This window comes from Odocoileus virginianus, chromosome 33, assembly GCF_023699985.2.
Source record: "Odocoileus virginianus isolate 20LAN1187 ecotype Illinois chromosome 33, Ovbor_1.2, whole genome shotgun sequence".
Classification (NCBI taxonomy): Eukaryota; Metazoa; Chordata; class Mammalia; order Artiodactyla; family Cervidae; genus Odocoileus; species Odocoileus virginianus.
This window is the reverse complement of record NC_069706.1, coordinates 34090125-34157499: the sequence shown is the minus strand read 5'-3', so window position 1 is coordinate 34157499 and position 67375 is coordinate 34090125. Positions and strand designations below refer to the sequence as shown.

The 67375-nt window shown below is 53.4% G+C and overlaps 5 protein-coding genes and 4 pseudogenes across 5 annotated transcripts; 1 reads left to right on the top strand and 8 right to left on the bottom strand.

Moving 5' to 3' along the window:
• Nucleotides 1-3294: 3294 nt before the first annotated feature.
• Nucleotides 3295-5954, bottom strand: LOC110126434 (2-acylglycerol O-acyltransferase 3-like; the record flags this gene model as incomplete). Its single annotated transcript, XM_070460675.1, is given in 8 exon segments — nt 3295-3406; nt 3409-3513; nt 3604-3806; nt 4368-4542; nt 4818-5022; nt 5281-5351; nt 5439-5546; nt 5759-5954. Coding segments are annotated over 8 exon segments (1164 nt in total), but the record flags the coding sequence as incomplete, so codon positions are not given.
• A 3632-nt stretch (nt 5955-9586) lies between these two features.
• On the bottom strand, nt 9587-16068 carry LOC110126546 (replication termination factor 2 pseudogene; annotated as a pseudogene).
• Nucleotides 16069-16161: 93 nt separating this feature from the next.
• Nucleotides 16162-20422, bottom strand: LOC139032768 (2-acylglycerol O-acyltransferase 3-like). The gene is made up of 6 exons (XM_070460674.1): nt 20374-20422; nt 17766-17897; nt 17451-17558; nt 17125-17195; nt 16651-16855; nt 16162-16340 (listed from the first exon to the last, which is right to left on the bottom strand). The coding sequence occupies exons 1-6, from the start codon at nt 20420-20422 to the stop codon at nt 16162-16164; spliced, it is 744 nt and encodes a 247-aa protein (XP_070316775.1).
• On the bottom strand, nt 20009-23489 carry LOC139032767 (2-acylglycerol O-acyltransferase 3-like; annotated as a pseudogene).
• A 7347-nt stretch (nt 23490-30836) lies between these two features.
• On the bottom strand, nt 30837-34142 carry LOC110126551 (2-acylglycerol O-acyltransferase 3-like; annotated as a pseudogene).
• Nucleotides 34143-36153: 2011 nt separating this feature from the next.
• On the bottom strand, nt 36154-42109 carry LOC110126507 (2-acylglycerol O-acyltransferase 3-like). Its single transcript, XM_020876194.2, has 7 exons — nt 39128-42109; nt 38579-38686; nt 38253-38323; nt 37779-37983; nt 37294-37468; nt 36520-36722; nt 36154-36429 (listed from the first exon to the last, which is right to left on the bottom strand). The coding sequence occupies exons 1-7, from the start codon at nt 39198-39200 to the stop codon at nt 36275-36277; spliced, it is 990 nt and encodes a 329-aa protein (XP_020731853.1). The 5' UTR covers nt 39201-42109; the 3' UTR covers nt 36154-36274.
• A 95-nt stretch (nt 42110-42204) lies between these two features.
• On the bottom strand, nt 42205-49400 carry LOC110126558 (2-acylglycerol O-acyltransferase 3-like; annotated as a pseudogene).
• A 2556-nt stretch (nt 49401-51956) lies between these two features.
• PLOD3 (procollagen-lysine,2-oxoglutarate 5-dioxygenase 3) lies at nt 51957-59627 on the bottom strand. The gene is made up of 19 exons (XM_020876113.2): nt 59423-59627; nt 58738-58829; nt 58427-58563; nt 58179-58342; nt 57935-58047; nt 57711-57774; nt 57053-57150; nt 56729-56830; nt 56395-56520; nt 56070-56191; nt 55743-55847; nt 55501-55626; nt 55066-55207; nt 54863-54976; nt 54636-54704; nt 54015-54119; nt 53324-53470; nt 52761-52886; nt 51957-52401 (listed from the first exon to the last, which is right to left on the bottom strand). The coding sequence occupies exons 1-19, from the start codon at nt 59532-59534 to the stop codon at nt 52246-52248; spliced, it is 2220 nt and encodes a 739-aa protein (XP_020731772.1). The 5' UTR covers nt 59535-59627; the 3' UTR covers nt 51957-52245.
• Nucleotides 59628-59730: 103 nt separating this feature from the next.
• ZNHIT1 (zinc finger HIT-type containing 1) lies at nt 59731-66626 on the top strand. Its single transcript, XM_020876128.2, has 5 exons — nt 59731-60564; nt 65337-65507; nt 65948-66027; nt 66133-66302; nt 66396-66626. The coding sequence occupies exons 1-5, from the start codon at nt 60543-60545 to the stop codon at nt 66415-66417; spliced, it is 465 nt and encodes a 154-aa protein (XP_020731787.1). The 5' UTR covers nt 59731-60542; the 3' UTR covers nt 66418-66626.
• Nucleotides 66627-67375: the final 749 nt, after the last annotated feature.

Sequence of the window (67375 nt, the reverse complement as noted above, 5' to 3'; positions counted from 1 at the left end):
CATTCTGGGGACTCCCCCGGTGGTCTAGTCGTGAAGAAGCCACCATGCAATAGAGGGGACAGAAGTCGGATCCCTGGATGGGGATCTAAGGTCCCATATGCTGCAGAGTAACAAAGCCCACACAACTCCCGAGACTTGCAACTCTGGCCTGGCAGCACTTACGTGTCACAGTTGGAGAGCCTGGTGCCAGAACTGCTGAAATCCACATGCTGCAACTAAGACACAGCACAGCCAAATAAACAAATAAACATGCATTTTTTTAAAGAAGACAGTGAGCACATCCATCATGCCCCAAAGTGTTCTAAACAGAAAGGCCATTTGAAATGATTTACCTGGTATCTCAGTCCAGCGGGCTGTGCCCCTTGCCTGGATGTGGTCTGTGTTCCCCGTGGACCTGCGGGAAGTTGTGCCAGGGCCCTGCCACCGTGACTGTCTACCCTTCTTCATGCCAGGCTGTGGCTCCTTAGACCAAGTCTCACCCAAGACAGGTGTCTGCTGCGGGAGGGCTAGAAAGCCAGGTCACAGGAGGGAAAAGGGAGTGAGGGGACATTTCCTGTGCCCTTAGAGAGGCTGGGGTCAGAGCTTGCCTGGGGAGGCTCAGCAATGGGTGAGAAGCATGGCCCATGGCTTCCTCCCAGTTTTGGACGGCTTCCTGGAGAGAGGTGCACCCTTAGAAGGGGGATGGTGGTGGAGGAGGCTGCCTGTGGCTGGTCACATGGGACAGGAAGGAAGCCAGGCTGGCAAGTCATCAGCAGGCGGCACTTACCTGACTCAAGAGGGCCCTGGAGGGACATTAATGGGAGTGGCGCACCTGTCATGTTTCCAAGTTTCGTGGCTCAGCACACTTCCCATAATCCTCAGCAGTAACAATGCATCCTCTTTGGCCCACTCACCTCTGGATGCGGAGTCTCCCTTCCAGACCCAGAAGGCTGGTCTTGACCTTCTTGCACTTTTCTGCTTTGTGTGGTGGCCCCCACCCCGACCCAGATGCTTTCCATGGAGGGTCACATCCCCTTCAGACTCTTGTCTCTCCATTGGCATCAAATCTGGCCCCTTTTCTAAGAAACCCACCCAACTGGCATCACGGGTCTTGGGAACACTTTTCCCCTTTGATTACATCTCTGCCTCTGGGGCTTGTCTCACTTTCTCACTGGACTTCTTGGCTTCTACCCCTCTCCAGACTCAGGTCATCCCCCGCCCCCCGACCCTGCAACCCGTTTTGTTGGTCTTGGATTTCAAAGAACTGATGGGAGATGAAGTCCCCTCCTCCCTCCCCCACCCCTACTCCTATACAAAGGTCTTATTACTCACCTACCACCTGGCAGAACCCCACTGCTCCAGAGAAAGGCATCTACTGCTCACAGGGAGGAGGATCTGATTCTTGCATCCCAGCTATTGGTAGTGCCCCTCAGGGTAAGAATCTAGGGAAAAACATACAATGCTGATCTTGAAGTCTGGGCTCTTCATGAACATACAATAAATAGGTCCTGCTTTCCAAAAAGGGCCAGAGCATATCACATGCAGTGTTTTCCAAGCCAATGGTTGAGAAGCAACTCTTGAGCCCCTTTCCCATCATAAATCAGAGTTGGGAGAAGAAAGAGAAAGGGGTTTGGGGAGGACTTTTAGAGCCCTACCTGCAAAGGGGAAGTCAACCAGGTTGGTGGAGAAAGGCTTCAAGACTCAAAGGACCTTGGGATGTCCCCAGTGTTTAGGGGCTGTGCTTGTGCGAGAAATGGAGTGGCTGACTGGATATGCCCATCCAAGAAAGAAGGCTGGACAAGTGGATGACCCCAAGTGTATCCGGGCCAAGGATGCCCAAGCCTGGAGCTGTTTTTTTTTTTTTTCCCCATCCCTCTCTCCCATCTCTCTCCTCATCCTCTGACCTGGGAGAGTGATGGAGTTCCTACAGGGAAACCTACATTGAATCCATGGGCAGAAAACCAGGGCCCAATGCTGAGGTACAGAAGCTCCCAGGGGATCTAAGGGAAAACTCCAAAGAATCCATGAGAAGACTCACAAGGAAAAGAAATTAACTTCAGAACTCAGAGAACACATTGCTTCCTTAGGACAGAGCAACCAAGAACTTGGGGGCTCCCTTTTTGCTGGTGAGCAAGGGAGTGACACATCCCTCCACTGCCTCTATTTCTGGCCAAGCAGGTGCCCCCCAACTCCCACCCACCACTTATCACCAACTCACTCTCGCTCTAGACGGGAAATTTCTGTCCTTGGTGAAGACTGAAGTGTTGATTGCTAATCCCGCTGAGCTTTTCTAGGTACCAACACTAGTGAATGTAGAACTCATCTATCACCTGAGTCCAGATAAGTTACAGGACTGCCAAGATTTTTATCTAGTGACAAAAGAAAAATTCTTCCACTGAATAAACTCTCTGAGATGGCAGAAGACAGAATTGCCCTCAGTTACATTTGAACAAGTTCTTCTCGTTTAAGTTATGGATCCAGACAAAGCCAGTCAGCAAATAGGACGGACACAAGTCAAAGGATGCTATGACCTCATAAAGTCACTCAGACTGTTTCAGTTGGCCATCTCCTTTCCTTCATGCTCTGACTGTGATGATGAAGGTGATGATCACAGTAAATTCATTGGCTCATATAACCAACCTCTGTACTAAGTCCTTAAATCTTTTTTTTTTCCTTAAATCTTAATAATTTTATTCGCACAACAGTTCTCTCTATTTGAGCAAATGAGTTTACATGGACCTAAGGCTAGGCTTGCAGTAGGGCTGCAAGCTGGTAAAATAAATCCCTACTTCATCTGGTCTCCCAGCCCCCAGGGAACATGAAGGATGGGAAGAGATGCAGAAGGAAGCTATGCACTTAACTCTATCTTTTCTGTCACGGGAGACCGGTCCAACACTCCCTCCAGGCAGGTGCCCTTGACCCTTATCAGCTTTTGTTCATGATATTTCACCATCTACACTATTGACTCTTCCTATCTAACCTTGTTCTCTCTTAAAAGCCAAGCCCTCTGGGGAGCTCCCCTCCCTGACAGCTCCTAGCTAAGGACATGCCTTTATTTACAGAGGGAGAAGGGACCCCGCCAAAGGAAGAGACTTAAGCAAACTCATGCAGCAGAATTAAGTTTCTGGGAGGAAGAATGTATGGGTCTGATACTCGGTCAAAGGCAGAAACTGTACCCATTAGGATAGAGGTGGATTCCACGTGGGCAGGCTCACACACAGAGGGAGAGCCTGAGTTCTGCAGGCATCTGACTCTACCAAGCAGTGGTGAGAGAACTTTTATTGGCACAGTAGCGTGGCAGTAGGTGGGGTTCTCAGGCGCTGGGATCAGGGGCTGGGGGCGGGGGGCAGGCTGGGAGGGGCACAGGGGTGAGGCCAGGGCTGGATGAAGGTGAGGCGAGTAGAAGCCGGGAGGCCACAGCTCTCCTGTGCTCCTCAAACAGTTGCTCCAGAACCTTCGTGTACAGCGTGTGATAGTGGTCCACCTGCTCCTCGGTGGGCTGCGGGCACTGGGGCACCGGGATGGGGCGGCCCACTGCAGGGACAGGGGGACTCAGGTCAGGGGAGGGGCCTCGGCTGCACACACAGCGGATAGCGGCCTTCTTCCCTGGACACGGGCACTCACCCACAGTGGTGATGGGTCTGGCCAAGGGCACCAGGCCCCAGGACTTGGCTGAGAAGAGACCACGGCCCCAGAAGATGCAAGGAGAGAAGCTCAGGAGCTTCTTGATGGTGACCTGGAACAGACGCTGCCAGGAGTCTGGGGCAAAAACCTTAACTCTGAAGATGTCATTCTCCCCAAAGGAGTACACGGGCACCAGAGAGGCGCTGGGAATGTGGGGAGACAAGAGAGAAGAGGGCTGGTCAGATCAGGGGCTCTAGGAGTGCCCCCACATTCCTCCCCCACAGCTTCCCACTTCCCAAGGCCATCTGAAGCAATGACAGGGGCTATGAAGAAAGATCTGGAAGAAGGGACTTACATTTCTTAAGAGGATTGTGTACTGGGCTGTCCTATATACATTTTCTGATATAGTCTCAACAAGGTGCAAAGTGAATATTCACTCTATTTCGCAAGTAAAGCAGCATGCAAGGTCTTGCCTGTGAGAAGGTGTCATAAAAGAATGTGAGCTGAGGGAGTCTGAGCCCCAGGGTCCAGCGATTGGCACTGTGACCCTGTCTCTCTCTGCGTGGGAGGAAGTCTGGGGAAGGGGCTCAGGGCTGGGCAGCCAGCCAACACTGAAGGGCTGCCCAGAGCGCCCTCTAGAGGTGGTCACCGTGTAAGCTCTGGGGACACACAGTCCATGTCCAGGGGGCGGGTGTGTAGGCATAGAGTGTAGATCCCCAGAGGTTCTGACCATTGGAGGCAGCCCCGGCTGGGTCCTCGCTCACCCGTGCCTCAGTGCCAGGTGGACAAAACATTTACGGTTCCAGAGAGTGAGGCGGTGCTCCCCTGGGACGGCATGCAGGGCCTCGAGGGCTCCCCCGACCAATATGAGCACAGCCTGGCCGAGCTGGGGCTGAGACAGAATAAAATCCAGGCTCTGATGGTTCACGGAACATGTTCCTGTGGACAGGACGGGGTGCAGGAACAGATCTTACCCACTCGTTGGCTCCCTAGGCTCTTCTCCCTTTAGCACAGGAAGAGTGAGATACCACGCTTTCTTTCCAAACTCCTTACCCCTGTCCCCAGCGCCTCTCCCAGCAAGGATGCAGAACCGTTGCTCCAAAGCCACTTCCTGACCCTCCACTGTGAGTTTAAGCCGAGTGCCTGCAGTAGACTGTGAGTGGGGACCACTCCGGCCAGATGGAGTTACCTCTGTCACTCGGCTCAAGACTTACCATAGGACATAACATAGTCTCGATAGACTGGGAGGTAAAAGAGACTGTTCAATATGGCCAACGAGAACTGAAGTCTGGGGAACTGCTGCGAGGAGCCAGTGACCTCAGCGCAGAAGTTACAGAAGACTCCGATGCTCAGGATCCCATGTGGGTGGGCGACAAGCACGCAGTTCCTGCTTGAGGGCAGCTCTGCTGTTTTTATCAGCTGTGGGGGGCAGGGGACAGGGTGAGGGAAATAAGCATAGAAGACTTACGGGACAAGACCTCCCTCCACACTAACAGACTTCAGAGTTCAGAATCAAAGTTGCGGTCAAGGGCACACGGTTCACTCTTGAACCACCACGCTTGCTGCCTGATTGACTGAACTGAAGCAGCCGTCACAGGGAGAGGTGAGGAGGGGTGAGGAGGTGGTGGGGTAGGAGAGTGGGAGGGGGAGAACATCCCTTGAAGGGTGTCCTGTTACCTTAATGGGGAAATAATCCCTCAGCTGTTTCCAAGGAACCCAATTCCTCATCCACTGAGAACGCCTTCCTCCTTGAGCAGACAGGTAAGTGTGGGGGAAGAATTCCTACAGACACCCTTTATCACCTCTTCTACATGGGCCCTTGTTTAAGCGCTCACCTTGGCAGGGTGTGTCCCAGTCCAGGAATAACCACACCGCATAGAGAGCAGAGAGCCACCAGAGGGAGGTGAAGAGGAGGAAGACGCCAAGAAGGGAAAAGAAAGGGCCTGGGTTCAAATGAGAAAGGAGAATGATTTAGCTTCTGAAACTGCAGAGACTTCTCCACCCTCACCAGTGAGACCCCTGCCGGTCTCCCAGCTGGACTTCTGGGCCCTCCCTCCCTGGCCCTAGTGGTCCGGGTGAGGGTGGGCTCCAGCCTTTCTCTCCCACCTTCCCCCTTTCCATCTTCCCTAGTGGACCCCAGCTTGGTTCCCCTCACCCATGAAGAGGAAACAGAACACGTATTTGTAGGTGCTCAGTACTTCTAGCTGCTGTTTCTGCAGGGTTTTCATGGTGGGGGAGGGCAGCAGGGCAGTGGAGACTCCCAGGTGCTCCCCTTCTGCCAGCAGGACTACCGGACTGGATGCTGGAAGCCTTTCTGGTCTCAGTGACCAAGCCCTTGCGGCCTCCAGAGATCACCTGTGGATGTGGAGACTATGTTCAGAACCTCAGCCGTCTCCAGGCTCCCCACACTTACCATGAACTTCTCCAGTGGGTTGGTCTGGGCTGGCCACTGCTTGGGGCTGGGAAGCGGGATAGGGGATGTGCCACCGAGGTCTACCCCCAGGTGCAGTAGAAATTTTGTGGGGAAAGGGTTGCAGAAGGCAGAGAGCCCACCCACTGAGTCCCAGCCCTGACTGCATGATATCACAGATCCTGGATGAGCACGCCCTAGTGTTTGCAGGTCTGGGAGTGTCTAGGCTACTCGGAGGCAATACTTGGTGTGGGGACATCAACCCTAAGGACAAACACAGTAATCCCACATGTATATTCCCAGTGTGAAATTCAGTCCCCACGCACACTCCTCCAGGACCCTGCGGCCGCCTAGTGATAAGGTGGTGACTGTGGGCAGAGACCCCGACGCACAGGGTGTGCTCTTGGAGCAGCCACCTGGGTGGCTCCACAGGGACCCCGTGCCCCAAGTCCACGTGTGCTGAGCCAGCCCCCTGGGTCACTGTACGTGGATCGGGGCCTGCAGTGTGGGCAGAAGAGAATAAGACGGGTGGCCACTGAGACCCCTTCAAGTAAGTCCCTCTCCTTCCTGAGGGATCGGGTGGGACAGAGTTTAGGGCTGGTGGGTTTGCCCAATGCCAGCCTGGGGGCGGGGCTGGCACCAAGTATTCAGGCCCCAACCTGGGACCTTCACCTCCCAACCATGCGGGGGCCTTGAGCCCAGGAGTGGGGAGCGGGCTGGGGAACCTGGGAGCAGAGCAGGTAGAAGCTTCAGGTGTGGAAGGGCAGGAGGAGGCCCTGGGGCCTGGAACATGCGTAGAGCCACTCTCAGCAGCAGCCCAGTGTTTCCTGTGTCTTTCCACCCAGAACCCCTCCCGGTGGGCAGAGAAACTGTGGAAGGGCTCATTCTCCCCCAAAGAGAAGACTGGCACCGGGGAGGTTCTGGGGGCATAAGGGATGCCTGATTCTGGGCCCTTGGGGGTGGGGCTTCTCCCCAGCAGCACTGCCCTAGAAATCCTGCCTGGCCACCCCCGTGTTTCTCACCAGTGTTTCATTGCCGACTTGACAAATCCCTTCTGATTGCAGATCTGGAAAGTCAGCAATCTGATCTGGGATCTGGTCATTGACTCCAGGTGGTACTGGGGCCCATCCAAGGCCAGAGGTCTGGGCCAGTGGGGCTCGCCTTGTGGGTGTGTACCCTGAATAGCAGGGCTCCCCATTTTACCCCAGGGCCTGGCCCTGAGAGGTAGAGGATGTGCAAGAAGCTTTAATCCCTGAGGAGCAGCTTAGGCTCCCGTGGAGAGACCTCTGGGGGCGTGGCTTTGTGGAAAATGCTAAGGAGTGGGGAGACCTTCCAACAGAGAGACCACTGGGCTGTGGGCACATGCTCCAAGTGGTCGGGGGCCAGTGTTCACTGTGACCAGGACCTTGTTCAGGCCTGACCAGAGGCAGTGAGCCAGCATTGTTTCCAGGTTACTGAAAGTCCCTGTTTCTTGTTTTGTTGTTTGGCCATCCTTGGCCTTGTGGGATTTTAGTTCCCCAGCCAGGGATTGAACCTGGGCCCTCGGTAGTGTGAACTCAGAGTCCTATTCACTGTACCACCTGGGAATTCCTCGATCATCACATAAAAAAAAAAAAAAATTAGACTTCCCTGGTGGTCCAGCAGTTAGGAATCCTCCTGGCAAGTCAGGAGACACGGGTTTGACCCCTGGTCTGGGAAGATTCCACATGCCAGGAGGCAATTAAGTTCATGCAACACAGCTACTGAGGTGCAGCCACAGATACTAAAACCCAAGAGCTCTAGAGTCTGTGCTTGGCAACATAGAAGCCACAGCAAGGAGAAGCCCACGCACCGCAAGTAGAGTATAGCCCTGGCTTGGTGCAACTGGAGTGAGCACTGCACGCAGCCAGAAAGATTCAATGCAACCAAAAATAAAATAGAAAAAAAGAATTAAATTTAAAAGGTTATTGCAGCTATTTTAAATTGTTTATTTATTTATCACTGGGTCTTTGTTGCTGTGCAAGGGCTTTCTCTGGCTACACTGAACAGGGTCTACCCTGCCTCGCTGGGCGTGGACTTATTGTGGTGCCTTCTCTTGTTTCAGAATACAGGCTCTAGGCTCATGGCTTCAGTAGTTGTGGCATCCGGGCTCAGTAGTTGCAGCACCAGGCTTAGTGGCTGAGGCTCTTGGGCCCTAGGCATCCCAGGCTTCAGCTTTTGTGGCCCTCGGGCTCAGTCACTCCATGGCATGTGGAATTCTCTCTGACCAGAGATTGAACCTGTGTCCCCTGCATTGGCATTCCCATCCATTGTACCACCAGGGAAATCTAAATTATTATTATTTTTAACAGTTACTTTCCATTTACAGTTCTTAAAAATATTGTCAATATTCCCTGTATTGAACAAACATCATTGATCCTATCTGGCATTCAGTACTTTGCGGTGACCTCCACTCCCCACCCCTATATTGCCCCTGTCCTCACTGGAAGGACACTTTCGTTTTTTGTGAAGGTTACTTTTCTTTTAATATTTATTTATTTGGCTGCATCAGGTCTTAGTGTCACGCGGGATTTTCGTCGCAGTGCAGGTTTAGTTGCCCTGCAGCATGTCAGACCTTCCTTCCCTGACCCGGGATCAAACCTGTCCCCTGCATTGCAAGGCAGTTTCTTAACCACTGGGCTACCGGGCAAGTCCCAAAGTTACTTTCTTTTAGGGAAGTCTGACACGCACCCATCAGAAGCCTCTGTCACACGTCACATTGTCTCCTGACACAAAGCACTTTCCCTCTGTCGTGATGACTTTCTGATCAGAGTCTCCCGAACATCGTGAGCAACAAGAAGAGAATTGGGCTCATCACTGCAGCTCTCATGATGCATGCCCAGCACAGGGAGATGCTCCATGAATGAAGAGTGGGTTAGTAGGAGACAGGATAGGCAGATTCTAGTATGGCTCAGGCTGGCACACCTTTCTGTCCCTGCCCCAGGTCTCACTCGCCTGCAGCTTCCTGGTCCAGGGACCTTTTGGCAAGAAATATTTCCTCCTGTGCCTGCTCAACCCACCTGCATCCAAGGGGAAGTGATGAGGGTGGCGGGGGCCAAGGGTGACAGGGACTTTAGAGTCTGGCCAGAGTGATGCTCAGTCCACAAGAAATGGTGACACATTTTCATGGGAGTCTGGGTGGGAGGAAGGAAGAAGGACAATCTAGCTGTGGGTGCAAGTGGGGTGTCAGAGGCTGGAAATGTCCAAGGACAGTGGTTTTGTTTTTTTTTTTCCTTTCTCAAGTTCAATCTCACTCTGCTTATTTAATTAATTAACCATTGGCAGCAACACCACGAGAATTTCAGTCAAAATGAGCTGATCACACACCCAGGAGGAATCTGGAGTCTTTAATTATTTTGAGTGTAAATATGTGGCCAAAATGCTCTCGGGGCCGTGGGAAGGCCCAAGTGCACAGAGGCTGGAGGTGACCAGGAGAGGGTGATAGGCAGGGGCCAGCAGGGTCACTGAGTCCCCACTACGCCTTCCTACTCAAGTGGCTTCAGCTTTAAGGGGACAAGCGAGTGCACAGGGCCTGGGGAGGCTGTCCCGCAGGCCTCAGACGCAGTAGGACGTGTGGGTGACCCAGTGGGCCGACTCCTCCTTGGAGGACTTGGCAGAGCTATGGGTGGTGAAGAGAGACTTGTAAGCTTCTGACTCTTCGCTGCCAGCGATGGACCTCTTGGTGGCTTTTCCAGAAGCGCTCCCAGGTCCTGCTGCACTTTTGGGAGCTGAGTTGGTCTTCTTCTCTCGAGAGTCAAGACTGGGTTCTTCGGGCTTCCCTGTCTTCATTTTTGATGGTCCTGGGGCTTCTTCACTGACACCTGATTTTGAGACAGACTCTGGCACCTTGGGTTCCTTTGTTTTCTTCCCCAGCTTGGCTCGCAGCCGCACCTCCTCCATCCTGCTCTTCAGCAGCACTTCCACACCTTCCTTGGTGCCATTGAGCCTGATGACCCGGTCCCCTCCTGGGAGGCAGCCCTGCACGTGTGACAAACTTCTGCTTTGATCTCTTTGAGGTCTCGCACAGAAAACACACAACCACAGCACTGGAGGAAGTAGCACCTGTGTCGGCGTTCATCTCCAAGCCCACGACGGGGCAGATAAAACATGTTCGCTGGAGGTCATCTGATCACCTTCCCAGGCGGGGTTGTCAGAGAGCCTCAGTTCTGTCACATTCTTAATGCTTTTAATGTGAGAGGCTGACTTCCCAAGAGCCTTTTGGGAAGATTTGGCCAATAAAATCTCAATGATGGCATCTTTGTTGTAAAGTCCGCCAAGTTCACAGGCAACTACTGGTTGTCTTAGTATTTCCTGACTTAGAGCATAGTAGTTTCACTGGGCCACTAATTCAGCATCCTTGTCGACCTCCTCAACCTTCTTCAGCCCCTTCACCAGTTTATGCCTCTTAGTGATTATTCCTCCGTTGCAACCCACCTGCAAGCCAACAGAGTCCAGAGCAATCACTTACAGCAGCAATTTCCAGAGCCAGCAATTTCTGGCCTTGTTTGGTTTTTAAAAGGACTTCTGCAAGGGAACATTCAGGAAGGCAGCTGGTGCAAGGCTGGGGAGGACCAGGCTAAAGGGGCCTGCTCTGCTCTCCTCAGGGCACCTCCAGGGGCCTCTGCAAGGCTCTGACGGTCTCCTTGGGACTGGAGGCAAGACCAGCTCCAGGAGGTTTTTTATTTTTTCAAGGCTGCTTTCCATCCCCCACTTACAGGAAGCTCTCATGGGTTGACCCTCCGGATTCTCCTCTCCGGATTCCATGGAACTAAAGCTTAGATCCAAGAAGCCACAGTAAGCTTCCAGTCTGTCTTCCCTACTAGAACACATGGTCCAGCATTGTCCCTGGACCACAGCCAGGGCTATGCCTCCCTCATCCTTCCTGCATGGGAGAAGATGCCATCAGGTGAGGAGGGAATCGGGAAGGAGAGACAGTGACTATGCTGGGGTGGAGGGTTCTCATCTTATCCTGACAAGGGAAGTCCTTCTTTGGGTCCAGCCTTACACAAGCCCTTCTTGTCTCTAGCAAGATTACACATGGGATCCAGGAAAGCTTCCAGGCTCTTGTGTGCAAGCCTGCTAGGTCACTTCAGTCATGTCTGGCTCTGAGATCCTGTGGACTGTAGACTTCCAGGCTCCTCTGTGCATGGCATTCTCCAGGCAAGAATACTGGAGTGGATTGCCACGCCCTCCTCCAGGGGATCTTCCCGACCCAGGGATCAAACCTGAGTCTCCTGTGTCTCCTGCATGCAGGACAATTCTTTACTGCTGAGCCACCAAGAAAGCACTTCCAGGCTCCTCAGTTTAGTTTGGTCACTCAGTTGGGTCCAACTCTTTGTGACCTCATGGACTGCAGCATACCAGGCTTCCCTGTCCATCACCAACTCCGGGAGCTTGCTCAAACTCATTTCCACTGAGTCAGTGATGCCATCCAACCATTTCATTCTCTGTTGTCCCCTTCTCCTCCTGCCTTTAATCTTTCCCAAGATCAGGGTCCTTTCTAATGAGTCAGTTCTTTGCATCAGGTGGCCAAAATATTGGAGCTTCGGCTTCAGCGTCAGTCCTTACAATGAATATTCAGGACTGATTTCCCTTAGGAGGGACTGGTTTGATCTCCTGCAGTCCAAGGGACTCTCAAGAGTCTTCTCCAACACCACAGTTCAAAAGCATTAATTCTTCAGTGCTCCGTTTTCTTTATCGTCCAACTCTCACATCCATACATGACTACTGGAAAAACCATAGCCTTGACTAGACGGACCTCTGTTGGCAAAGTAATCTCTCTGCTTTTTAATATGCTGTCTAGATTTGTCATAGCTTTTCTTCCAAGGAGCAAGTGTCTTTTAATTTCATGGCTGCAGTCACCATCTGCAGTGATTTTGGAGCCCAAGAAAATAAAGTCTGTCACTGTTTCCATTGTTTCCCCATCTATTTGCCATGAAGTGATGGGGCCAGATGCCATGATCTTCGTTTTTTGAATGTTGAGTTTTAAGCCAGCTTTTTCACTCTCCTCTTTCACTTTCATCAAGAGGCTCTTCAGTTCCTCTTTGTTTTCTGCCATAAGGGTGGTGTCATCTGCATATCTGAGGTTATTGATATTTCTCCTTGTAATCTTGGTTCCAGCTTGTGCTTCATGCAGCCTGGCATTTCGCATGATGTACTCTGCATATTAGTTAAATAAGCAGGGTGACAAAATATAGCCTTGATATACTCCTTTCCCAGTTTGGAACCAGTCTGTTGTTCCATGTCCAGTTCTAACTGTTGCTTCTTGACCTGCATATAGGTTTCTCAGGAGGCAGGTCAGGTGGTCTGGTATTCCCATCTCTAGAAGAATTTTCCACAGTTTGTTGTGATCCACACAGTCAAAAGCTTTGGCATAGTCAATAAAGAAGAAGTAGATATTTTTCTGGAACTCGCTTCTTCGATGATCCAACGGATGTTGGCAATTTGATCTCTGGTTCCTCTGCCTTTTCTAAATCCAGCTTGACAATAAATGCTGGAGAGGGTGTGGAGAAAAGGGAACCCTCTTACACTGTTGGTGGGGATGCAAACTAGTACAGCTACTATAGAGAACAGTGTGGAGATTCCTTAAGAAACTGGAAATAGAACTGCCATATGACCTAGCAATCCCACTCAGGGGCATACACACGGAGGAAGCCAGATCTGAAAGAGACACGTGCACCCCAATGTTCATCGCAGCACTGTTTATACTAGCCAGGACATGGAAGCAACCTAGATGCCCATCAGCAGACGAATGGATAAGAAAATTATGGTGCATGTACACAATGGAATATTACTCAACCATTAAAAAGAATATATTTGAATCAGTTCTAATGAGATGGATGAAACTGGAGCCCATTATAGAGAGTGAAGTAAGCCAGAAAGATAAACATCAATACAGTATACTAAGGCATATATATGGAATTTTAAAAGATGGTAATGATAACCATATATGGAGGACAGAAAAAGAGACACAGATGTATAGAACAGACTTTTGGACTCTGTGGGAGAAGGCGAGGGTGGGATGATCTGAGAGAATAGCATTGAAACATGTATATTATCAAGTGTGAAACAGATTGCCAGCCCAGGTTGGATGCATGAGACAAGTGCTCAGGGCTGATGCACTGGGAAGACCCAGAGGGATGGGATGGGGAGGGAGGTGGGAGGGGGGATCAGGATGGGGAACACATGTAAATCCATGGCTGATTCATGTCAATGTATGGCAAAAACCACTACAGTATTGTAAAGTAATTAGCCTCCAACTAATAAAAATAAATGAAAAAAAATGACAGGGAAAAAATGAAACAGAAAAAAAAAAAAAAAATCCAGCTTGAACACCTAGAAGTTCTCGGTTCACGTACTGTTGAAGGCTGGCTTGGAGAATTTTGAGCATTACTTTGCTAGGGTGTGAGATGAGTGCAACTGCGGTAGTTTAACATTCTTTGGCATTGCTTTTCTTTGGGATTGGAGTGAAAACTGACCTTTTCCAGTCCTGAGGCCACTGCTGAATTTTCCAAATTTCCTGGCATATTGAGTGCAGCACTTTCACAGCATCATCTTTTAGGATTTGAAATAGCTCAGCTGGAATTTCTTCACTTCCACTAGCTTTGTTTGTAGTGATACTTCTTAAGGCCCACTTGACTTTGGACTCCAGGATGTCTGGCTCTAGGCGAGTGATCATACCATCATGATTATCTGGGTCATTAAGGTCTTTACTTCTTCTGTGTATTCTTGCCACATTTTATTAATATCTTCTGCTTCTATTAGGTCCATACAATTTCTGTCCTTTATCGTGCCCATCTTTGCATGAAAAGTTCCCTTGGTATCTCTCATTTTCTTGAAGAGATCTTTAGTCTTTCTCATTCTATTGTTTTCCTCTATTTCTTTGCATTTTCACTGGGGAATGCTTTCTTATCTCTCCTTGCTATTCCTCGGAACTGTGAATTCAGGGTCTATCTTTCCTTTTCTCCTTTGCCTTTTGCTTCTCTTCTTTTCTCAGACAACCAGTTTGCCATTTTGCATTTCTTTTTCTTGGGGATGATCTTGATCACTGCCTTCTGTACAGTGTCATGAACCTCCATCCATAGTTCTTCAGGCACTTCTTTCAGATCTAATCCCTTGAATCTATTTGTCACTGCCACTGTATAATTGTAAGGGATTTGATTTAGATCATACCTGAATGATCTAGTGGTTTCCCCTACTTTCCTCAATTTAAGTCTGAATTTTGCAATGAGGAGTTCTTGATCTGAGCCACAGTCATCTCCCAGTCTTATTTTTGCTGACTGTATAGAGCTTCTCCATCTTTGGCTGCAAAGAATATAATCAATCTGATTTCAGTACTGACCATCTGGTCATGTTCATGTGTAGAGTCTTCTCTTGTGTTGTTGGAAGAGGGTGTTGCTATGACCAGTGTCATAAACTGTCATAAACAGTCAAAACTGTTAGCCTTTGCCCTGTTTCATTTTGTACTCCAAGGCCAAATTTGCCTATTACTCCAGGCATCTCTTGACTTCCTAGTTTTGAATTCCAGTCCCCTATGATGAAAAGGACATCTTTTGGGGGGTGTTAGTTCTAGAAGGTCTTGTAGGTCTTCATAGAACCATTCAACTTCAGCTTCTTCAGCATTACTGGTTGGGGCATAGACTTGGATTACTGGGATGTTGAATGGTTTGCCTTGGAAACAAACAGATCATTCTGTCGTTTTTGAGATTGCACCCAAGTACTGCGTTTTGGACTATTTTGTTCTTTACAAGGGCTACTCCATTTCTTCTAAGGGATTCTTGCCCACAGTCATAGATATAATGGCCATGTGAGTTAAATTCACCCATTCCAGTTCATTTTAGTTCACTGATTCCTAAAGTGTTGATGTTCACTCTTGCCATCTCCTGTTTGACCACTTCCAATTTGCCTTAATTCATGGACCTAACATTCCAACCTCTTATGCAATATTGTTCTTTGCAGCATCAGACTTGACTTCCATCACCAGTCACATTCACAACTGGGTGTTGTTTTCCCTTTGGCTTCATCGCTTCATTCTTTCTGGAGTTATTTCTCCACTGATCTCTAGTAGCGTTTTGTGCACTACCGATCTGGGGAGTTCATCTTTCAGTGTCATATCTTTTTGCCTTTTCCTACTATTTATGGGGTTCCCAAGGCAAGAATACTTAAGTGGTTTGCCATTCCCTTCTCCAGTGGACCACATTTTGTCAGAACTCTCCACCATGACCCGTCCGTCTTGGGTGGCCCTGCATGGCATGGCTCATAGTTTCACTGAGTTAGACAAGGCTGTGGTCCATGTGATCAGATTGGTTAGTGTTCTGTGATTGTGATTTTCACCTTGTCTGCCCTCTGACAGATAAGGATGAGTCAGAGGAAGCTTCCTGATGGGAGAGACTGACTGTGGGGGAAACTGGGTCTTGTTTTGATGGGCTGGGCCAAGCTCAGTAAATCTTTAACCCAATATTCTCTTGATGGGTGGGGCTCTGTGCCCTCCCTGTTGCTTGACCTGAGACCAAACTAAGATAGAGGTAATGACGATAATGGCAAACTGCTTCAAAATGTCTTTAACGCTGTGAGAATTTATTTGGTATAATTGTTCTGCAGCTTGTGGGTCGTCTGCTCGGTGGATTTATTGGTAGGGTTAATGGCAACCTCCGAAAGGGCTTATGCCACCTGATGTGTGACCCGGGCCTGCTGCACCCAGAGGCCCTGTCCCTGTGCAGGCCACCGCTGACCCACACCTCTGCAGGACTCACGCGACACAGAGCAGGTCTGGCTCAGCCTCTGCGGCTTCTCTGGGTGCACTGTTGTGCACAGGGTGTGGTTTGAACCCTCCAAGCATCTCTGGTGGGTATGGGGTTTGATCTAAAGGCAATGATGGCACTCCTACCATCTTGCGAGGGCTTCTCCTTTGCCCTTGGATGTGGGGTATCTTTTTTTCGTGGGATCCAACATTCTCCTGTCAATGGTTGTTCAGCAGAGAGTTGTAATTTTAGAGTTCTTGCAGGAGAAGGTGATTGCACGTTCTTCTGATCCACCATCTTGATCACAGCCTGTGTGTAGGGACAGAGTGTAGCTCCCCAGAAACACTGCGAGGTTCTGACCATTGAAGGCAACCCGGACTGGGCACCCACTCACCCGTGCCTCAGTGCCAGGCTGACGAAGCCTTTACGATTCCGGAGGGTGGGGCAGTGCTCCCCTGGGACGGCATACAGGACCTCATTGGCCCCTCTGACCACGATGACCACAGCCCTGCCGAGCTGTGGTTCAGACAGAACAAAATCCAGGCTCTGACGGTTCACAGAACATACTCCTGTGGGCATGAGGAGGTTCAGGAACAGTCAGCGCCCCCTCATTGGCTCCATAGTCCCTCCCCTGTCCCTTTAGCACACTAAGTATCAGACATCACCCCCTTCTCTCCAAACTCCCTACCTCTGTGCCCCTGTCCACGTATCCTACAGTGACTCTCCCAGCGTGGATGCAGGACTCTGGGGCCAAGCCACCTCCTGACCCCCACTGGGAACCTGGCCAATTCAAGCCAAGTGCCTGGGGTGGGTGGTGAGTGGGGGTCACTCTGGCCAGATTGGGGTGGGGTCACCCTCTGCCATTCAGCTCAAACTCACCACAGGACAGAAAGTACTCTCGATGGCCTGGCATGTACAGGAGGCCATTCAACACGGCCAGTGAGAACCGAAGCCCTGGGAACTGCTGCGAGGAGCCAGTGCCCTCCGTGGCGAAGTTACAGAAGCTTCCGATGGCTATGATCCCGTGTGGGTGAGACACTAGCACGTAGTTCCTGTCTGGGGGCAGCTCTGCTGTCTTCACCAGCTGTGGGGGCAGGGGGCAGGATGCGGGAAAGAAAACAGAAGGCAGAACATCAGCTGAAAGGGCTTCCCTCCACACCAAGAGACTTGAGAGTCCAGGATCTAAGATGGGGTCAAAGGCACGAGGGTCCACTCTGGAACACCATCCCACCCCCTGCCCCATCACCTGAACTTCAGCAGCCAGAGGTGAGAATCCATCAAGGGGAGGAGAGGGGAGGTGGGGAGGTAAGGGAGAGGGAGGGGTGGAGCATCCCTTGGAGGGTGACCTGTTACCTTAATGGGGAAATAATTGCTCAGGTGTTTCCAAACAGTGCAGTTCTTCAACCACTGACAACGCCTTCCACCTTGGGCAGAGAGATAAGGGGGGAAGAATCACTACAGACACCATTTATCAGCTCTCACTACTGGGGCTCTTGTTATTCTTTCGCTGCTAAGTTGTGTCTGACTCTCTGTGACCCCATGGACTGCAGCATGCCAGCCTTCCCTGTCCTTCACTATTTCCCAGAGTTTGCTCAAACTCATGTCCATTGAGTCCATGATGCCATCCAACCACCTCATCCTCTCACCCCCTGCTCCTCCTGCCGTTGTTTAGCACTCACCTCGCTGGGGTGTGTCCCAGTCCAGGAATAACCATACCAAGTAGAGAAGAGAGAAATACCAGAGTGAGGTGAAGAGGAGGAAGATGCCAAGAAGGGAAAAGACAGGGCCTGGGAAAAGTTGAGAAATGAAAATGGTTCAGATTGTGAAGTCGCAATGATTTCTCCCTTCTACCCTCACCAGTGAGATCCTTGCCCGTCTCTCTGCTAGACTTTGCCATGTCCCTCCCTTTGCCCTGGTCCGGTAAGGGGTGCTCCAGCCTTCCTAGCCTACCTTCCCTTTTCTCACCTTCCCAAGTGGACCCCTGCTCCCCTTACGCAGGAAGATGAAACACAGCACATATTGGGAGATGCTCAGTACTTCTAACCACTGTTTCTTTAGGGTTTTCATGCTGGGGGTGGGCAGTGGGGCGGTGGAGAGTCCCAGGTGCACCCCTTCAGCCAGTAGGGCTCCAAACGGGGGAAAATGGGATGAAGGCTTTGGTAGGAGCACAGGAAGCCTTTCTGGTCTGAGTGACCAAGCACTTGGGATCTCCCAGGATGGCTTGTAGGGGGCTGTGTGTGGGGGGAGCCTCTCTAATCAGAGCCCCAGAGGTCTCCAGTCTGTTCTCACTTATCATGAACTGGTTGGTCTGGGCTGGTCTCTTCATGGGACTGGGAGACGGCCAAAGGGGCGTGCCATGGAGGTCCAGCCCTGGGTGCATTCAAAATCATTGTGAGGAGGGTTGCAGAAGCCAGGACCCCACACTGGATCCCAGCCCTGACTGTGTGATCGCGCGGATCCTGGACGAGCGCGCACATTTTTCTGGCCTGGGAGCATCTAGGCCACTCGGAGGCATTACTTGGCACAGGGACATCAACCCTAAGGAAAAACACAGTAATACCATATGTATATTTCCAGCTTGAAATTCAGCCCCGCCTAAACTCCTCCAGGGCCTGAGGCCTAGGTGAGGGTAGGAGGTGACTGTTGGCGGGGACCCCGAAGCACAGGATCTAATCTTGGAACAGCTGCGAGCGCCATTCAGGACAATGAGGGCAGCATGGGCGCCTGCACCGGGGTGCCCCCTCCATCCCCACAGCCCACCCAGCTGTACCCGGATGGGAGCCCCCTCTGTGGGCAGAAGAGGATCAAGAGGGGTGATCGCCGAGATGCTTTGAAGTCCCCTTCCTTCTCATGGGATCCCATGAGACAGTGTTCAGGGCTGGTGGGTTTGCCCAATGCCAGCCTGGGGGCGGGGCTGGCACCAAGTATTCAGGCCCCAACCTGGGAGCTTCACCTCCTAACCACGCGGGGGCCTTGAGCCCTGGAGGGGGGAGCGGGCTGGGGAGCCTGGGAGCAGAGCAGGCAGAGGTTTCAGGTGTGGAAGGGCAGGAGGAGGCCCTGGGGCCTGGAACATTCATAGAGCCAGTCTCAGCAGCAGCCCAGTGTTTCCTGGGTCTTTCCACCCAGAACGCTCCCGGTGGACAGAGAAACTGTGGAAGGGCTCGTTCTCCCCCAAAGAGAAGACTGGCACCGGGGAGGCTCTGGGGGCACAGGGACACCTGACTCTGGGGCCCTGAATGTGGGGCTCCTCTCAAGAGGCCTTGCCCCAGAGTCCACCAACGCCACCCCCACCTCCCGGGTTCCTCACCGGAGGTCCAGAGCCAACTTGACAAATCCCTTCTGATGACAGATCTGCAAGCTCAGCGATCTGATCTGGGATCTGGGCATTGACTCCAGCGGGTCCCTGGGCCCACCCAAGGCCAGAGGTCTGGGCCAGTGGGGCTCGCCATGTGGGTGTGTACCCTGAATAACAGGGCTCCCTTTTTTTCCCCGGGGCCTGGCTCTGAAGGGTAGAGGATGTGCAGGAAGCTTTAATCCCTGAGGAGTAGCTTATGTCCTGGTGGAGAGACCTCTGGGGGCGTGGCTTTGTGGGAAATGCTAAGAACTAGGGAGCCCCTCCAACAGAGAGTCCACCGGGCAGGGCACACCCTCAGGTGGACTGGGGCTGGTCCTCACTGTGACCGTGGCCCAGTTCAACAATGGCCAGAGGCGATAAGCCAGCAGTTTTCAGGTCACAGAAAGTGTCCTTTCTTCTTGTTGTTGAGCTCCACTGTACCCTGTGGGATTTTATTTCCTGACCAGGGACTGAGCCTGAACCCTGGGCAGTGTGAATTCACAGTGCCGACCATTGTACCTCCAGGGAATTCCTGAATCATCACTTTTTAAAATGACTTTTTAATGAAAAGAAAATTGGACTTCCCTGGTGGTCCAGCACTTAGGAATCCCCTTGGGGAGACAGGAGATACAGGTTCGATCCCTGGTCTGGGAAGATTCCACCTGCCATCAGCCATCTAAGCCCATGTGCCACAACTACTAAGCTGGAACCAAACTACTGAAACTTGAGCACTCAAGAGTCTGTTCTCGGCATCATGGAAACCAGGGTTATGAGTTGCCCATGCACCACCAGTAGGGAATAGCTTTGGCTTTGTGCAACTGGAGAAAGCCCCGCATGCAAAAGCAAAACCCCAATGCAGCCAAAACTAAAATAGAAAAAAAAATAAATTAAAAAATTATTACAAATATTTCAAATTATTTATTTATCATTGGCTGTGCTGGGTCTTTGTTGCTGTGCAAGGGCTCTCTCTGGTTGCAGCGAATGGGGGCTCCTCTGCCTTGCTGTGCATGGACTTCTCATTGCGGAGCCTTCTCTACTTTCAGAATACAGGCCCTAGGCTCAGGCTTCAGTAGTTGTGGCTCCCAAGCTCAGGAGTTGCAGCTCTTGGTCACTAGAGTGGCCAGGTTTCAGTCGTTGTGGCCTTTGGGCTTAGCTGATCCTCAGCATCCTTAGTTGCTCCATGGGATCCTCTCGAACCAGGGATCCCATCTGTGTCCCCTGCACTGGCAGGCCGGTTCCCGTCCATTGGATCACATAAAGTCGCTCACAATATTTCACTGGTGCCATGCCTGTGATGATGATGGTGGTGATGGACATGACGGTGATAAATTCACTGGCTCTTCTTTTGCCAAACTCTTTTAAATCTTTTGATCTTAATAAGTTAATTTTCCCAAGAGTCCCTTCTCACTGAGTGAATGAGTTCATGTGGACCAAATGCTGGGTTTGCAGTAGGGCTTCATATGGTAAAACAAATCTCTGCTTCATGTGATCTCCCAGCCCCCAGGGAACAGGAAGGATGGGAGGAGATGCAGAAGGAAGCTGTGTACTTAACTCTTTCTCTTCTATCACGAAAGGTCATGCCAACTCTCCCTTCTGACAGGCACTCTTGACCCTTGTCAGCCTTTGGTCACAGTGTTTCACCATCTACCCTATTCTCTGCATCTACTTAAACGCTGTGCACACTTCAGAGAAGAGTTCTTCAGGGATCTACCCTCCCCACCACCATTCTGATGCCCTGTATCTCTTAACTAAGCAGATGCCTTTATTCAGAGGGAGAAAGGCCTTAGCCAAGGGAAGAGACTTAGACGGAAGCTGATAGAGCAGAATTCAGTCTCTGGGAGGAGAATTCAGGGCCCTGCTCTCAGTCTAAGGCAGCAAGTCTGTCTCGATCAGGTGGAGATGGAACCCACGTGGGCAGGCTCACTCCCAGAGAGACTCTACGAAGCAGAGGTGAGAGAACTGGCTCTTCCTGGCACAGTAGCAGGCAGCCGGTGGGGGTGCTCAGGCCCTGGGATCAGGGGCTGGGGGGCCGGGAGGCGGGGAGGGGCGAGGCCAGGGCTGGATGGAGGTGCGGCGAGTAGAAGCCGGGCGGCCACAGCTCTCCGTGTGCTCCTCGAACGGTTGCTCCAGGGCATTTGTGTAGAGCGTGTGATAGTGGTCCACCTGCTCCTCCGTGGGCTGCCGGCACTGGGGCACCGGGATGGGGCGGCCCACTGCAGGGACAGGGGGACTCAGGTCAGGGAAGGATTCTCGGCTGCCCATATTGCTCACAGCGGCCTTCTTCCCTGCAGCCGGGCACTTACCCACAGTAGCGATGAGTCTGGCCAAGGGCACCAGGCCCCGGGACCGGGCTGAGAAGACACCATGGCCCCAGAGGATGCAAGGAGGAAAGTATATGATCTTCTTGAAGGTGGTCTGGAACAGATGCTTCCAGGAGTCTGGGGCAGGGGGCTTAACTGTGAAGGCTTCATTCTCTCCAAAGGAGTACACGGGCACTAGAGGGACACTGGGAAGAGGGGGGCAAGAGAGAAGAGGACATCAGGGGCTCTAGGAGCACCCCCAGATTATTCCCCACAGGTTACCACTTCCCAAGTCCATTTGAGACAAATGAGAGTTCTACTAAGATAGATCTGGGAGAAGGGAATTAGTTTTCTTAAGAAGACTGATACAGGGCCTTCCTGTATATATTTTCTGATACTGTCTTAGTTACAACCTGGTGGCAAGGGGAGTACTAACACTATTTCAAAAGTAAATGAGTTTGGAAGGTCTTGCCTGCGTGGTTGTCATTAAGAATTTCAACAGAGGGCATCTGAGCCCCAGGGTCCTGTGATTAGCACTGTGACTGTATCTCTCTTTTCATGGGAGGAGCCTGGGAAATGGACACCAGTGGTGGGCACAGAGAAACACTCCAGGTCTGCCAGGTTTGCCCTGTAGGGGTGTTCATGGTGGAAGCTCTGGGGAGACCCAGTCCACCTCCAGAGGGGCGGTGTGTCGGGATAGAGAGTAGATCCCCAGACACACTGTGAGGTTCTGACCACTGAAGCCTGCCCCGGCTGGGCCCCCGCCCACCTGTGCCTCAGTGCCAGGCGGACGAAGACTTGACGATTCCAGAGAGTGAGGCAGTGCTCCCCTGGGATGGCATACAGGGCCTTGTGTTCTCCCCGGACCAGGACGGCCATAGTCTGGCCAAGCTGGGGTGGAACAGGATAAAATCCAGTCTCTGGTGGTTTGTAGAATGTAGCCCTGCAGGAAAGAGGGTATGCAAGAATTTGACAGTCCCTTACTTGGCTCCCTATTCTCTCACCCTACCTGTTGGCACATGAAGGCTGCCATAACCATCCCTCTCTTTCCAAACTCCCTACCCCTGTGCCCATGTCAGCATGCCCTATAGCGCCTATCCCTTTAAGGAGGCAGGACACTTGCCTCAAAACTATCCTCTAAAGCCCACTGTGAGCCCAGCCGCTGTTCAAGTCAGGTTCCTGCTCTAGGTGGTGGTTGGGTCACCTCTGAAGGACATGGGGTTAGTTTGCCATTTCCCGCTGAGCTAAAGACCCACTGCAGCCCATAATGTCGTCGCGATAGAGATGTAGAAGATGCCATTTGTTGTGCCTAACCAGGGCTGAAGCCCCGGGAACAGGCGGGAGAAACCTGTGCTCTCAGTGCAGAAGTTACAGAAGGTTCTGATGCTGGTGGTCCCACGATGGTGGGCCACCAGCAAGTAGTTCCCATCGGGGGCCAACTCTGCGGATTTTACCAGCTGTTGGAGGTGGAGAGGATGATAAGAAAGGAGTAAAGAAAGCAGGATACCAGCTATAAAGAGTTCCCTCTACACTAACAGACTTCAGGGTTCAAGGTACCACAATGGGATCAAGTGCACCAGGGTCCCCTCTGAAACATCATCCCAAAACCTGCCCCAGTGTGGGAACTTAGGCAGCCGGGGCTCACACTCCAGCATGGGAATGGGTGAGGAGGTGAGGGCGGGTAGGGGAGAGGGAGAGGCAGCGCATTCCTTGGAGGGTGAACTGTGACCTTAGTGGGGAAATAATCCCTCAGGTGTTTCCAAACAATCCAATTCCTCATCCACTGAGAATGCCTTCCTCCTTGGGCAGAGATAAGGGTGGGGGAAGAATTCCTGGAGACCACCTTTATCACCTCTCACTACCTGGGCCCTTGTTTAGTGCTCACTTTGCTGGGGTGTGTTCTGGTCCAGAAACAGACCATATGAAGTGGAGAACAGAGAAACACCAGAGCGATGTGAAGAGGAGGTAGAAAGCAAGAAGAGAAAAGAAGGGGCCTGGGGGAAAGATGAGGAAGAAAAATGAATTAGCTTTTGGAACCACACTGACTTCTTGCCTCCACACTCACCAATGAGATCTTTGCCCATCTCCCAACCTGCCCTGTGTCCCCTCCCTTCTCTTTGTCCAAGGGCTGCCCAGCATGTGGGCCTCCAACCCATCTTCCCCCACCTTTCCCCTTCCCCTTCCTTCTGTCCCTAGTGGAACCATGCCCTGCTCCCCTCACTCATGAAGAGAAAAGAGAGCACGTTTTGGTAGATGCTCAGTACTTTGAGCCTGTTTCTGCACCATTTTCATGCTGCAGGAAGATGGAGGGGCAGTGGAGACTCCCAGGCACCGCCCTTCTGCTGCTGGGCTCCAGGTCCCCAGGGGGTGGGGCAGGGGGAAGGGATGAAGATTTCCGTAGGAGCCCAGGAAGCCTTTCTGGTGTGAGTGGCCAAGTCCTTGGGTCTTCGCAGGATTGCTCAGATGGGGAGCAATGTGTGGATGGGGGGACCCTGGGATCTGGGCTCCAGATGTCTCCAGCCTCCTCACAGTGATCACTGACCTTCTCCAGTGGGTCGGACTGGGTCAGATTGGGCAATGTGGTGGGTGGGATACGGGGCCTGCCACCCAGGTCTACTGCTTGGGTCATCAGGAATCTTTAGGAATCTGTGTGTGGGGGTGTCGCTGAAGAAGCCAGAAAACACACCCACTGAGTCCCAGTGGAGACTGTGTGATCTGGAGGAGACAGCTGATCCTTAACGGGAGACCCTGGGCTGTCTGTGGGTCTCCTGGAGTATCTAGGCCCCTGGGAGGCGAGGCCGGGCATGTGGACTTCTCCTGCCACGAGCAAACACACCAACACCGCAGGTGTGTTCCCACCTTTTAAAAAAAAAAAAAGCTTAATTTATTTAAAAATATTTTAAAGCATTTTTTACATTTCTATAAAAGCTGTACAGAAAATAGTGTTCTAATATGGCACACACCCCCACCTGTGCTTCACCCTATTATAAACACCTTGCATTATTAGGAATGCTTGTTACAACTGATGGAACACACTTGACACAGGATTTTCAGCTAAAGTCTGTAGGTGTCATTAGGGGTCACTCATTGTGTCCCACAGTTCTGTGGATTTTGACAAGTATATCTGCTGCTGCTAAGTCACTTCAGTCGTGTCCGACTCTGTGCGACCCCATAGACGGCAGCCCACCAGGCTCCTCCATCCCCGGGATTCTCCAGGAAAGAGTAGGGTGGAGTGGGGTGCCATTTCCTTCTCCAATGCATTAAAAGTGAAAAGTGAAAGTGAAGTCGCTCAGTCGTGTCCGACTCTTTGCGACCCCATGGACTGCAGCCCACCAGGCTCCTCCGTCCATGGGATTTTCCAGGCAAGAGTACTGGAGTGGAGTGCCATTGCCTTCTCCAGACAAGTGTATCTACCATTGTATAAAATACAGAATATCCTAATTGCCATAAAAATCTCCTACGCACCATGAAAGTGTTAGTCGCTCAGTCGTGTCTGACTCTGCGACCCAGGGACCTGATTTCCACCAAGGCTCCTCTGTTCTTGGAATGCTCCAGGCAAGAATACTGGAGGGGCTTGCCATTCCCTTCTCCAGGCGATCTTCCCTACCCAGGGATCGAAACTGGGTGTCTGCCCTGCAAGCGGTTTCTTTACCAACTGAGCCATCAGGGGAGACCCTGAAGCAGGACGGTCCAGCCTTTAATTTCAGTCTCCAGCACAGTCATCCAGGCAGCTGCTGGGGGCCTGAGGTGCCCCTAGGTGAAGACGCGGTGCCTGTGTGCCGGGATGCCGCGGCGTGCCTTGATCTCTTCCAACCGCTGCTTCCTAGACAGAGTGCACCTGCGCGCTGCCGGGCCTCGAGTTCGCTGTACCTGGGTCTGGGACCCCCACTGTGCCCGGAACAGGAGACAAGAAGGGTGGTCACAGAGCCACTTGCAAGGCCCCTTCCCTCCCGCCGGGATCAACTGAGACAGAGTTCAGAGTTGGTGGAGTTGCGAGAGGCCAGCCTGGGGGTGAGGCTGGCAGCCAAGAAGTCAGGGACCAGTCTGGGTACTTTCAGCCTGGGAGTAGCCGGCGGTCAGGCATGAGAGCGGGGGAGGGTAGATGTGCGGATGGGCGTGTGGAAGGGAGGAAGGAGGCCCCGGGGTGTCGGGGGCGGGGGCCACGGAGAAGAGCGGAGGGACCCCTCTCCCTATCTGCTGCAGCGCTTCTCACCCAGACGCCGGGCCGGTCTGAAACTGCTAGAAGATCTCGTTTTTCCCCAAAGTGAAGAGCGCATTGGAGAGACCTGGGAGAGCAGTCCCCGGGGCCGCAGGCAGGCTGCTCCCCCGTGTTCCCACGCCAACTTGAGAAATCCCTCTGATATCAGCTGCGAAAGCAAAGCGATCCAGGCTGTGCCTCCAGGGCCTCTAGGGGCCAACCCACGGCCAGGATGGCCATCAGGCCTGGACAGGAGACAGGAGGCACGGGCCTTACAGGCGACACCAAACCTGTGCGGCAGGATGACCTGCCGTCTGAGTCTTCCAGAAAAAGGGAGGAGGGCACTGGGAGATGGAGCTGGGACCAGGCGCCCCCAGCGGGGAGGAGGGCAGGGAGGAGGTGGCCGCAGGGACTGGGGGTCCTGAGACCCAGGGCTCCCCTGCTCACCAGCACACAAGATGTAGTTCATGAAGACAGGAAGATGGATGCGATGGGGCAGTTGGAGCAGGTGAGGCCGGAGGCCAGGGAAGAGGCGAGAGAAGTGTCTGGTCATTGTGCTTAAGACCCCGAGGACCAGGACCCAGAGAGGGTGGAAGCTCCACCAAGAGGTAGCTGTGGGAGGGACCTAACTCTGTGGTGTCCACCAGCTGGGCACGGAGGGTGCACACCAGGGGGGTGGGGGGTGCCATGTTTGGACTTTGGGGGTGACTGTCCCAAGAGTCTACCCTGAAGTCCAGCTCTCACCCAGCACAGAGTTCCAGAGTGCCTCACCAAGATGGGGAGGTGATCTTGGAAATGTCTCCAGATGGCCCAGTGTGGATCCAGGCAGAGCCGTGATCTCCTGCCCAAGGTATGTTTCTGTCTCCATCGAGCCCGTTCAGGTTGAAGACCGCTAGGATCCAAGCCTGGCTCAGGAGTATGAGGAGCAAGGCATCCAGGCACCCCTGGACTGGAGGTGGGGGCACGACGTGGGAGGACTCTGATTCCAGAGGTTTAAGTCCCAGATCCCCTTTTTACCCCCTTCTCTCTTCCATAGATTCAGGCCCAATCTCTTCAATGCAGAGATCCCAGCCCCACCTCCCTCCCAATTGGCATCAGGAAGCAGAGAGCCAGGCCCGGAGTTCTCAGGGCTTCAAGGACTCACCCAGCCCCAGAAAGAAGAAGATCCATTGCAGGAGGGCAAACACTTGGAGGCCCCGGGTGGAGGTGACTGGAGGAGGCTGGCCTTCTGTAGAGGGGAGTCACACTGTGGCTCTGATATTACCGTCCTTTGGCTTAGTCTCCTGGCCCTGACCCCTGACCTGGGTTCTGCCCTGGTTTCGGCCCCCTCTGCTGACCTGCACAATGGATCATCATGATCAGGAGCCCCACAAGGAAAGTATATCCACTACTTGGGCACACAGGTTCTCACCCGTAGGACAAAAGGGGAAGATCAGGGATGTGGCTGAGCGTCTAAGGATGAGGAAGCTATTTGGAATTTGTGAAGGTTGGGACTGGCTCCCTGTGTCTTTCAGGGCTGGCAGATATCTGTGGGGGTCGCCTTGTGTGCGTGTACCCTGAATAGCATGGTTCCTCCTCTGTCACCTGGATATGGCCCCAGAGGGGTAGAGGACCTGCTGGGGAGTTTGTTACCTAAACCTAGCTTAGGCCTTTGTGGGGAGACCTCCAGAGGGAAGGGCTTTGTGGGAAAGGCTAAAGATTGGGAAGCCCCTCCAAGAGAGCGTCCACTGGGCTGTGAGCACACCCTCCAAGTGGGCTGGGGCCTGTCCTCACCGTGATTTGAGTGTGTTCAACACTGATCAGAGCCAGCTCGTTTCCAGGTCAGGGAAAGTCACCTATTTTGTCGTCGTTGTTTGGCGGTGCCTCGCCTTGTTGACATTTAGTTCCCTGACCAGGGATTGAACCTGGACCCTGGGCACTAAGATCTGGAGTCCTAACCACTGGACTGCCAGAGAATTTCCAGAATGTGATTTTTTTTTGTTTAAATTTTATTATTCTTTTAATTGAAGTATAATTGTTTTACAATATCATGTTGTTGTTGTCGGGGAGGCGGTATTGTTGATCACTAAGTGGTGTCAGACTCTTTGTGACCCCATGGACTGCAGCTGGCCAATCTCCCCTGTCCTCCACTATCTCCCGGCTTTGCTTGAATTCATGTGCACTGAGTCGGTGATGCCATCCAACCATCTCATCCTCTGTCGTCCCCTTCTCCTTTTGCCTTCAATTTTTCTCAGCACCAGGGTGTTTTCCAGTGAGTCAGCTCTTTACCTCAGGTAGCCAAAGTACTGGAGTTTCAGCTTTAGCATCACTTCCTTTCAACGAATATTCAGGGTTGTTTCTTTCGAATTGAGTAGTTTGATCTGTATGCAGTCCAAAGGACTCTCAGGAGTCTTCTCCAGCACCACAGTTTGAAAGCATCAATTCTTCAGTGCTCAGCCTTCTGTATGGTGCAGCTCTTACATCCATCCATGACTATCGGGAAAAAAATGTAGCTTTGAATATATGCACCTTTGTCCACAATGTGATGTTTCTGCTTTTTAATAGGCTGTCTAGGTTTGTCAAGTTTTCCTTCCAAGGAGCAGCAGCACCTTTTAACTTCACAGCTATAGTCACGATCCCCAGTGATTTTGGAGCCCAAGAAAATAAAGTGTCACTGCTTCCACTTTTCCCCCTTCTATTTGGCATGAGTACTGGGATCCGATGATCCCATGATCTTAGTTTTTTGAATGTTGATTTTAAGTCAGCTTTTTCGCTCACCTTTTTCACCTTCATCAAGAGGCTCTTTAGTTCCTCTTTATTTTCTGCGGTATCAAATGAGTGGTATCATTTGCCTATGTGAGGTTGTTGATATTTCCCCCAGCAATCTTGATTACAGCTTGTGATTCATTCAGCCTGGAATTTTGCATAATGTATTCTGCATGTAAGTTAAACAAGTAGGGTGACAGTATACAGCCTTGACAGGCTCCTTTTCCAAGTTTGAATGAATCTGTTAGTTTCTGCTGTGCGTGTGGGCTAAGTCACTTCAGTCGTGTCTGACTCTTTGCTACTCTAGGGACTATAGCCCACCAGATTCCTCACTCCATGGGGTCATCCAGGCAAGAATACTGGAGCGTGTGGCCATGCCCTCCAGCAGGGGATCTTCCAACCCAGGGATTGTACCCGCATCTCTTATGTCTCCTGCATTGCCAGACTGGTTCTTTACCACTAGTGCTACCTGGAAAGTCCCAGTTTCTGGTGTACAACAAGGTGAATCAGCTATATGTATATATATATATGTATGTATATGTGTGTGTGTATATATATATATATATATCCCCTCCCTCCTGAGATTTCCTCCCACCCCACCCCTATCGCACCCCCTAGGGCATTACAGAGCACCCAGCTGAGCTCCTTGTGATATAAAGCAGCTTCTCACTAGCTATCTGTTCTACACATGCTAGTGTACACATGTCAATGCTGCTCTCTCAATACATCATGCTCTATGAAACCCTCTCCTTCTGCCCTGTGTCACCAAGTCCATTTTCTACATCTTCATCTCTATTCCTGGCCTGCAAACAGGTCCCTCACTACCATATTTCTAGATTCCATATATATGCGTTAATATATGATCTTCATTTTCTCTTTCTAACTTATTTCACTGTATGACATACCCTAGGTGCATTCATATCACTATGAATGATCCGAATTCATTAATTTTTACGGCTGAGTAATATTCCATTGCACACAAGTACCACATGTTCTGGGTCAATTTCTCTGTCCGTAGACATTTGGGTTGCTTCCATGTCTTCACCATTGTAAACAGTGCTGCAATGAATATTGGGGTGCATGTATCCTTTAGGACCATGTTTTTCTCTGGATATATGCCCAGGAGAGGGATCGCAGGGTCATATGATAGCTCAGTTTTAGATTTTTAAGGAGCCTCCATGCTGTTCTCCATAGTGGCTGCACCAATGTACATTCCCACTGACAGAAGAGGAGGGTTCCTTTCTTTCCTCACCCTCTGCAGCCTTTGTTGCTTCCTACAGGGACCTTAAAAGACAGCTCTAAATGATCCATGAAATAACCCACACAGGAAAGAAATCGAGTTCAAAAATCTGGAGCTCAGAGAACACTTTGCTGTCTTAGGACAGCGAAGTCCAGAACTTTGGGCCCCCTTTCTCCTCTGCCCCATATGCCAACACCAAGGGGACCAGTCACAGAAGCTGGGAAACGAGGTAGAAGAAAGACAGCGCTCCTCCCCTTTCTATTCTTTCTTCCCCCAATTGCCTCTTCTGGCCAAGCAGGCACCCTCCTTGCAGCTAGCTCCCCCTTGCTTGGAAATGGGAAATTGTTACCTTCAAATGAAGACACAAGGGTTGATTGATACAGCAACTAAACATTTCACGGTACCAATCTTAAGTGAATGTAGAACTTCTCACCTGAGAAGTAACAGGTAAGTCAGAGGATTGCCAAGATTTTCATCCAGCGAAAAAGAAAATTCTTCCACCGAATAAATTTTCCAAGACAGCGGAAGACAAAAAGTTGCATTCAGTTACGCTCCAACAAGTTCTTTCTAAGTCATGGATACAGACAAAAAGTCAGTCAGGCGATAGGACTGGACACTCATCAAAGAATGCTATAAGCACATAAGGTCCCATAAACTGTTTTAGCTGACTATCAAAGGGTAGGTGCCATGCCTGGGGTGATGATGGTGGTGATGGTGATGATGGTAGTCAAGTCATTGGCTCTTATTTTGGAAGTCTCCATTTTTTAAGACTTCAAATATTGATAATTTACATAAGGATGGGAGGAGATGCCAAAGCGGGTATGTACTTCTGTCATTTCTATCACTGGGGATCATTCTAACCCTCCCTACTATCAGGTACACTTGACCCTTGTCAGCATTTATTCACAGTATTTCACCATCTATTCTATGGTCTCCACCTACCTATATCTTGTCCACTCTGCAAGCTTTCCTCTCCAGGGAACTCTGCTTTCAGATACCATGGTGATGCCCAACAACTCTTAGCTAAGCACTTGCCTTTATTTACAGAGGAAGATGGGACCAAGCTAAGAGAGGAAACTGAGGCAAGCTCAGGCAGCAGAATGAATTCTCTTGAGGAGAATGCAGGGTCCTGATTCCCAATTTAAGGCAGCAAGTGTGAAACCATTAGGATTGTGAGGATTACACATGGGCATCCTCACACCCAGAGGGAGAGCCTGAGCTCTGCCAGCATCTGACTCTACCAAGCAGTGGTGAGAGAACTGGCTTTTATTTACCCAGTAACAGGGCAGTCGGTGGGGGTCTCAGGCACTGGGATCAGGGGTTGGGGGTGCTGTGAGCTGTGGAGGGGAGAGGCCAGGACTAGATGAAGGTGAGGTGAGTAGGAGCTGGGAGGCTGAGTTCTCCTTGTGCTCCTTACACAGTTGCTCCAGAACCTTCATGCAGAGCCTGTGATAGTGGTCCACCTGCTCCTCGGTGGGCTGCCGGCGCTGGGGCACCAGGATGGGTTGGCCAACTGCCGGGACAAGGGGCACAGGTGCTGGGAGGGCCTCGGCTGCCCGCCCAGTTGATGGACTCCTTTCTTCCCTGGAGACAGACACCCACAGTGGTCATGGGTCTGGCGAGGGGCACCAGGCCCCAGGACTTGGCTGAGAAGAGATCCCCACGGCCCCAGAAGATGCAAGGAGAAATGCCCAGGAACTTCTTGAAGGTGACCTGGAATAGACACTGCCAGGAGTCTGGGGCGAAAGCCTTAACACTGAAGACATCATTCTCCCCAAAGGAGTACACGGGCACCAGGGAGGCGCTGGGAGGGTGGGGAGACAAGAGAGAAGAGGGCTGGTCAGCTCAGCGGCTCTAGGAGGGTCCCCACATTCCTCCCCCACAAAGTCCCACTTCTCAAGGCCATTTGAAGCAAATGATGGTGCTCCAAAGAAATATCTAGAAGGCACTTGCATTTCTTAAATGAATGTATACTCTACCCTCTTATATACATTTTCTCATATAGTCTCAACTACAACGTGGTGGCAAGGTAGGTGTTAACCCAATTTCACAAGTAAAGAAGCATGCAAGGTATTGCCTGTGAGAGGGTATCATAAAAGAATGTGAGCTGAGAGAGTCTGAGCCCCAGGGTCCAGCTCTTCTCACTGCGATCCTGTCTGTCTCTGCCTGGGAGAAAGCCTGGGGAATGGGCCTCAGGGCTGGGCACAGAGGAATCATTCAAGGGCTGCCCAGAGCGCCCTCTAGAGGTGGTCACCGTGTAAGCTGTGGGAACACAGAGTCCATGTCCCGGGGGCGGGCGTGTGGGCATAGAGTGTAGATCCCCAGAGACGCTGTGAGGTTCCGACCACTGAAGGCAGCCCTGGCTGGGTCTCTGCTCACCCGTGCCTCAGTGCCAGGTGGACGAAGCCTTGATGATTCCAGAGAGTGAGGTACTGCTCCTTGGGATGGCATGCAGGGCCTTCTGGGCTCCCCCAACCAGGATGACCGCAGCCTGGCTGACTGGGGCTGTGACAGAATAAAATCCAGGCTCTGGTGGTTTACAGAACCCAGTCCTGTGGACAAGAGGGGGTGCAGGGGCAGTCAGTCTCCCTCCTTGGACCCTCAGTGGCTCACCCTGCCCTTTAGCTCAGGAAGGGTGAGGTACCATCCCTTTCATTCCGAACTCCTTACCCCTGTGCCCCAGTCCGTGTGCCTTACAGCGCCTCTCCCAGCAAGGATGCAGGACACTTGCTTCAGAATCACTTCCTGACCCCCTCGGTGAGCCTGGTCAATGTTCAAGCGAAGTGCCCGCGGTGGGTGGTGAGCGGGGACCGCTCTTTCCGGATTGAGGTGGGGCTGCCTCCTGTCACTCAGCCCTGGTCTCACCACAGGACATAAAATTGTCTCCACAGACTGGGCGGTGGGACAGGCCATTCAGCGTGACTCCTGAGCACCCAGACGCTGGGAACTGCTGGGAGGAGCCAGTGCTGTCAGGGCAGAAGTTACAGAAGCTTCCGACGGCCGTGACCCCATGTGGGTGGGGCACTGGCACGTGGTTCCTGTCTGGGGGCAGCTCTGCTGTTTTCACCAGCTGTGGGGGCAGGGGGCAGGATGCGGGAAAGAAAACAGGGAAGGCAGGACCCCAGCTGAAAGGGCTTCCCTCCCCACCAAGAGACGTGAGGGTTCGCGATCATCTTAAGATGGGGTCAAAGGAACAAGGGTCCACTCTGGAACACCATCCCACCCCCTGCCCCGTAAGCTGAACTTAAGCAGCCAGAGATGAGAGTCAATCGGGGGAAGGGTGAGGAGGTGGGGAGGTAAGGGAGTGCGAGGGGTGGAGCATCCCTTGGAGGGTGACCTGTTATCTTAATGGGGAAATAATCGCTCAGGTGTTTCCAACAGTCCAGTTCCTCATCTACGGAGAACCCGTTCTGCCTGGGGCAGAGAGATGGGGGTGGGGGGAAGAATTACTACAGACACCATTTATCACCTCTCACTACTGGGGCCCTGGCTTTGTAACCTTGGGGAGCTGTCTCCTGGTCCAGAAAGAATCACACCATGTAGAGAACAGAGAAACAACAGAGGGAGGTGAAGAGGAGGAAAAAGGCAAGAAGTGAAAAGAAAGGGCCTGGGGAAAGATGAGAAAGGAAAATGACCTAGATTGTGAAACCACAATGACATCTCCCCTCCATGCTCACAAATGAGATCTTTGGGCATCTCCCAGCTGACTCCCTTTGCCCCTCGAGTCCAGATATGGGGTGGGGGGGGGCTGTAGCATTTTTCTCCCCACCCTCCCCCTTCCCTTCTTCCATCGTGGACCCCACACCCTGCTACCCTTACCCAGAAAGAGTCAACAGAGCACGTATTTGTACATGCCCAGTACTTCTAGTTACTGTTTCTGCAGGATTTTCATAGTGGGGAAAGGCGGCCAGGCGGTGGAGACTCTCTGGTGCTCCGCTTCTGCCAGCAGGACTCCAGGACTCCGGAAAAAGGATGCTGGTTTCTCTAAGAGTCCTGGAAGCCTTTCTGGTCTCAGTGGCCAAGCCCTTGTGGCCTCCTGGGATCTCTTGCAGGGGCTGTGTGGATGTGGAGACTCGGGTCCAGAACCCCAGATGTTTCAGGCCTCCCTACACACTGATCACGAACTTCTCCAGTGGGTCAGTCCGGGCTGGCCACTGGGTAGCGCAGGGAGGCGGGGCAGGAGGCATGCCACTGAGGTCCCCCTCCAGGTGCCTCCAAAATCCTGTGGGGCAGAGGTTGCAGAAGAATCCAGAAGCCCACCCACTAGGTCCCAGCCCCGACTGTGTGAGCTCGAAGATCCTGGACAAGCATCCTCGTCCGGTTGTGGGTCTCTGGGTGTCAAGGCCACCAGGAGACGTGGCTTGGAAAGAGTATCTCATCCCCAAGGTCAAACATCTCAGTGTCACAAGTATTTTCCCACCTTTAATTTCAGTCCTTGCCCAGAGTCACTGAGGGGGCCAGTGGCTGCCTAGGTGAGGAGGAGGTGCCTGTGGGCGGGAACACGTACCGAGCCCCGAGCTCTTGGAACAACTGCGTGCGTGGCTCCATCTGCATGGGAGTAGGCCCCCTGGTTCCTTGTAACCTAATTGGGGTTGCCACTGTGGGCAGAGGAGGAGTCAAGAAGGGTGATCGCTGAGATGCCTTCAAGTCCCCTTCTCTTCCGAGGGATTCACTGGGACAGAGATCATGGTGGTCACCTTGCCAGAGTCCAGCCTGGGTGCGAGGCCTGCCGCCAAGTATTCAGATCCCGTCCTGGGACTCTCACCTCCTGACCATGCAGCGGCCTTGAGCCTGCGGTGGAGTTGGGGACAGAGCAGCTAGAAGCTGGTCTCACTGACAGCGTGGATAGGCGTGAGGAAGGGCAGGAGGAGGATCCAGGGAACGTGGGGCAGTGGCAGGGCCACTCTCAGCAGTGACTACACCTCTTTCTCTGCCCTTCCCTGGGTGCAACTAGCTCCCTCTTGTTGTGAGTCAAAGTCGCTCAGTTGTCTCCAACTCTTTGGGACCCCATGGCCTGTAGCCTGCCAGGCTCCTGTGTCCATGGAATTCTCCAGACCAGAACAAGAGTGGGTAGCCTTTCCCTTCTCCACAGGATATTCCCAACCCAGGGATCGAACCCAGGTCTCCCACTTTGCAGGTGGATTCTTTACTGTCTGAGACACCCTGGAAGCCCAAGAATACTGAAGTGGTAGCCTATCCCTTCTCCAGCGGATCTTCCCGACCCAAGAATCGAACTAGACTCTCCTGCGTTGCCAGTGGTTACCAGCTGAAGAAATGAAAGTTGCTCAGTTGTGTCCGACCATTTGTGATCCCATGGACTTTACTGTAACCAGCCAGGCTCCTCCGTCCATGGGATTCTCCAGGCAAGAATACTGGAGTGGGTTGCTACACCCTTCAACAGAGGATCTGCCTGATCCAGGGATTGAACCTGGGTCTCCTGCCTCCCAGTTGGATTCTTTATGGCTGAGCCACCAGGGAAACCTTTAGCACCTGAGTTACCAGGGAATTCCTACCCTCAGATGCAGATTCAAATGTTGATTGCTAACCCAACTGAACATTTCTAGATAGCAACGTTAAGTGAATGTATAACTTGTCACCTGAGAACGACCCAGATAATTCATGAGACTGCTAAGAGTTTTCACTTGGACAAGAGAAAATCCTTCCACTGAATAAAATTTCTAGCATGGGGGAGAGCAAATTGATGTGTACTCAGTTACTTTCCAACAAGTGCTTCTCATTTAAGTCATGGATACAGGCACATAGTCAGCAAATAGGAGGCATGTAAGTCAAAGGATGCTATGACCACATAAGGTCCCTCCCAATGTTTCAGGGGATCCTTGGTATTTCACTGGTGCCATGACTATGATGATGGTGGTGTGTTGGACATGATGGTGATAATTCATTGGCTCTTATTTTACCAAACTCTGTTAAATTTTTTGATGTTAATAAGGTAATTTTGAGATTCATTGGCTCTTATTTTACCAAACTCTGTTAAATTTTTTGATGTTAATAAGGTAATTTTGAGAAGAGTCCCTTCTCACTGAGTGAATGAGATCATGTGGACCTAATGCTGGGCTTGCGGTAGAGCTTCATATGGTAAAATAAATCCCTGCATCATGCGATCTTCCAACCCCCAGGGAACAGGAAGGATGGGAGGAGATGCAGAAGGAAGCTAGGTACTTAAAACTCTCTTTTCTATCACAAGAGATCATTTGAAATCTCCTTACTGACAGGTACCCTTGACCCTTGCAGCTTTTGTTCACAGTATTTCAGCAACTACCCTATTTCCTTGAGCTACCTCTATCCTGTCCACACCTCAAAGCCTAGCCCGTTGGGATCTGCCCTCCCCAACATCATTCTGATGCCCTATGTTTCTCAGCTAAGCAGATGCCTTTATTTAGAGGGAGAAAGGCCCCAGCCAAGGGAAGAGACTAGATGGAGGGTGATAGAGCAGAATTCAGTCTCTGGGAGGAGAACTCAGGGCCTTGCTATCGGCAAGTCTCTATCGATTAGTGTGGTGGTGGAACACACGTGGGCAAACTTGCTCGAGAGAGAGATTCTTGCAAGCAGTGGTGAGAGAACTTTTATTGGCACAGTAGCGTGGCAGTAGGTGGGGTTCTCAGGCGCTGGGATCAGGGGCTGGGGGCGGGGGGCAGGCTGGGAGGGGCGCAGGGGTGAGGCCAGGGCTAGATGAAGGTGAGGCGAGTAGAAGCCGGGAGGCCACAGCTCTCCTTGTGCTCCTCAAACAGTTGCTCCAGAGCCTTCATGTACAGCGTGTGATAGTGGTCCACCTGCTCCTCGGTGGGCTGCGGGCACTGGGGCACCGGGATGGGGCGGCCCACTGCAGGGACAGGGGGACTCAGGTCAGGGGAGGGGCCTCGGCTGCACACACAGCAGATAGCAGCCTTCTTCCCTGGACACGGGCACTCACCCACAGTGGTGATGGGTCTGGCCAAGGGCACCAGGCCCCAGGACTTTGCTGAGAAGAGACCACGGCCCCAGAAGATGCAAGGAGAGAAGCTCAGGAGCTTCTTGATGGTGACCTGGAACAGACGCTGCCAGGAGTCTGGGGCAAAAACCTTAACTCTGAAGATGTCATTCTCCCCAAAGGAGTACACGGGCACCAGAGAGGCGCTGGGAAGGGGCAAGAGAGAAGAGGGTTGGTCACATCAGGGGCTCGAGGAGCACTCCCAAATTCCTCCCCCATAGGTTACCACTTTCCTAGGCATTAGGAGAAAATGATGGTTCTACAAGAAAGATCGAGATGAAGGGATTTTATTTCTTAAGACCAATGTATACTGGACCTTCTTATATACATTTTCACATACAGTCTCAACTACAACATGGTGACAAGGTGGGTATTAACTCTGTTTCACAAGTAAGAAGTGTGCAGGTCTTGCCTGTTAGAGGGCATCATAAAAGAATGTGAGTCAAGGGCATACGAGCCCCCAGGGTCCAGCCATTCCCACTGTGACCCTGTCTGTCTCTCTTCGTGGGAGGAAGCCTGGGGAATGGGCACCAGGGCTGGGCACAGAGGAAACACCCAAGGTCTGCCTAGAGCGCCCTCTAGAGGTGGTCAAAGTGTAAGCTCTGGGGACACACAGTCCACCTCCAGGGGGCTGGAGTGTAGGGATAAAGGGTAGATGACCAGACGCACTGTGAGGTTCTGACCATTGAAGGCAGCCCGGACTGGGCACCCACTCACCCGTGCCTCAGTGCCAGGCGGACGAAGCCTTTACGATTCCGGAGAGTGAGGCAGTTCTCCCCTGGGACGGCATACAGGGCCTCATTGGCCCCTCCGACCACGATGACCACAGCCCTGCCGAGCTGTGGTTCAGACAGAACAAAATCCAGGCTCTGACGGTTCACAGAACATACTCCTGTGGGCATGAGGAGGTTCAGGAACAGTCAGCGCCCCCTCATTGGCTCCATAGTCCCTCCCCTGTCCCTTTAGCACACTAAGTATCAGACATCACCCCCTTCTCTCCAAACTCCCTACCTCTGTGCCCCTGTCCACGTATCCTACAGTGACTCTCCCAGCGTGGATGCAGGACTCTGGGGCCAAGCCACCTCCTGACCCCCACTGGGAACCTGGCCAATTCAAGCCAAGTGCCTGGGGTGGGTGGTGAGTGGGGGTCACTCTGGCCAGATTGGGGTGGGGTCACCCTCTGCCATTCAGCTCAAACTCACCACAGGACAGAAAGTACTCTCGATGGCCTGGCGTGTACAGGAGGCCATTCAACACGGCCAGTGAGAACCGGAGCCCTGGGAACTGCTGCGAGGAGCCAGTGCCCTCCGTGGCGAAGTTACAGAAGCTTCCGATGGCTATGATCCCGTGTGGGTGAGACACCAGCACGTAGTTCCTGTCTGGGGGCAGCTCTGCTGTCTTCACCAGCTGTGGGGGCAGGGGGCAGGATGCGGGAAAGAAAACAGAAGGCAGAACATCAGCTGAAAGGACTTCCCTCCACACCAAGAGACTTGAGAGTCCAGGATCTAAGATGGGGTCAAAGGCACGAGGGTCCACTCTGGAACACCATCCCACCCCCTGCCCCATCACCTGAACTTCAGCAGCCAGAGGTGAGAATCCATCAAGGGGAGGAGAGGGGAGGTGGGGAGGTAAGGGAGAGGGAGGGGTGGAGCATCCCTTGGAGGGTGACCTGTTACCTTAATGGGGAAATAATTGCTCAGGTGTTTCCAAACAGTGCAGTTCTTCAACCACTGACAACGCCTTCCACCTTGGGCAGAGAGATAAGGGGGGAAGAATCACTACAGACACCATTTATCAGCTCTCACTACTGGGGCTCTTGTTATTCTTTCGCTGCTAAGTTGTGTCTGACTCTCTGTGACCCCATGGACTGCAGCATGCCAGCCTTCCCTGTCCTTCACTATTTCCCAGAGTTTGCTCAAACTCATGTCCATTGAGTCCATGATGCCATCCAACCACCTCATCCTCTCACCCCCTGCTCCTCCTGCCGTTGTTTAGTACTCACCTCGCTGGGGTGTGTCCCAGTCCAGGAATAACCATACCAAGTAGAGAAGAGAGAAATACCAGAGTGAGGTGAAGAGGAGGAAGACGCCAAGAAGGGAAAAGACAGGGCCTGGGAAAAGTTGAGAAATGAAAATGGTTCAGATTGTGAAGTCGCAATGATTTCTCCCTTCTACCCTCACCAGTGAGATCCTTGCCCGTCTCCTTGCTAGACCGTCTCCCTGCTAGCCCTTTGCCCTGGGCTTCCCTGGTTGCTCAGACGGTAAAGCGTCTGTCTGCAATGCAGGAGACCCCGGTTCAATCCTTGAGTCGGGAAGATCCTCTGGAGAAGGAAATTGCAGCCCACTCCAGTATTCTTGACTAGAAAATCCTATCCACAGAGGAGCCTGGTAGACTACAGTCCATGGGGTCCCGAAGAGTGGGACAGGACTGAGACTTCACTTCCCTTCACTTCCCTTTGCCCTGGTGGTCCAGTAGGGGGTGCTGCAGCCTTCCTCCTTCTACCCTCCCCTTTCCCACCTTCCCAATTGGACCCCTGCCCAGCTCCCCTTACCCAGGAAGACGAAACAGAGCACATAGTGGTAGATGCTCAGTACTTCTAACCACTGTTTCTTTAGAGTTTTCATGCTGGGGGTGGGTGGTGGGGTGGTGGGGTGGTGGAGACTCCCAGGTGCTCCCCTTCAGTCAGCAGGGCTCCTGAACTGCGGAAATGGGATGAAGGCTTTGGTAGGAGCACAGGAAACCTTTCTGGTAGAGTGGCCAAGCGCTTGGAGCTTCCCAGGATCGCTTGTAGGGGGCTGTGTGCATGAGGAGACTCTCATCAGAGTCCCAGAGGTCTCCAGTCTGCTCTCACTTATCATGAACTTCTCCAGTGGGTTGGTCTGGGCTGGTCCCTTCTTGCGACTAGGAGACGGCCTAGGGGGCGTGCCATGGAGGCCCAGCCCTCGGTGCATTAGATATCACTGTGGGAAGGAGTCGCAGAAGAAGCCAGAGAGCCCACCCACTGGGTCCCAGCCCTGACTGTGTGATCTCCCCATTCCTGGACGTTCTTACTTGGCGCCGGTATTTCAACCCAAAGGACAAACACAGCAACACACAAGTTTATCTCTAGGTTGAATTTCAGTTGCCAGCCATACTCCTCCAGGGGCCTGAGGCCAACTAGATGAAGAGGAGGTGCCTGTGGGCGGGGACCCGGGAGCACAGGGTCTGATCTTGGAAGAGCTCAGCTGAGAGCGGAGACTGAGAGCAGCGTGTGCGTATGCGCTGAAGTGCCCCTTCCGCCCCCACAGCCCACACAGTTACACCGGGATGGGAGCCCCCTCTGTGGGCAGCAGAGGATCAAGAGGGGTGATCGCCGAGATGCTTTGAAGTCCCCTTCCCTCTCAAGGGATCCAGTGGGACAGAGTTCAGGGCTGGTGGATTTGCCCAATGCCAGCCTGGGGGCAGGGCTGGCACCAAGTATTCAGGCCCCAACCTGGGAGCTTCACCTCCTAACCACGCGGGGGCCTTGAGCCCTGGAGGGGGGAGCGGGCTGGGGAGCCTGGGGGCAGAGCAGGCAGAGGTTTCAGGTGTGGAAGGGCAGGAGGAGGCCCTGGGGCCTGGAACATTCATAGAGCCAGTCTCAGCAGCAGCCCAGTGTTTCCTGGGTCTTTCCACCCAGAACCCCCCCAGTGGGCAGAGAAACCGTGGAGGGCTCGTTCTCCCCCAAAGAGAAGACTGACACCGGGGAGTCTCTGGGGGCACAGGGGACGTCTGACTCTGGGACCCTGGAGGCGGGGCTCCTCCCCAGCAGCCTTGCCAGAGAGGCCAGGCCTGGCCTGGACACCAACCCCACCCCTACTCATCTCCCGGGTTCTTCACTGGAGGTCCAGTGCCAACTTGACAAATCCCTTCTGATGGCAGATCTGCAAGCTCAGCGATCTGATCTGGGATCTGGACATCGACTCCAGCGGGTCCCTGGGCCCACCCAAGGCCAGAGGTCTGGGCCAGTGGGGCTTGCCATGTGGGTGTGTACCCTGAATAGCAGGGCTCCCCGTTTTTCCCCGGGGCCTGGCCCTGAAGGGTAGAGGATGTGCAGGAAGCTTTAATCCCTGAGAAGTAGCTTAGGCCCCGGTGGAGAGACCTCTGGGGGCGTGGCTTTGTGGGAAAAGCTAAGAACTAGGGAGCCCCTCTAAGAGAGAGTCCACCAGACTGGGCATACCCTCAGGTGGACTGGGGCTGGTCCTCACTGTGACCATGGCCCAGTTCAACAATGGCCAGAGGCGATAAGCCAGCAGTTTTCAGGTCACAGAAAGTGTCCTTTGTTCTTGTTGTTGAGCTCCACTGTGCTTTATGGGATTTTATTTCCCGACCAGGGACTGAACCTGGGTCCTAGGCAGTGTGAACTCAGAGTCCTATCCATGGTACCACCTGGAAATTCCTGGATCATCACTTTTTGAAATAATTTTTTAATGAAAAGAAAATTGGACTTCCCTGGTGGCCCAGCACTTAGAAATCATCTTGGGAAGTCAGGAGATACAGGTTCGATCCCTGGTCCGGGAAGATTCCACCTGCCATGAGGCAACTAAGTCCATGTGCTGCAACTACTGAGCTGGAGTCACAGCTACTGAAACCTGAGCGTCCTAGAGTCTGTTCTCAGCAACATGGAAGCCAGGGCCATGAGACACACGTGCACCGCCAATAGAGAGTAGCCCTGGCTTTGGGCAACTAGAGAAAGCCGCGCATGCAAAAGCAAGACCCCAGTGCAGCCAAAAATAAAATAGAAAAAAATTAAATTAAAACACTATTACAAATATTTCAAATTATTTATTTATCATTGGCTGTGCTGGGTCTTTGTTGCTGTGCAAGGGCTCTCTCTGGTTGCAGCGAATGGGGGCCTCCTCTGCCTTGCTGTGCATGGACTTCTCATTGCGGAGCCTTCTCTACTTTCAGAATACAGGCCCTAGGCTCAGGCTTCAGTAGTTGTGGCTCCCAAGCTCAGGAGTTGCAGCTCTTGGTCACTAGAGTGGCCAGGTTTCAGTCGTTGTGGCCTTTGGGCTTAGCTGATCCTCGGCATCCTTAGTTGCTCCATGGGATCCTCTCGAACCAGGGATCCCATCTGTGTCCCCTGCACTGGCAGGCCAGTTCCCGTCCATTGGATCACATAAAGTCGCTCACAATATTTCACTGGTGCCATGCCTGTGATGATGATGGTGGTGATGGACATGACGGTGATAAATTCATTGGCTCTTCTTTTGCCAAACTCTTTTAAATCTTTTGATCTTAATAAGTTAATTTTCCCAAGAGTCCCTTCTCACTGAGTGAATGAGTTCATGTGGACCAAATGCTGGGTTTGCAGTAGGGCTTCATATGGTAAAACAAATCTCTGCTTCATGTGATCTCCCAGCCCCCAGGGAACAGGAAGGATGGGAAGAGATGCAGAAGGAAGCTGTGTACTTAACTCTTTCTCTTCTATCACGAAAGGTCATGCCAACCCTCCCTTCTGACAGGCACTCTTGACCCTTGTCAGCCTTTGGTCACAGTGTTTCACCATCTACCCTATTGTCTGCACCTACTTAAACGCTGTGCACACTTCAGAGAAGAGTTCTTCAGGGATCTACCCTCCCCACCACCATTCTGATGCCCTGTATCTCTTAACTAAGCAGATGCCTTTATTCAGAGGGAGAAAGGCCTTAGCCAAGAGAAGAGACTTAGACAGAAGCTGATAGAGCAGAATTCAGTCTCTGGGAGGAGAATTCAGGGCCCTGCTCTCAGTCTAAGGCAGCAAGTCTGTCTCGATCAGGTGGAGATGGAACCCACGTGGGCAGGCTCACTCCCAGAGAGACTCTACGAAGCAGAGGTGAGAGAACTGGCTCTTCCTGGCACAGTAGCAGGCAGCCGGTGGGGGGGCTCAGGCCCTGGGATCAGGGGCTGGGGGGCCGGGAGGCGGGGAGGGGCGAGGCCAGGGCTGGATGGAGGTGCGGCGAGTAGAAGCCGGGCGGCCACAGCTCTCCGTGTGCTCCTCGAACGGTTGCTCCAGGGCATTTGTGTAGAGCGTGTGATAGTGGTCCACCTGCTCCTCCGTGGGCTGCCGGCACTGGGGCACCGGGATGGGGCGGCCCACTGCAGGGACAGGGGGACTCAGGTCAGGGGAGGGGCCTCGGCTGCACACACAGCAGATAGCGGGCTTCTCCCCTGGGGACGGGCACTTACCCACAGTGGTGATGGGTCTGGTCAAGGGCACCAGACCCAGGACCTGACTGAGAAGAGACCATGGCTCCAGAAGATGTAAGGAGAAATGTCCACGACCTTCTTGAAGGTGATCTGGAACAGACGCTGCCAGGAGTCTGGGGTAGAAGCCTTAACTCTGAAGATGTCATTCTCTCCAAAGGAGTACTCGGGCACCAGAGAGGATCTTGGTGGCAGGGGCAGGGGGTGGGGTGCAAGAGAGAAGAGAGCTGGTCATGTCAGGGGCTCTAGGAGTGCCCCCACATTCTCCCCCACAAGATACCACTTCCCAAGACCATTTGAAGCAAATGACAGTGGCTACAAAGAACTATCTGGGAGAACGGGCTTAATGTTTCTTGAGAAATTAGTGTGTACTGGGCTGTCCTATATACATTTCTCCATACAGTCTACAACCACCACATGATGGTAAGGTGGGCGTTAACCCTATATCACAAGTAAAGAAGCGTTGGGCCCTCCCTGATTGTCCAGTGGTTAAGAATCCACCTGCCAATGCACGGGACAGGGGTTTGATCCCTGGTCCCGGAAGATCCCACATCCGGTAGAGCAACGAAGTCAGTGTCCTCAAACGTCTGAGCAGGTGAGCTTAGAGCCTGTGCTTTGCAACAAGGGAAGCCACCGCAAGGAGATGCCCGCAAACCGTAACGAGAGACTAGACCCCAGTCACTGTAACTGGAGAAAGCCCCCATAGCAATGAAGACCCAGCACAGCCAAAGTAAATACATAAATAATAGATGAATTTTTTTAAAAAAAGAAGTGTGCAAGTTCTTGTCCGTGAGATGGTGTCATAAAAGATTGTGAACCAAGGGTGTCTGAATCCCAGGGTCCCGAAGTTTGCACTGTGATTCTGTCTGTCTCTGCGTGGGAGGAAGCCTGGGGAATGGGCATCAGGGCTGGGCACAGAGGAATCATTCAAGGGCTGCCCACAGCGCCCTCTAGAGGTGGTCACCGTGTAAGCTCTGGGGACACACAGTCCACCTCCAGGGGGCCAGTGTGTAGGGATAGAGAGTAGATCCCCAGAGATGCTGTGAGGTTCTGACCATTGAAGGCAGCCCTGGCTGGGCCCCCGCTCACCTGTGCCTCAGTGCCAGGCGGACGAAGACTTGACGATTCCAGAGAGTGAGGTACTGCTCCCTGGGATGGCATGCAGGGCCTCGTGGGCTCCCCGACCACGATGACCATAGCCTGGCCGAGCTGGGACTGCGATGGAATAAAATCCAGGCTCTGGTTGTTCACGGAACACGCTCCTGTGGACAAGAGGGGGTGCAGGAATAGTCAGTGCCCACTCCTTGGCTCCCTAGTCCCTCACCCTGCCCTTTAGCTCAGGAAGTCTGAGCTCTCCACTTCTTGCCTTCCAAACTCTGTATCACCCCTTTTCTTCCAAACTCCGTTTTCCTATGCCCCTGTCCATCCGCTCTACGGCACCTCTCCCAGCAGGGATGCGGGATGCTCGCTCCCAAACCAGTCACTGACCCCCACTGTGAGCCCAGCCAATGTTCAAGTCAGGTCCTAGGGCTGGATGGTGGGTGGGGGGCCACTCTGGCAGGAGTGGGGGGACCCCACCTCTGCCTCAGGTTAACACTCAAAGGAAAAGTAAAGTCGCTGAGTCATGTCCAACTCTTGCGACCCCATGGACTGTAGCCCACCAGGCTTCTCCGTCCATGGGATTTTTCAGGCAAGAATACTGGAGTGGGTTACCATTTCCTTCTCCAGGAGATCTTCTGGACCCAGGGATTGAACCCTGGTCTCCCGCATTGTAGGCAGATGCTTTACCATCTGAGCCACCAGGGACAAGACTTACCATAGGACAAAAAGTAGTCTCGATAGACTGGAAGGAAGAAGAGGCTGTTCAGCCCAGTGGTCTAGGGCCGAAGCCCAGGGAACTGCCGGGAGAAGCCAGTGCGCTCAGTCGTGAAGTTACAGAAGTGTCCAAAGCACGTGACCCCACGTGGGTGAGCGACCAGCAAGTAACTGTGGTCTGGGGGCAGCTCTGCCGTTTTCACCAGCTTTGGGACAGGGGTGGGCAGAATGAGGGGAAGAAAGCAGAGAAGGCAAGATACCAGCTGAAAAGACCTCCCTCCCCACCAACTGACGTGTGAGCTCAAGGTCCTACTAGGGTGTCAGGGGCATAAGGGCTGCCCTCTGGATCACCATTCCACTGCCTGACCTCTTGTCTGAACTTAGGCAGCCAGGACTCAGACTCAGCCCGGGGAGGGGGCAGATAAGGGACAGAGAAGAAGTAGAGGGTGGAGGGTGACCTGTTGCCTTAATGGGAAAATAATCCCTTCAGTTCAGTTCAGTTCAGTTCAGTTGCTCAGTCGTGTCCGACTCTTTGCGACCCCATGAATCGCAGCACGCCAGGCCTCTGCATCCATCACCAACTCCCGGAGTTTACCCAAACCCATGCCCATTGAGTTGGTGATGCCATCCAGCCACCTCATCCTCTGTCGTCCCTTTCTCCTCCTGCCCCCAATCCCTCCAAGCATCAGGGTCTTTTCCAATGAGTCAACTCTTCGCATGAGGTGGCCAAAGTATTGGAGTTTCAGCTTCAGCACCAGTCCTTCCAATGAATACCCAGGACTGATCTCCTTCAGGATGGACTGGTTGGATCTCCTTGCAGTCCAAGGGACTCTCAAGAGTCTTCTCCAACACCATAGTTCAAAAGCATCAGTTTTTCGGCACTCAGCTTTCTTCACAGTCCAACTCTCACATCCATACATGACCACGGGAAAAACCATAGCCTTGACCAGACGGACCTTAGTCGGCAAAGTAATGTCTCTGCTTTTTAATATGCTATCTAGGTTGGTCATAACTTTCCTTCCAAGGAGTAAGCGTCTTTTAATTTCATGGCTGCAATCACCATCTGCAGTGATCTCGGAGTCCAAAAAAATAAAGTCTGACACCGTTTCCACTGTCTCCCCATCTATTTCCCATAAGGTGATGGGACCAGATGCCATGATCTTAGTTTTCTGGATGTTAAGCTTTAAGCCAACTTTTTCGCTCTCCTCTTTCACTTTCATCAAGAGGCTTTTTAGATCCTCTTCACTTTTTGCCATAAGAGTGGTGTCATCTGCATATCTGAGGTTATTGATATTTCTCCCAGCAATCTTGATTCCAGCTTGTGCTTCATCCAGCCCAGCGTTTCTCATGACGTGCTCTGCATATAAGTTAAATAAGCAAGGTGACAATACACAGCCTTGACGTACTCCTTTTCCTGTTTGGAACCAGTCTGTTGTTTCATGTCCAGTTCTAACTGTTGCTTCCTGACCTGCATACAGGTTTCTCAAGAGGCGGGTCAGGTGGTCTGGTATGCCCATCTCTCTCAGAATTTTCCACAGTTTATTGTGATCTACACAATCAAAGGCTTTGGCATAGTCAATAAAGCAGAAATAGATGTTTTTCTGGAACTCTCTTGCTTTTTCGATGAACCAGCGGATGCTGGCAATTTGATCTCTGGTTCCTCTGCCTTTTCTAAAACCAGCTTGAACGTCTGGAAGTTCATGGTTCACATATTGCTGAAACCTGGCTTGGAGAATTTTGAGTATTACTTTACTAGCATGTGAGATGAGTGCAATTGTGCGGTAGTTTGAGCATTCTTTGGGATTGCCTTTCTTAGGGTTTGGAATGATAACTGACCTTTTCCAGTCCTGTGGCCACTGCTGAGTTTTCCAAATTTGCTGGCATAATGAGTGCAACACTTTCACAGTATCATCTTTCAGGATTTGAAATAGCTCAACTGGAATTCCATCACATCCACTAGCTTTGTTTGTAGTAATGCTTTCTAAGGCCCACTTGACTTCACATTCCAGGATGTCTGGCTCTAGGTGAGTGATCACACCTAATTATCCCTTAGGTGTTTCCAAACAATCCAGTTGCTCATCCACTCAAAAAACCTTCTGTCTGGGGCAGAGAGATAAGCGGGGGAAGAATTCCTGGAGACACCCTTTATCACCTCTTCTCCCCTGCCCTTTTTTATGAGCTCACCTTGGCGGGGTGTGTCCTGGTCCAGGAATAACCACACTGAGTAGAGAACAGAGAGCCACCAGAAGGAGGTGAAGAGGAGGAAGAAGGCATGAAAGGAAAAGGGCCTGGGTACAAATGAGAAAGAAAAATCAATTAGCTTTTAAAACCACAGGACTTCTCCCCTCCACTCTCAGCAGTGAGAACTCCGCTCATCTCCCCTCCCTTTGTCTTGGGCCTCCATGCAGGTGGGGTTCTATCTTCCCCTCCTCATTCTTAGGCTCCCCTCTTTCCCTAATGTACCCTGGGCACTGCTCCGCTCACCCATGAAGAGGAAAGGGAGCGTGTATTGGCCGGTGCTCAGTACTTCCAGCCACTGTCTCTGCAGGGTTCTCAGGCTGCGGGAAGGCAGCAGGGCAGTGGAGACTTTCAGGCCCTGCCCTTCGGCCAGCAGGGCTCCTGGACCAGGGGGACAAAGGATGGAGGCTTTCCTAGGAGCTCGGTCAGGCTAAGTCCCTGGGGCCTTTGTGATTGCTTGTAGGGGCCTGTGCAAGGGTGGAGACCTTTGAACTGGAGCTCCACAGGTCTTCAGGCTCCTGACAACTGATCTTGAAACTTCTCCAGTGGGTGGGTCTGTGTGACCGCTGGGCGGGGCTGGGTGGTGGGTTAGGGCCTGACATCCAGGTTCCCCCCAGGTGCATTAAGAATCTTGTGGGGGAGGAAGAAGAAGCCAGAGCCCACCGACTGGGTCTCAGCCGAGACTGTGTGATCTCCAGAATGGCTAGCAGATCCTGGACTCTCACCCTGTTTCTTTTTGTGGGTCTCCGGGAATGTCTAGGCCACTGGGCGGGGGGGGGGGGGGGGCGGGGCACAGCCAGGAGCGTGGATATCCATGCTGCACACAAACCCACCAGCCAGTTCAGTTCAGTCCCTGAGTCATGTCCAACTCTTTGTGACCCCATGGACTGCAGCACATCAGGCTTCCCTGTCCATCACCAGCTCCTGGAGCTTGCTCAGACTCCTGTCCATTGAGTCGATGATGCCATCCAACCATCTCATCCTCTGTCATCCCCTTCTCTTCCTGCCTTCAATCTTTCTCAGCATCAAACCCACCAGCATGGCAGGTCAATCAGGACAGAGTCCAGGGCGGGTGTTGTTGTGAAAGGGCAGCCAGGAGGATTTCAGGCCCCCAAAGCGAACCTTCACCTCCAGCACGCTGGAGTAAGCGGAGGAGTAGGGGGCGTGACACCAAGGCCCACCCCCAGGTGCTTTAGGGACTCTGTGATCTCTAGTGTGGCCAGCGGACCCTGGTGTGTTTGCGGGTCTTTGGCGTCGCCTAGGCCACTGTGAGATGCAGCTAGACGTGTCGACATTCCAGCCAAGGGGTGCTCACCGGCAGCAGCCAGCAACTCCTCCTCCTGGCCCCCAGGATCAGCTGGGACAGAGTTCACGGTCGGCCCAGGTGTCAAGGGCCAGCCTGGGGACAAGGCCAGCTGCCAGAATTTCAGGCCCCAAACAGGGACCTTCACCTCTTGATGCAGGTAGAGGCCTGAAGACTGCCGTCTGAGTCCTCCTGGAAAAAGGGAGGAGGGCACTGGGGGGTGGAGCAGGGACCAGGTGCCCCCAGGGGGGAGGAGGGCAGGGAGGAGGTGGCCGCAGGGACTGGGGGTTCCCTGCTCACCAGCACCAGGAAGACAGGAACATGGACGTGATGGGGCAGCTGGAACAGGTGGGGCTGGAGGCCGGGGAAGAGGTGAGAGAAGCCACTGGCCTCTGTGCTGAAGGTGCTGAAAGCCCTGAGGACCAGGACCCCAAGAGGGTGGAAGCTCCACCAAGACGTAGCTGTGGGAGGGACCCAAGTCTGTGGTGTCCACCAGCTGGGGACGCAGGGTGCTCACCAGTTTGGGGCTTCTAAGTTTGGACTTTGGGGGTGACGGTCCCATGGGTCTACCCTGGGACCAGGCTCTACCCTGAAGCCCAGCTCCCACCCAGCACAGAACTCCACAGTGCCGCAGCGAGATGGGGAGGTGGTCCCAGAAATGTCTCCAGATGGCCCAGATGGGGACCCAGGCACAGCCGCAGCCTCCTGCCCAAGGTGTATTTCTGTCTTCATAGAGTCCATTCAGGTAGTGAATTCTAGGATCCAAGCCCGGCTCAAGAGTACAAGGAATAAGGCAGTCAGGCGTCCCTGGGCTGGAGGTGGTGGGAGGGGGTGTGAGGACTCTGACTCTGGAGGTTTAAGTCCCAGCTCCCCCCTTTACCCCCTTCCCTATTGCATGGTTTTAGGTTCAGCTGGCCAATCTACATCTTTCTCATCTTTTGAAGGACCACCCCTACCACCCCCGCCCAAGAGATCCCAGCCTCGCCTACCTCCCAATTGGCGTCGGAATGCAGAGAGCCAGACCCAGGGGACCTCAGGGCTTCAGGGGCTCACCAAGCTCCAAAATGGAGAAGACCCCTCGCAGGAGGGCACACACTTGGAGGCTGGTGGAGGCGGCTGGCCTTCTGCAGAGGGGAGTCACATAGGGGCCACTGTGGCTCTGAAGCTTTCTGTCTTCTGGCTCACCCCCTGGCCCTGACCCCTGAACCGGGTTCTGCCCTCTTTTCTGCCCGCTCTGCTGACCTGCCCATTGGACCATCGTGAGCTCTGGAAAGGGAGGGTTAACCAGCTCTTTGAGTTCACAAGGCTGTGACCAATAGGACCCAAAGGGAAGACCAGGGGTGTGGCTTGGAGTCTGGCTGTGAGGAAGGTGTTTGGACTTTGTGGAGGTCAGGACTGGCTCCCTGTGACAAGCAGACTGGCAGGGTCCTGGGCCAGTGGAAGTTGCCGTGTGTGTGTGTACCCTGCATAGCAGGGCTCCCCATTTGTCACCCAGGCCTGGCCGCTGTGGGTTAGAGGACCTGCAGGAGGATTTATTCTCTAAGGAGCAGCTTAGGCCTCTGTGGGGATACCTCTGGAGGGAAGGGTTTTATGGGAAAGGCTAAGGATTGGGGAGCCCCTGCAAGTGAGAGCCCCCTGGGCTGTGAGCACTCCATCCATGTGGGCCGGGCCGGTCCTCACCGTGACCACGGCCCTGTTCAACGTGACTAGAGGCTGCGGAGCAACCACTTTCTCCAGGTCAGGGACTGACACCTTTGTAAATTAATTAATTACTCTTTTTGGCTGCTCCTTGCCTTGTGAGGTTTTAGTTCCCCACCAGGGATCGAATCCAGGCCCTTGGCCATGAGAGGGCAGAGTCCTAACCACCGGACCTACAAGGAATTCCTAGAATGTCACTTTAAAAAGGAAGTCCCTAAAGGCTACTTTTCGTTTCTACTTCTTATAACATGTTGGCGCTATTTCCCATCTTGGACAAACATCCTTGAGCCCATGTTAAACTCAGTATTTTATGATGATGCTGATTTCCCCACCCCTACATCTTGACCCTCCCCGCTGGTAGGACACGTCTTTTTTTTTTTAATGTCACTTTATTTTTTAATTTGCTCATTTGGCTGCATTAGACAGGACCTTTCGTTCCAGCATACAGACTCTCTAGTTCTGGCACAAGGGTTCCCCATCCAGAGGAGCCAGTAGTGCAAGGGCTTAGCTTGTCTGTGGCAGGTGGGATCTTAGTTCCCTGACCAGGGATCGAACCAGCCTCCCCTGCATTGTAAGGTGGGTTCTTAACCACTGGACCACAGGGAAGTCCTGAGCCACATTGAATGTCACTTCTTTTATGGAAGTCTGAAGCGCAACTGGCAGAAGCCTCTGTCATGGGTCACATTCTCTCCTGGCACAGAATACTTTCCTTCCATCACCATGTTTTTTTTCTTTTTAAGGTGGACCATTTTTATAATCCTTATTGAGTTTGTTACAATGTTGCTTCTATTGCTTACATTCTGCTTTTTTGACCATAAGGCATGTGGGATCCTAGCTCCCCAACCAGGGATCAAAGCCACATCCATTGCATTGGAAGGCAAAGTCTTAACCACTGGACCACCAGGGAAGTCCCCTGTCATGGCAATTTTCTGATCAAAGTCTCCCACACACCGTGAGCAACAAGAAAATTGTGCTCATCACTGCAGCCGTCACGATGGGTGCCCAGCACATGGAAGATGCTCCATGAATGAAGGGTAGAGACAGCATAGGCAGCTTCCGATACCACTTAGGCTGACGCACCCTTTCTGCCTCTGTCCTTGGCCTCACACCTGTGCAGCTTCACTAACCAGAGACCTTCTGTTAAGAAAGATATTTCCTCCTGTCCCTGATCAGCCCACTCACATCACAGGGCAAGTGATGAGGGTGGCGGGGGCCTGGGTGAGATGAACTTTAGAGTCTGGCCAGAGAGATGCTCAGTCCACATGGGAAGGTGACCCTCCCAGGGGGCCAGGAAGGATGGAAGGATGGTTTCATGGATGAAGTTTTCCTGGGAATCCGACCGAGTAGGAGGAAGGCAGAAGGACAATCTAGCTGTGGATGCAAGTGGAGAGTTGGAAGCTGGAAATGTCTTAGGATGGGTGCTTGGTTTTTAAAAGGACTTCTGCAAGGGAACATTCAGGAAGGCAGCAGGTGCAAGGCTGGGGAGGACCAGGCTAAAGGTGCCTGCTCTGTTGTCCTCAGAGCACCTCCAGGGGTCTCCGCAAGCCTTTGATGGTCTCCTTGAGACTAGAGGCAAAACCAGCTCCAGGAGGTCTTTTTTTTTTTTTTTTCAAGGCTGCTTCCCTTTCCCTTCTTCCAAGAAGCTTTCTTGGGTTGACCCTCCAGATTCCCCTCTCCTGATTCTATGTGACTAAAAGCTGAGGTCCAAGAGGCCCCAACAAGTTTCCGGCCTGTCTTTCCCTCCTACAATGCACGTCCCAGCACTATCCCTGGAGCCCAGCTCAGGGCAGTGCCTCTCTCATCCTTCCTGCATGGGAGAAGATGCCATCAGGTGAGGAGAGAATTGAGGATGACAGCTTGGGGGCTGTGTGGGGGTGGGGGTGGAGGACTCTCATCTCAGCCTGACAGGGGAAGTCCTTCTCTGGGTCTGGCCTCCAACACAACCCTCCTGAACTCTGGAATGACAAGGGAGCTTCTAGATTCCCACTCTGCTCTAATATCATTTTTCCGTCATTTCTCCTTTTCAGTTCTTTGGGGTCACCCCCGGTCTCCTCTCTGCTCTGGGTGGTGGGATGGGCAAGGGGTCCACAGGTAATGAAACAATAAATGGGCTCAAGAATTACAAATCCTCCTTTATTGAGAGGGAGACTGAGAAACAATAATTTATCATGTAGCGAACCTCCAGAGGTCCTGTCCCCATGAGCCCTTGGGGACCAGGGAAGAGGACAGGGGGCTCCCTGAGCTTCCTGAGGGCCGTGTGGTGGGGAGCGAGGCAACACATTCAGTCCCAGGCACACAGACCCCATACACCCAGGAGGCGAGGAGCCAAGACCCAACCCCCCCAACCCCGAGGAGGGGGGGCATGGGAAGGCACGATGGCAGGGAAGGTTGGGCAGAGTGGTTGAGTGTCAGGGGTCGACAAAGGACACCATGATGTAGCGGGTGCCGCGAGTGGTGGGCAGCCCCTCGTGGTAGTGGGTGAGACGGCCCGGGTGCAAGAGCCCCCAGCCCTTCCGGGGGGACGAGATCACACAGTCGTAACGCAGGAAGCGGCATCCACCTCCCTGGAGAGGCAAGAGGGGAGCAGGGTGGAGAGTGAGTGGACGTGGGAACTGGGCGGCTGGCTGCCCCGAGGCGAGAGAGGCTGACCCGGGCTTCAGGGAAGGACGGGACGGGGGGTGGGCATCGGCAGACGGGGGACACAGGACACAGAGGGTAGCCGGCCTGGAAGGGGTCCAGAATATGACCGCGGAAGTCACTGGGAAACGCGACGAGGGCAGACAAGTGGCAGGGAGGTGACCATGCGTGTGTAGGGGCTGTAAGGGGGCTGGACACAGGTCCTGGGGGCGGGGGTGTGCGTGTGCGCCTGCATGTGTGGAGGGGCCCCGGGGGTGCCCTGAAGTGGAGGGTAGTAGAGACTCACCTCATAATCCAGGCCCTTGTGGTTGAGGGCGACGTTGAGGGTGAAGGTGGATGAGTCGTGATGTGGCCGCAGAGACGGCTGCTCATCCGGTCGGTAGCGGACCACAAAGTTCATCACCGCCCGGGTCTGCGGGCACAGGGGAGGAGAGGCTGGGGGGACAGCCGGGAGGGCTCTCACTGCTCCCCGCGGGCTGCTCCCCCAGAGCTGCCCTCCTGCGAGGTCTCACTCTAGGCTGTGCTCAGCCAGTCGGTCGTGTCCGACTTTTTGCGACCCTGTGGACGGTAGCCCACCAGGCTCCTCTGCCCATGGGGATTCTCCAGACAAGAACACTGGAGTGGGCTGCCCTGCCCTCCTGCAGGGGATCTTCCTGACCCAGGGATCCACCCAGGTCTCCCGCATCGAAGGCAGATTCTTTACCATCTCAGCCACCAGGGGAGCCAGGATCTCACTCTATGAGGCTGATTTAAATGCTTTGCAGGCCAAAAGGCATTGTGTGGAGACGTCCAGCCAGGACGGGTGTGGGAAGGCGGAGGAGGGAGCAGGGGTGGCAGGCAGCGGCCCACCTTGGTGTGGTAGCCGGGGAACAGGCTCTCGGTCATGGGCCCCACGTATGTCCTCAGGAGCTGCAGCCACTGATCCTCGTAGCCCACCTGCTTCATGTGGATGTCCACAGTGGGCACATTCTCATAGCCTCCAGCCAGCCTAGAGTCCTGCGGGCAGTGGGTACTGAGCTGACGGGGGATGTGCCAACCTCCTCTCCTCTTGCTTCCAGGCCTTGAAGCCTGTGCTCCCTCCCTCTGGAAGTCTCTTAACACACATCTTAACACACACACACACATCTTGACGAACTCACATCTCCTTCCTCTAAGTCTCAGCAAAGATGTCACCTCCTCTGTGAAGCCCTCAGGCCCCCCGCATCTGGGTCAAGGTTCCGTCCTGTGACTCCCGCAGCACCCAGGCTGTCCATCACAGACTTTAGAAGCTAGGTCCCTGCTGCTACTGACTCCAGGAGGGACGGTGGAGGGTGGAGCTCCACCTGCACGTCCAGATCAGGGTTGGTGTCTAAGGACCCGCCCAGGGAGTATTTCTTGACTGCATGGCGGAATGAAAGAATACAGAGGTGCCCCCTGTGTGCCATTTCCTGCTGGGGGCCCCCTCTCTGTTGCCACTCTCCAGATTCCATTTTCCCTCAATCAGGGAAATTTCCCCTCCCTTGTCCTAGGGGCTCCCTCCTCCATGCTCCCAGCTCCTCACCTCATGCCGGCCTCCTGACCACTGGCCGTAGTGTTCCATTTCCTCCACCAGCTCGTCGCACATTTGCTCGGACAAGAGAGGGAACCAGTACACATCTGGGCAAGGCTGAGACAGGATGGGGCAGGGGAAGAAGAAAACAGGGCTGGGTGATGCTCCGGGAGGGGACAGGCAGCCAGCGGGAGGGGACAGAAAGCAGGGAGCAGAAAGGTAAGCCAGGACATGAGAGAATGTGGAGGAATGGGGAGCTGAGCATGGGGATGGATTGGTGGGGGGAGTTGGGGAGGGGAACGACTTGGCCAGAGAAGGTGAGAGCAGCGCTGAGAACACGGCACAGACAGCACGATCCCAGGAGCCCTCGGTTTGGCGACAGTGGTTTTCAACCTCGTTTTAAAAAACGTCATTTCACCCATACACCAACATACCCAACAGACAAAGGAGGACCACTGCGATGAATGCTGGGCTGGGGGCTGCATGCCTATCAGCTCAGCCTCTGCCCTCATCTTGCCTGAGCAGAAAACCCCCAGGCACCTGGGCAAGGACCCTGGGAGAACCCCTCATCCAGGTGGTGGGCCCCAGGGGCGGTGGGCATCCCCTTGGGCCACGGTCCTGAGCGGGGCTCACCTGTTCCACGAGCCCCTCCCCTTCCAGGGCCCGACTGTAGTTCTCGTGAATATACTGCTCCTTCCAGTCCTAGGGGAGAGCGGGGGGTGCACCTTGACCTCTGCCCTCTGCACGCCGCTTGCTCCCACCCAGGAGGCCCCCTCGCTAGGCGGCAGGATGGGGCCAGGGCGTGGCATTCCCCCTCAGGGACGGGCACATGCCACCTGAGCCAGGGGCCACCTACTCACCAGGGGGTTGTCGAAGATCTGCCAGAGGTCAGGGTGCAGGTGGTCCGTGTCGTACCGGGAGGTGGCCAGGAGGCGGCCAAATTCGTGCTGATTGCTGAGGTGGAGGAAGATGCCCTGGCAGTGGGCAGAGGGTGTGAGGAGGGTGACGGGGAGCCAGTGGGCTGCCTCCCAGCACCCCCGCCAGGAGCCCCAGGCCCCCTCACCTTGTCCCGAAGGCTCTTACAGAAGGCCATGTCTGGGTCGGCATCACTGCCCGAGAACACCTCCCGCTGGGGCAGCTCCGTCCTCAGGGTCTCCCCGCGGATCACATAGGCCTGGGATATGTAGGGCACATTCCACACGCCCCTGGAGACCCACACACAGGGGTCAGCCAGATGGGCACCCCCCCACAGTCCTGCCCAGCTCACCCCTGGAGCCCCTTCCCTCGGCGGCTGAGAGCCGCGAGGTCCCTCTTGCTTCCCCAGGGAAGCCTTGCTGGTCACAGCCCTCTCACACCCAGCTCCACCTTTGGCCCTTAGTTACCCCCACAACCCAACACGCCTTCGTGGTGGCCACACTGGGCCCCTGCGTTCGGGCCTTTGGGGCAGGATGGAGGGGTCTGGGCAGGCTCCCGGGTGGGGGGAGGCTGCAGGACTCACACTCGCTTCCTCTGCACCAGCTCCACGTAGTCCTCCGAGCGTGCATAGTACTCGTCGGGGCTCAGGGCTCCCCAGAAGTTAGACCACAGCTTCCCGTGGCGAGACAGCATGGGCGCTATGACCTTCCTGTGGACAAGCGGAGGTGAGAGCCAGAAAGGGGCAAGCCCCATGGCCAGAGCGGGAGGTGGGGGTTCCCTGGGGACTAATCTGGGGGCCCTCTGGCCAATCCCGGTGAGAGAGACCTGTTTGCTTCAATGAGGATGCGCAGGGTCTGTGGGTTGGTGAGGACAGTGTCGGCGTCCAGGCTGAAGTAGAATTCACACTTGGGGTCCTGCCGGCAGATGTCCCTGGAGGGGACAGACCAAAACACAGATGAGCAGGAGCAGGAAGGGGGAGGCGGGGGCTGAGCAGGGTGTGGAACTCCCCCGAGCCGCGGAGGAGAGGGAAAGTGAGTAGAAGGAAGCTGAGCAGCTGGAAGTCAGGAGGGAAAAAAAAAGATCACGGGGAGCAGGGGAAGGGTGGGAAAGGTGCGGGCGGAGGCTCCCCAGCCCTGCCCGAGGCTCACTCACATGGCCATGTCCCTGGCCTCTCCTGGGGTCAGGGCCTCCTCGGGCCCCACCAGCTTCACAGTGGGGAAGTGGTCCTGGAGCTGGGGCCAGGAGTCATCGATGTGGGGCTCGTGGTACACCTCCTGGAGGTGCGGGGAGACGAGATTGGGGGGGAACACTGAGAGGGCAGGAAGATGGCATCTAAGGGGCAGGACGGGGCGGGAAGAACACTTCCTGCAGGAGGAAGGCTGCAGGAAGGAGTCTGGGGTGTGGGGAGAGGTCTGATCTGGGCAACGGGGCAGGGGGGCCCCTTGGGAGGGAGAGGCTGGAAGTCAGGGTGTCTCACGTTGTTGTGCAGGAAGAGGGTGACCCTGTCGGGGGGGTAGTCCAGGAGCAGCAGCCGCTGGAGGAAGCGGGGCAGGAACGGGGTAGGTTGTTCCACAAACACAGCCAGAAGTACCCGGGGGGGAGGCTGGAAGATACGATGATGACGTGATGGGGCTCAGGGGAAAGCCCGGCTCCCCCTACCCAGCCTGTCCTCCGCACCCTGCCAGGCTTAGTGGGGGGTGGGGGGGTCTCCAGGGGCTTTGCCTCCAGCCCTGCTGCCCAGCACCTTCCTGGCACCCTCTACTTCAGAGGGCTCTCCCACCCACTCAGCCACCCTGGCACCCCCTCCTCACCTGCCCCCCCGGGAGTGGCCTCCGGTCCTGGTCACAGAAGCCACAGCCTCCTTCGGGAGTCCAGCCATTGGGGACGTAGTTTCCCAGGTAATTCAGCTGGAGCTGTTAGCAGAGGCGGTGAGAGGCCAGGGCCAGGGGTGAGGGAGGTGGGGGCGGGGACCGGAGAGGGGCGGGGGAGCGTGGGCACGGAGAAGCTCTCCCAGCTCCTGTGCGTCTGGGGCCGGGGAGGTCTCACGGCTCGGAAGGGCTGGAGGAACCTGGGGGCTGTGGGGCCGGGGCTGACTGGGGCAGGGGCTGGGCTGAGGGGAGGCGAGATTGGAGCACCTTGGTGGGGCCGTTCCCATGGACTACAACAGGAAGTGTGTCGTAGGCCACATTCCGGATACGCACTCGATTCCGACCAAACTTTAAAACCACCTCATCTGGGGAAGAAGGTCCAGGCATTAGACTCCCTTACTCTAGAAACTACCAATCAGCAAGTGCTTCTAAATACGGTGGAGGTGGTAGTGGTGGGGCGGGGAGGTACCCAGGTGTTCTAGAGGATGAAGGACCGTGGTCCATGGGGCAGGGATGGGATAATGTCTGTCTCCGAGGGCACTGGCCAGGCTGCTTCCACCTGGGGAGCCCCACCACTTACTACCTGTGCACCTCGGGGAAGTCTCTGGCCCCTCAGGGAGGTGGTTTCCCCATCTGTAACCGGTGGATAATCACAGACCCGCCCTTCGTAGGACTGTTGTGTTCAATGAAATTAAAGAAGAAAAACCCTGACCCAGAGCCTGGCACGGAGCGATGGACATGTAAAACAGGGGCTGCTGCTCTCCTGGAAGCAGAGTGCACCTCACTCTGTGAGCCATTCAGACGTTTGCTGAAGTTAACACAGAGGTGAGCTGAAGTTCACCCCAGTTGTACCAGGAGCCCCGCCCACTTTCAGGACCCCCAACACCCTCTCTCATCGCCCCTTCTCTCATTGCTGTCTCCTCACCTAAAGCCCCGTTGAGGTTCTGAAAGATCCGCGATTTATGATCCAGACTAAGGCCGAGTTTCTCCTGGATGGGATGAGGTGGGGGCAGTGAATTAAAGAAGGGGCTGAGACGTATCTTCCCACTCTTTCCTTTGTCTTTCTGAAAGCCTCTTGACCCTTTTCCTCAGGGCCTGCTACCCCCTCAGAGCTGTGGGGGGAATGAAACCTCCTCAACCTCTCCCTACCCTCAGTCCTGGGTCCAGGTAGAGTCGAGTGTAGAAGAGCTGATCGTCATCGTCATCTTTGTACTTCCACTGGCGGACGATTTGGTGGATGGTGGGGGCAAAGCCAATGAATCCTGGGTTGGGGGAGAGGATGTGCTGACTCCCAGACTCCCCAGTGTCCCAGGGCCGGTCCCCACTCCCTCACCCGCCCTCAAGCACCTGGGACGCTCCATTCCCCACCACTGCTGGACCCTCTGCCACTCACCACCAGAGTTGAGGAAGCGCTTCCCCGTGCCCACCTCAGGGTACTGCTCTGCTAACCCCCACTCGGGCCAGCAGAAGCTCTCTGCAGAGAAGAGCAGGCGGCTGCCACTCTGGACGAACTTCTTCAGCAGCTCCGAAGGGCTGCCAGCCAGAACCACGTCATAGCTGGGGAAGGCAGGGGACAATGAGGAGGACGGCCACTAGGAATCGCCCTATCCACTCCCTTTCTGCCCGCCCCCTCCCCTTTACCTGTCCACAAACATGATGACCATATCTTCCCTCTCTGCGTATTTCTCCATTTCTTTCTTGAGCCACCTGACTTTCTGTCCTCCACCCACCGTTCGGGCGACATCACCCCCTCGCCACTCCTCTCCCAGGCCCAGGGTCTGTGGAGGAGACCCAGAATGCCAGGGAGGGTCTCAGGTGGCCAGGTGGGCACATCGCCCTGACCAGGCTCACCGGAGCGTCCCAGGCATCCAGCCCTTGGCCCACTCTGGGTGGGGGGGTTAGACGCCACCCCCACCCCTTCGAGGGGCCCAGGAGGGGTTTCCTCTCCTCACCCGCACAGTGTAGTTGAAAAACTCCGCTGACTGCAGGAAACGCCGGTATCCCTCTGTCTTGGCTGTGGCCACGGTGATCACCAGCAGCTTCTCTGTCACCAGACGGGACTCAGCACCCAGCTTGCTGCCCCATGCGCTCAGCTCACGGACCACCCCTCCCCTCCCCCCCACCCCACCCCACCCCACGCTGCTCCTGTCCTCGTGTGCGTGTTAGTCGCTCAGTCGTTGTCTGTCTCTTTGCCGCCCCATGGACTGTAGCCCACCAGGCTCCTCTGTCCATGGAATTCTCCAGGCTAGAATACTGGAGTGGGTTGCCATTCACTTCTCCAGGGGATCTTCCCGACCCAGGGATCGAACCCAGGTCTCCCCCATGGCAGGCGGATTCTTTGCCGTCTGAGTCACCAGGGAAGCCCAATCTCTTTTCCCTTATCCCTTCCTAAATTATTCCAATTCAGGGAAACCAACCCCAGTGAGAGCGGAATGCTAGTAACACTCAGAAATTCGCGGTCAGTGCGCGAAAGGGGGTGGAGGGGGCGGCTAGAAACCCCAGTTCTGGGCGAGGCACCGTGTGATTCAGCCCTCGGGAGCCCGCTCACCGAGGGAGAGGCCAGCTTAGATCCCCCTCCCCGGCCCAGGCCCGCAGACACGTCAGCCCAGGGCCGGTCGTTCCTCCCGGGGTTCTCACCTGGGTTGACGGGATCGCTGCCCCGGGGTCGATCTGAGGCCGAGGCGGCAGGAGACGGAGACAGCAGTAGCGACAGTAGCAGCAGGGGCCGGAGTGCCGGGCCCGAGGCCATGGCGGAGAGCGGGCCGAGCTGCACACAGGCCCGCACCCGGCTCTGGCTGTCTGCCTTGGATCCCAACTCGGGAGAGGGGCTCTCGGAAAAAGGACCGGGGCTGCCGTACGGCCAGCAGCTAGGAGGAGCCCAGTTGGGGCTCCGCCCTGGGGGTGAAAAAAAAAAAAGGCGTAGCCGGAGGTTACAGAAAACTCCAGATGCCTAGACAAGGCGAGGATTGTCCCGGGCCGCCGGCACAGCCGTACGAGCGGCGGGGGCGCCCAGCCCGGAGGCGGGGGAAGGGCAGGGACTGCGGCTGGCGATCCCGAGCCGAGGTTCCTTTAGAGCCAGCCCGGCCCCCTGCCAGCCTAACACTTGAGGAAACTGAAACGCGGAGAGGGGAAGTGACCCCTTGAGGGTCCGGCAGGACGCGGAGGCGGGTCTTTGCCACAGCCCAGCCTGGAGCAGCCGGGCGGAAGACCCGGAGAACTAGGCGGTGGGGCTGCACTGAGCGGGTACGGCGGCACGGACGGAGAAGGCCTGGGAGGCTGCAGCCTCAGGAGGGATAGGGGTTGAGGTTTTGGCAGAGGATCCTCTGGGACTTCCCACTCAAGCCTGCCCATTTTCTTTCGCTACTCTGGCCCATCATCTCCACGGCCCGGGGGAGGAGCTCCAGGGGCTGCCTGTGTGATGATTCTACGTTCGGAAAGGCCAAAGGAAAATGACGTTTCTTGAAAGATCGCTGGCACCGTTTCTTTAAAATGACCCATTTCGGGGCTTCTGAAATAACACAGCTGCACCGAGGCCGGAAGTAGTTTTGCCCGTAAAAAACATGGCGGAAAGCTTTCTGGTCTCCAAGGGAACACCGCGTAATTAGTCAAAAAAAAAAAAAAAAAAAAAAAAAAAACCTGTGAGATGACTCCGCGCACGCGCAGGAGCACTCGTCGCCGGATGTCATGATGCTACGACCCACAGCACGTGATTTAGCACGCGTGCGCAGTAGGCCCATCTCGCAGCTGTGTTGCGGAAATGGTGGAGAAGAAAACTTCGGGTAAGTCAGCCTGTGGCTGTTGGCCCACTCTCTTCCGCTCAGATTCGAACCTGGCCTAGGATTCCCTCACCCGGTTATTAGTTTCAAATCCCTCCCCCGGCGCTCCGGTACTGACAGCCCCCTAAACCCGGGGCAGCTCCCTTCTGTTCACGTTTTGTTCATGCGTGCTGCAAACCGGTTGCTGGGGATGAAGAAAGAAGAAAGATCCTTCGCGTCTAAGAACTGCCTTTCCGGGAGCGGGGCAGACACGCAGACCTACCATTGCGTTTCAGAGTGATACGTGCTATGGTAGAGGGATGCAAAGCGCCTGGGCTCAGGGAGGAGTGGCATCCAACCCAGCTTCTGGGAAGGAGGGGACAGGGAAGGCTTGGAGGGAAAGAAAACGCTTGGACTGTGTCTTGAAAGTTACGGTTTCGCTCCGTGCAAGTGCGTGGGGACTCCTTCCCTGTGGTGGTAATCGCACGCGCCAAGGTAGGAGAGCAAGAAAACGTAGATCGCTTAGGAAACCCAAGTTCACAGTTCCCGGGCTTGAGGAGAGAGAGGCTGGAGGACAAGGGAAAGGTACCCTTGAAAGGCATTTTAAACACTGCTGACGAGTTTAAGCTCTATAAAGAGGGCAGTGAAGAGCCTTCAAGGGCTTTTAACGCAGGGGATTGACGCAAACAAATTTATCTCTTAGAAAAGGACTTAAGTGCAGAGGGTGGATTGGGGGGGCTACAGCCACGCTGTCCAGTAGAAATTTCTGGGATGATGGGAATGTTTTTAATCAGCACTATTCAGTATGGCAGCCAATAGCTGCCTGTGACTATCGAGCACTTGAAATGTGGCTGGTTAGATTAAGCGCTTAATTTAAAATTTCATGCATTTTAATTATTACATCTTAATTAATCTACATTTAAATGAAAATAACCTTATGTGACTAGTGGCTGCTTTATTGTGTAGCACAGGTCTAGAGATTGGAAGGCCAGTTAGGAAGCTATTGAGTAATCCAGATAAAAAGTGATGAGGGTGGGAGCAGTCTGCCAGATTAACTTGTAATAAATCCAGTCATGTCCTCTTAACACCCCTCACGGGATCTCTGTCACCCTCACCATAAAGTCCCCAAGCCCAGGAAATTCCCTGGCGGTCCAGTGGAATGAACCCTTAGGACTTGACCCTTTCACTGCCGAGACCTGGGTTCCATCCTTGGTTGGGGAACTAAGATGCCACAAGCCTTGCAGCGCAGCCAAAAAATAAAATATAATTCCCCAGTCCAAATTCATTTAGACATTTAAAGGTAAGATTCTTAATGGTCTGCCTGACTTCATATCCCCTGCCCACATACTTTATAATACCAGCCATATAGAACTTTAAAAAATGTATTGATGACACTGCAGTCTTTCGTCCAGGCCTTCTCTCATGCTGGTACCAATGTCTAAGACACCTTCCCCTCCTCCAACCAGGCTAACTTCTGTTCATCAGTCAGCCGTCAACTTAGACTTACTTTCCCTTGGAAAATCTTCCTGACTACCCCAAGACCTGGTGGCTCAGATGGTAAAGAATCTGTCTGGAATGCAGGAGACTCAGGTTCAGTCCCTGTGTTGGGAAGATTCCCTGGAGAAGGAAATGGCAACCCACTCCAGTATTCTTGCCTGGAGAATTCCATGGACAGAGGAACCTGGTGGGCTACAGTCCATAGGGTCGCAAAGAGTCAGACACGACACAGTGACTAACACACACCCCAGGAATAGGTTATGTGTTTCTGTCATGTGTTTCATAGTACTTTGCACTTTCCCGTCCTAGCATATACTGTCCTGCACTGTGCTTGTTGATTTGATCATTTATATCCCCCACCTGATGTTAAACTCTGGTTGTATTCCCAGAACCCAGGGCACCGCCTGGTACTAGAAAGGGAGGCAGTATAGTACAGTGATCAAGAGGATTTTTTTTGATGCTCGGCAGTTCTGGGTTTGAATTCTGACCCAGGAGCTGCTTATTAGCTGTGTGAACTTTGGACAGGTTTCTTAACCTCTGAACTCCAGTAAACTGGGGATGATAGTGATACCTGTCTCAGAGGGTTGATGTAAAGATTAGTACAGTCAGACCTCAGATACGCAGGCTTGATTCTCGTCCACCATGATTGTGAGTATCACAATAAAGTTGAGTCACACCAATTTTTCAATTTTCCATTGCATATAAAAATTATGTTTACATTATAGTCAATTAAGTGTGCAATAGCATTATGTCTTAATATATATGCTTTATTTAAAAAATTTTTTTTTAATTTATTTGGCTGTATTGGGTCTTTCTTGTGGGATGTGGGATCTTTCTTTTATTTTTTGCTTGTGGCATGTGGGGTCTGTTAGTAGTTCCCTGACCAGCATTTGAACCCGGGGCCTCCTGCGTTCTAAGAACAGAGTCTTAGCCACTGGCTTACCAGGGAAGTCCCTGTGTATGCTTTAATTAAAAATACTTATTGCTAAAAAATGCTAGCCATTATCTCAAGCTTCAGCACATTGTAACTTTTTTTCGCTGTTGGAGGGTTTTGCCTCACTGTGGATGGCTGCTGACTGATCAGGGTGTGGTTGCTGAAGGCTGGGGGGCTGTTGCAATTGCTTAAAATAAGGCAGCAGTGACGTTTGCCACATCAGTTGACTCTTCCTTTCATGAAGGATTTCTCGGTAGCCTGCAATGCTGCTTGATTGCATTTTATCCAGAGTAGAACTTCTTCCAAAATTGAAGTTCACCCTCTCAAACCCTGCCACTGCCAGGGTTTTACATCAACTAAGTTATGTAATACTCTGAATCATTTGTTGTCATTTCAACAATCTTTACAACATCTTCACCAGGTGTGGTTTCCATTTTAAGCACCATTTTCTTGACTCATACATGAAAATTGTGTCATAAGATTGCAGCAATTCAGTCACATCTTCAGGCTCCTCTTCTAATTCTAGATCTCTCACTATTTCCACCACATCTGCAGTTACTTCCTCAGTCATCCTTGAGGATTGAGTCCATTTCTTCTAAACTCCAGTTAATGTTGATATTTTTTCCCTCTCCCATGAATCACAAATGTTCTTTATGGCATCTAGAATTCTGAATCCTTTCCAGGAGGTTTTCCATGAACTATGCCCAGCTCCATCAGAGGAATCATATCTGTAGTAGCAATAGCCTTATGAAATACCTTTCTTAAATAATAAGACCTAAAAATCAAAATTACTCCTTGGTTCATGGACTGCAGAATGGTTACTGTGGCATGAAAACAGCATTGATTTTGTTGTACCTCTCCATTAGAGCTCTTGAGTGACTGGGTACATTGTCAATGAGCAGTAGTATTTTGAAAGGCATCTTTTCTCCTGAGAAGTAGGTATCAACAGTGGGCTTCAAATATTCAGTCAACTATGTTATAAACAAATGTGCTGTCATCCAGGCTTTGTTGTTCCGTTTATAGAGCAAGGGCAGAGTAGATCTAGCCTAATTCTTAGGGGCCTGGAATTTTCAGAATGGTAAATGAGCACTGGCCTCAACTTAAATTCATCAGCCACTTGAGCCCCCAACAAGAGAGTCAGCCTATCCTTTGAAGCTTTGAAGTCAGGGATTGACTTCTCCTCTCTAGCTAGGAAAGTCCTGGATGGCCTCTTCTAATAGAAGGCAGTTTTGTCTACACTGAAAGTCTGTTGTTTAATGTAGCCACCTTCATTAATTGTCTTGGCTAGCTCCTCTGATTTTTCTTCTTTTGGCCAGACCATGCAGCATCCAGGATCTTAGTTCCCCAGCCTGGGATCAAACCTGGGCCCACAGCACTGAAAGCATAGAGTTCTAACCACTGGAGCACCAGGGAGCTCCCTTAGCTCGTTCTTGCTGTAGCTTCTATGCCAGCACTTGTTGTATCACTTTGCACTTTAATGTTATGGCGAAGGCTTCTTTCCTTAAACCTCACGAACCAACCTCTGCTAGCTTGGGACAGCTGACTGGTAGAGCAGCCAGAACTCACACCCATTTGTCAATTACATCAGCTGTCCTGAGTGTGACTGGTTCCCATTGAGCGGGAGTTGGTTTGCAGGGGGTGAGTTTGGAGTGGAAGGGAGATAAGCAAATAAAAACATCACATGGACTGCGCTCTCACAGCAGAGTGGCTGTGAAGTTAGACACATGAGAATTTAGCAGGTTTTGCTATGGAGGGGAAAGTACCAGTTGAGTGGGTGGTGGGGGTGTTGAAGATGCAAGGGAGGGGGAAGACTTGAACTCGGAGTGAAGGATTTGGGTTTAGCAGTGGGACTTGTGGGTGCATCCACTTAGAATGGAAGGAGATGGGGGTACCCGTGCAGTTATGATTGAGGGTGGACTGATGGATAAGCATCTCTGCACGACGCCTTGTCCTTTGAGGTGGGAAATAAGATTGCATTCACAACAAGGTCCCAGTGGCGCCTGGAAAACCCAAGTGCACTGTGGTCTCCACCGGCATGGTTGTGTGGTTTCCGCCAGCAGTGAGAGGTCTCCAGGAGACATTTCACTGACCAGGTCTGGGATTGGGAGGAAAGGATGGGGCCAAAAGGATGGAAACCAGGCATGAATGACTGAAACAGCAGCCTTAGGTGACTGAAAAGGAAGCAGCCAGAATGGGCGATATATTGGGAGGAGATCCAGGGGCCAAGGGTTTGGGACTAGGGTGAGATCAGAGAACTGTGGCTCCCACCCCCTGGACATCTTCCTTCCACCCATGGCCCAGAGCCGAGGCCGCCCAGCGTCTCTCTTCTCTGCCCCCGTAACTCTTGTGGCCCTGTCCCATCTAGTTCGCTCCCAGGACCCTGGACAGCGACGGGTGCTGGACAGGGCAGCCCGGCAGCGCCGCATCAACAGGCAGCTTGAGGCCTTGGAGAATGACAACTTCCAGGACGACCCCCACGCGGGCCTCCCCCAGCTGGGCAAGCGGCTGCCTCAGTTTGATGACGACGCAGACACTGGTGAGGCGGGTGGAGGAAGAAGGGGGTGCCAGTGGGGGGGTGGTGGTCGGGAGGCAAGGCTGCAGGAAGAGGGAAGAGCCTGGCCGGGTCAGGGTTGTGTAAGGACGCCAGCTTACTGGGAGCTCCTCTGGCTGCCTTGACCCAAGCCCTCTCCCAGTCTGAGCCTCAGTTTCCTTTCCTGTGTGTAGAATAAAGAAGCCCGGGCAGATGAGCCCTTGAGATTGTCTTCAACACGGAGCTCTAGGTATCGGGAGTGTGGAGATGGAGGAAGGCTCAGGTTGGAGACGTGGGAGGTGGGGAAGGATGGTAGAGAGAGGCCGGCTTAGAACCTGGCAGGCACCTGGGCAGGGAACGGACACGGGGGCATTGGGAACAGTGGGGCAGAGAAGCTTGTGTCTTCCTGGGTGAGGGCCAAGTAACTCATTGCCCTTGACCTCTAGGAAAGAAAAAGAAGAAAACACGAGGTGATCATTTTAAGCTCCGCTTCCGAAAAAACTTTCAGGCCTTGCTGGAGGAGCAGGTGAGAGGAGCTGGCTGGGAGGACTCCACGGGGCAGGAATGCACCTGCTGGGATCCCTGGGTGGGCGGAGCAGTCAGAGCCAGCCCCGCCCCCTTGTCTCTGCAGAACCTGAGTGTGGCGGAGGGTCCTAACTACCTGACGGCCTGTGCGGGACCCCCATCCCGGCCCCAGCGCCCCTTCTGTGCTGTCTGCGGCTTCCCCTCCCCCTACACCTGTGTCAGCTGCGGTGCCCGGTACTGTACTGTGCGCTGTCTGGGCACCCACCAGGAGACCAGGTGAGAGGGGCCTCCCCCAGGTCCACACCCTCCCCTTCCTCCCTCCAGTAGCCTGGGGACCCTCTCTTCATCCAGGGCTTCCTCTGCCCGCAGGTGCCTGAAGTGGACCGTGTGACCCTGGGCGTCCCCAGAGAGGAAGATCCTGTGCATTGCCCGGCCTCAGAGAGAGTATCACCGAAAGAAAAGATGCTTCTCCCGGACCAGGAGGGCAGCCCAGCAAAGCCCGTGTCCTGTCCTCCAGGGAGACCAGCCTTGCTTCCAGGGCCGGAGGCAGGGCGGTGCCTGAGCCCTCAGAGTGCTGTTGTAATAAAAGGTCTCCTGCGAGGATGAGTCCCAGGACTGGTGATGGGGAAGTGGAGTGAGGGCTGGGGACTCGGAAATAGAAGGGTAACACAGAAGGAGCCAGCCCTGGCTTTGTCTCTGATTCTTACCCAAAGGGGAGAGGCTGGGCCCTTGTCCTTGGTGCCGCCCATCTGAGTTGTCCTTAGGAAGCCTGTCTTATCATGGACTGCGGTGTGTGATTTATTAGTAGTAGAGAAAACCCAGACATTTCTGGGAAGCATCGGAGTTCATGATACAGAGGCCTCTGTTCTTAGTGGCCATGATGCTACTGATATAACATTGTGGCACTAGAGCTTCTTGCACCCACACCTTCTCTTAAGCAGATTATAAGCCATGAGCTCAAAAATGCCTCGGAGTGGCTGTCTTCAGGCTCAGTACCTTGTTGCAACACAGCAAGGCAGATGGGTAGGAAATATCTGTGACACAGGTTATTTCAATAAGCTATTAATGAGATCCAGCCAGGTTGGTGTCAGGGGCCTTCTTAGCTCTTCAGCCCGCTTTTGGGGACTTCCTTGTGATTGGACACTCCCGCCAGGTGTTACCAGTCTCTTCTTGGGAAGTTGCTTGCTCGCTCTCCTGGATACTGGTGGTTGGGCAAGTGGTATTGGGTGACAGCGTCATGTTGAATGGTGGTAAGGACAGGGTTTAGGAGACAATCCTCAGCGTGGTGGTTTTCAGAAATGGCTGTAAATTTTTTTACCGTCCTTCAAGCATCAAAAAGTGGCTGTCGG

Excerpts from the sequence above, each read along its gene's own strand:
- LOC139032768 (XM_070460674.1), bottom strand. The coding sequence starts at position 20,422 with ATGTCCATCACCACCATCATCATCACAGGCATGGCACCAGTGAAATAT. Across the intron at positions 17,898-20,373 it reads CATGGCACCAGTGAAATATT|CCCTACTGGCTGAAGGGGTG; the intron begins GTGAGCGACTTT and ends CCCCGTTTGGAG. Across the intron at positions 17,559-17,765 it reads GCTGTGTTTCATCTTCCTGC|GCCCTGTCTTTTCCCTTCTT; the intron begins GTAAGGGGAGCA and ends AACTTTTCCCAG.
- LOC110126507 (XM_020876194.2), bottom strand. The coding sequence starts at position 39,200 with ATGAAAACTCTAAAGAAACAGTGGTTAGAAGTACTGAGCATCTACCAC. Across the intron at positions 38,687-39,127 it reads GCTCTGTTTCGTCTTCCTGG|GCCCTGTCTTTTCCCTTCTT; the intron begins GTAAGGGGAGCT and ends AACTTTTCCCAG. Across the intron at positions 37,469-37,778 it reads AGAGTACTTTCTGTCCTGTG|GAGTATGTTCTGTGAACCGT; the intron begins GTGAGTTTGAGC and ends TCATGCCCACAG.
- PLOD3 (XM_020876113.2), bottom strand. The coding sequence starts at position 59,534 with ATGGCCTCGGGCCCGGCACTCCGGCCCCTGCTGCTACTGTCGCTACTG. Across the intron at positions 55,627-55,742 it reads ATCCTCATTGAAGCAAACAG|GAAGGTCATAGCGCCCATGC; the intron begins GTCTCTCTCACC and ends GCTTGTCCACAG. Across the intron at positions 54,120-54,635 it reads GGGAGGGGCTCGTGGAACAG|CCTTGCCCAGATGTGTACTG; the intron begins GTGAGCCCCGCT and ends ATCCTGTCTCAG.
- ZNHIT1 (XM_020876128.2), top strand. The coding sequence starts at position 60,543 with ATGGTGGAGAAGAAAACTTCGG. Across the intron at positions 60,565-65,336 it reads GGTGGAGAAGAAAACTTCGG|TTCGCTCCCAGGACCCTGGA; the intron begins GTAAGTCAGCCT and ends TGTCCCATCTAG. Across the intron at positions 66,303-66,395 it reads GGCACCCACCAGGAGACCAG|GTGCCTGAAGTGGACCGTGT; the intron begins GTGAGAGGGGCC and ends CTCTGCCCGCAG.